General features: G+C 41.6%; 1 pseudogene; it reads right to left on the bottom strand.

Moving 5' to 3' along the window:
* Positions 1–40,343: 40,343 nt before the first annotated feature.
* On the bottom strand, positions 40,344–40,982 carry LOC145405585 (cold shock-like protein CspA pseudogene; annotated as a pseudogene).
* Between the last annotated feature and the right edge of the window lie 31,107 nt (positions 40,983–72,089).

The following is a 72,089-nucleotide window of genomic DNA, read 5'->3' as shown; positions in this document are numbered from 1 at the left end:
TCACACCTGTCAAGTTGTGGGGAAGTGTAATCAGACCGAAAAGGTTGCACCTCTAGTTCCCATTCCTCCTTTTGAGGCGCCTTTCACCCGTGTGTTGGTGGATATTGTGGGCCCTCTTCCTAAGTCTTCTTCAGGATTTTCTTATGTGTTGACCCTGATTGATATGGCTACTCGTTATCCTGAAGCCATTCCACTTACAAATATATCAGCAACGAACGTGGTTAAGGAAATGCTAGGGTTCTTCACCAAGTTTGGTCTGCCCAAGGAGGTACAATCAGACCGGGGAAGTAATTTCATGTCAAATGTTTTCAAGCAGTCTCTGAAAGAGTTGGGCATCACCCAGATCACGTCTTCAGCTTACCATCCCCAGACCCAAGGAGCGTTGGAGAGATATCATCAAACACTCAAATCGATGCTCAGGAAATACTGTTTGGAACATCAGAAAGACTGGGATAAAGGTCTTCCATTCGTTGTATTTGCCGCAAGAGAATCTCCAAATGAATCACTGGGCTTCTCACCCTTTGAACTGCTGTTTGGCCATGAAGTAAGAGGACCCCTTAAGCTACTCAAGGAATGCTGGCTGTCGGAGGAAGATGACGTCAACCTGCTGGAGTATGTGATGAAGTTCAAAGAACGGCTGTCCACTGCTTTACAGCTGGCGAGAGAGAATTTAGGAGCTGCTCAGGAGGAGATGAAGACTTGGTATGATAAGAAGTCCAGGTTACGCCACTTTCAGCCAGGAGATCAGGTTTTGATTCTGCTACCGGTGCATGGGCAACCTCTTCGAGCCAAGTTTAGTGGTCCTTATTTCGTGGAGAAGAAACTCAGTGATGTCAACTATGTCATCGCCACACCAGATCGTAGAAAGAACAATCAACTTTGTCACATCAACATGCTAAAGTTATATGACAGGCGGGACGAAAATAACCCAGTCTGCACTGTAGCTGTTCCACCCGAGTCTGCAAGTGAAGTTCTCCCATGCAGTATGAGCCTGAGTAATAGTTTGGGGAAGAATCCTGATATCATGAATGATCTCCATACAAAGCTTTCTCATCTAGCTCCCGAGGAAAGGCAGGAGTTTTCGGCATTACTGCAGGAGTACCCGCAACTGTTCCGTGCCACTCCAGGAAGAACCACTGTGCTGATGCATGATGTCGATGTTGGAGACGCAAAGCCAATTAAACTGCCTCCTTACCGTGTGAACCCAGTGAAAGTTCCTCTCATCCAGAAGGAGCTTGGCTACCTGTTGGACCACAAGATGATTGAGCCCTGTCAGAGCGAGTGGAGTTCTCCTGTCACTCTATTCCCTAAGCCAGGTGGGTCACAGCAGCTTTGCATCGACTGCAGACGTGTTAATCAGTTAACCAAAAGAGAAACTTACCCTCTTCATCGCGTGGAAGATTGCATAGACAAGATCGGAAAGGCTAGGTACATAAGTAAGTTTGATTTGTTAAAGGGATACTGGCAAGTATCTATGACTGAATGTGCTAGGGAGATCTCATGTTTTGTAACACTAGGAAAGACTTTTGCATGTTCTGTAATGCCATATGGTATGAAGAATGCACCAGCCGCTTTTCAGAAGCTCATGAATGTTGTAACAGAGGGTTTGGCAGGGTGTGTTGTTTATATTGATGATGTATTAATCTTCAGTGACAACTGGAAAGATCACCTATGCCATGTCAGTAAATTTCTTGAGCGTTTGGTTCAGGCTAATCTTGTAGCTAATTTATCAATGTGTGAGTTTGGTCAAGCTAAAGTTCAGTACCTTGGGTACGTAATTGGTGATGGACATGTTGCACCACCAGGAGCTAAGGTTCAGGTTATAAGTGATCTTCCCAGACTAAAAGTAGTAAAGAGCTACAAAGATTTTTGGGAATGGTAGGGTATTACTGGAGATTTCTTCTTAACTTTTCAATTCTTGTATCACCACTTACAGACCTACTGAAAAAGAGAGTTAAATTTGTCTGGACCGATAACTGTGAATCCTCTTTCAGTAAACTTAAAGCTATCCTATTAAGTCAGCCAGTGCTCGCTACTCCAAATTTTGCTAAGTCTTTTAAGATGGCTGTTGACGCAAATGATACAGGAGCTGGGGCTGTTTTGCTGCAAGAGGATGATCGGGGTATTGAACACCCTGTATCTTATTACAGTAAGATGTTCACTCCACCTCAAAAGAACTACTCAACTATTGAGAAAAAGCTTTTGGCCTTGATTTTGGGTATACAGCATTTTTCATTTTATTTGTGTTCTGGTTTTGACCCCATAGTCATTTATACCGATCATAACCCACTGAAATTCCTTAGTAAGTTTAAAGATAAAAATCAGAGATTGACAAGATGGAGTCTACTTCTTCAGGAGTATTCATTAGACATACAACATGTCAAGGGGAAAGAAAATGTTATTGCAGATTGCTTATCTAGACTTTAGACAGATTGTTTTAGAGTAACAAGAAATTTCCTTTGTAAATTTCTTTTTCTTTGTGGGGAGGTGTTACATAGCCTATGATTTCATCATCCTTTGTATAATTCTAACGTACAGTATGCTGCATGTTTGATCTCGATTCGCCTCGTGCCTTCCATAGTGACCAGGCTTGCGTGTTCTACCTCACTCCCCCCTTCTCCCCCTTATAGTAGAGTAAGTCGTTCTTTCTGTTGTTCAGAGCAGGACTGTCAACTCTTCCTCCCCTGTGCCTTCATTTGCGCGTCCTTCTTGCAAGTTGAATCAAGCTCTGCCGGCCCCTATATAATGAGCTCAATCTCTGCATTAATTGCCACTTAGATCTACTCCTCATTTCGTCCACATCTCTGTCCTTCCCCGTATAGTGTATTATTATTTTTGTGAGTGCTCAGGAAGTCTCCAGCCATCTAGCTGCTGTATAATTTGAGTATAAGTGTTGTTACCATTTTTCTTGTACTGTATAGCCTGAGGCATTAATTTGCAGGCCATTAAGGTTTTTGTGATTCATGTAAAGTTTTTAATGTCAGCCAATATTAATAATATTTTGTATCTGTAATAATATATCTTGCTTTAACTGAGCATTATCCGGTTTTCTCATTTTATCAGGGCTGACTTAGATAAATTTGTTCTTGCTAAATTCGTGTTAATAGAGGCTATTGCAGTTAACCATATATTTAACCTGTTTTGCCATTACATTATCCTTATGAGTCCTGAATGTTTAGTTGTTAGTTTGAGCATTAAACTTTAACTTGTAATTTTACCTAACTTTTTTGTTTTGAACCTGGAACTTTGCGGGACAGTAGTGATTTTAGTATTCTCACTTGAAGTGTCCATTATCTCTCCCTGTTCCGTAACAGTGTCATTTCTCTACAGAAAATATACAAAAAGTACAATTTTCAGGATATAATTACTTTACACTGACATATTTTAAGTAGTTTCAATTGAAAACTGTTCAAATTACTGTTATTAAAAGAGGTTATATTGAAATATAATGAGTTTCCGTGCCATGTATTCATCAGTTAAATATACTGTTCATCACTTAACTTTACTGTAAGAGATTCTTATGGAGGTGTTGCTTTAAGTAAAGAAGTTGCGTTTTTGCACTACTGGATGGCGGCCATCTTGGATTTCTGGGTCATAGTCATGTCGTAACGTCAAACTAATGTCAGATTCGGAATCCTCATGGTCGACATACCCGAAAAAGTGTCTCTGTACATGAATTTACGTGCTCTGGTTAAAAGTTTTATTTTTTAAGATGGCATCAGTGGCCATCTTGGATATAGGCCTCTGGCGAAAAATGCCGGGATTTTATTGAGGGACTTGGTAGCAAAATCTTTTATAAAAGGTTATTAGAAGTCAAATCAAGCGTCAAACCTTAGTGGCTAGAGAAAGGTCACGGAAGTGTCTGTTGACCTAACTAAGAAGCTCATTCGTCGTAAACTCTTGGTTGTATGGGGAGTCTACGTCTTCTGTGGCAAAGCCAAATATTTTTAGCCCTGCTGTCCGTTAATGGTCTTGGAATCGTTGGTCGTAATTGGCTGAGCTACTTACTTGAGAAAAACTCCTGGCTAGGATGTGTCCTACATCCACGGGATCGTCATATTTGTAATTACCCAACTGTAGAGTGTCACAGGGATATAATGGCGTTTATTATTTAGAATTTCAATTCTGGACCATCGTTATTCAAAGGGATGCATCGACTCACTACATTAGAATGCTAGGAATCACATTTAGCCCTTCTGATTTTCTCCTTGCCTCAGTCTATGCCTGTCTGTAAGCCAAAATGCTTCCTCACTAGGTTGGCTGTCAAAAATCCTCCATCTTGTATTCTGCTTCATTAATGTTTGTTGGCAATCCGGCATCCACCAATGAGCTCCCTGTTTTTCATAAATTGTAGAAGTCTTGGGAATAGTACCACCAGCCACGTGTACGATGGAATTAGTCTAATTTTGTAATTTTACATCTATGGCTTCCCCATATATCTCTAAATCAGTGATCCTTGTGGAGGATCCCCAATCTGCCCTTTTAAAATTGAATTTTGGAAGTGGAGGGTTCGAAAAAAACGTCGCATCTGTAAGAAAGACAGTTAAATGATCATTTGCCAAGGAGTCGTCATAAGGGTCCCACAAGAAGTCTTGATGTATACCTGGGGAGACCAGAGATAGGTCAGTGGCCAAAAAATTACCAACCGTCATTCAGAAGACAGAGGTTGGACTAGTATTAGGTCGGCTACTTGCTTCCCATGACAATCGAACCTCAAGTTATCCCGCTAATAAGGATGGGCGTTAAAGCCACCCAAAAACTAACTTGTATCCAACATGGTGGTCAAAAAGTGAAGTTTAAGCATCATTATCAATATCGCCCTGTTGGGGACCATAGAGAGAGCAAATATACAGATACATATCTTTAAATGCATGCGACACCTTCAAAAAAAAAAAAAAAAAAAAAACCACTTGTTTCTTGGTGTGATTTGTGTATGTATAAGAGAACTCCGTAACCATCATATCTTCTGTATGAGTGGTAGTGTTTGAACTATTGGGTGACAAATCTTTGTATTATTGCCTTAAATATGTACCATTGCCATAATTTTCACATTTAGAGCAGCAATGTGGGTTTAGAACATAGGGACTAACATTAACAATTTCATACCCAAATTTAATAGACTCTGGAAGAAAGTTTGCCTAAAGTCAACACAGGAGTGGCGCGTCTTGTTCTCACACCTTCAGAAAACCGAGTGATAAATTGAGCATGAACAATATCTTCCTAAGCAAGTTCACCAAGGATGTCCTTCTCCATTTCCATGAGGTACCTGTTGATGACAACATCCTTCAGGGCTTCATGGAATGCGGGATCATCGGCTGCAGGGAATAACAATGAAACTAACGCAGTCCGTGAGCCGGTAACAGTCATAATTAAGAGATGACCATCAGCAAGTTTGTAATACATTCAGCCTCACCAGCAGTCATCAATCGCTTTCCTGGTAATGAAAGGACTGAAGCTGGCCACGGAAATTGAACCTACAGCATGTGGACTGACATAAGTTGCATTATTTATACTAATGTCTAGCATGACAAGAGCCTGGGGGCGGTCAGTCTGGCTGTGGTTAGTCCTTGAGTCAGTTTGTGTCACAATGAAGGTGACATCAGAGCGCCCCCCCCCCCAAGACAGAGAGGGGCTGGAGAGGAGGTCAACATAACCACTCTCGGGGAAGTGGGAAGAAAGAGAAATGTGAGTAGGGAAAGGCGACCTAAGACAGAATAGCTTAGGATGAAATTGCTTTCCCATCCTACTCAAGGGAGACCTGTCTGTATGCTCATGCCTCTGGAGTGATCAGCGATGGGGGGAATTTTCCGTGTACAGGAGGGAAAGCTAATCTCAGGACAAAGGTACAGATATGTACTGTACCAAACTAACAGAGAAGGGAAGGAAATGAGAACTAACTATCCTAATCGACACCAGAAGGGTGACACACACACACACACACACACACACACACACACACACACACACACACACACACACACACACACACAAACACACACACACACACACACACACTAAATGATTGTTCATTATTAAAAGGAAAAAAATAATAAGTTTAAACAAGACTTGTTCAAACAGGAAAAAGAACCAAGACGAAAGAATACGCTGGGTCATCTCTGAGGTTTGTTTAGACTACAACAACACGGAGATTGTAAGTACATGCTCTGCACTTTTAGTATTGCAAAATGGATACATACTTTAGTAAAGCAAATTTGGAAAAGAAAAGGGATACAGGTAAAAAGCAAAATGATGATTTCTACCAAGAACTGGTTGAAGTGGAGACTCACAATAGACTGGTTGAACGTGTAAACAAACTAGAAATGGCTTTCAAAAATGAAATTGATGAAATAAAGAAGCAGATGCACTTGCAAAAGGAAGAAATAGAAAAACTAGGAAGGGAGGCCAATAAGAAAGACACAACCATCAGTGAACTAACAGTGGAACTGAGTACAATTAGGAAGAAAATGAGTGAAATGGCAAGTACAGTGGTCAATCACGAGAGTGTTATGGAAGAGTTCAAAAATGACACAGAGACAATTAGGCAAGTAAGCAGTCTTATTGACCAGAGCAGTGATATTGAGGAGAAGATAACACAAGTGAATGAAGCTGTGCAAAGCTACAAATATGATGTGGAAACCACGTATGCTGAAATGGTGAAAGTAAAGAAAGACTTAGAAACAAGGGTGGAGGAAAAAAGCATTAAAAAGGAGGTGAAAAGAATAATACAAAACAATCCAAAGTTAGTCAGAGATTCAGTAGATATAAACAAATCTATAGTAATCACTGGTATAGAAGAGGAAGAAGTAAAAAACAAGATCACAAGAGACAAAAAGGAGATGGCAAATGTAATGAGCTTACTGAAAGAAGTATCAGATATAGAGGAACACAAAAGGTTAGGGAAATATGAGAAAAGCAAGACAAGACCTCTAAAGGTGACTTTCCAGAGTGTAAACACTGGAAGAGATACTAAAAAATGCAAAGAATCTTATGGAAAAAGAGGAGTTCAAAAATGTATGGATAAAAAGATGCCTAACACAAGAGGAACTGGAATTACTGAAAGAGAAAAGGGAGGAAGCAAAAACAAAAAATGAGGGAAGATCAGAAAAGGAGAAGAAGAAATTTTATTACAAAGTAATAGGATTGCAGGTACGAAAGTGGTACACAAACAGGATGGAATAAAAAGGAGGAAGGTAGTAGAACCATGTCATGACAAGCATATAAACAAGATGATAAAGTTGATGTACTAAAATGTGGATGGGATGGTATCTAAATTACTAGAGATGAACGATTATGTCAGAGAAAATGAACCACAAATAATATGCCTAACTGAAACAAAATTAACAACAAGGGTATCCAATGACATACTAAACTTAGAGGAATACAATATATGGAGAAGAGACAGAAATTAAAAAAACAGGAGGAGGAATTATAATATTAACTAAGAAAAATCTAAAAGTCAAGGAAATAAAACTAGATATACCATCACAAGTAGAACTGATTGCAGTAGAGATCAACACCTCTAAAGGTAAAGTAATTGTAGCCAATTTGTACATGCCACCCAGATCAAACACATGGGAAAGAGATGAATATGAGGGCCCGGCAGAGAGTTCAATTCACAGTTTAAGATCATTACTACTTAAAATGGAAGAAAAATCAGAAAGAACTATACTAACTGGGGATTTCAATACAAATATAAATTGGAATACTCTAGATATAATTAGCCAAGAAAGCTGTTGGGACCAAAAGCTCCTGGATCTCGTACAAGAGTTCTTCCTAACGCAACATGTGAGGGAAACCACCAGAAAAAGAGGACTTAATGTACCTTCAGTGCTAGATCTAATATTTACTAGGCAAGAATATGATATTGACAATTTAATATATCATCCACCACTCGGCAAAAGCGATCATGCAATACTAAACTATAACTTCAGGATAGCATATGACATAGTAAACATCAATGACAGTTACAAAAAGAGCCTAAACTATAAAAAGGGAAATTATCAAGACCTAAAGAAGTATTTCATAGAAGTTGATTGGGAAAATGAGCTTAGAGAACAAGATTTAAATGCTGTATATAAAAAATTCTGTGAATTTTATGAAATAGGAGTCCAGATGTACATCCCACAGCACAAAGAAGCAGATAAGAAAATACAGAAATGGTTCAATACAGAATGTAAAAAATCAAAAGAAAGAAGAGATTTGTTGTGGAATAGATACAGAAGACATAATAATGAAAGGGCGTATAATAATTACAAACAGGCAAGAAACGATTATACAAGAATAAGGAGGGAAGCCCAAAAACAGTTTGAGGAGGATATAATAAATAAAAGTAGTGATCAACCAAAGCTGTTTTACAGCTATATCAGAAGCAAAACCAAAGTAAATGATATAATACAATCAATTACGGACGTGGGAATCACTTATACACAAGAGAAAGATATTTGTGAAGCACTAAATAAGATTTTCCAATTAGTTTCTACAGAAGAAAAAATTTTTGAGAGGGACTATGTGGAACATGCATGTCCACACATACTACCAGATATACAAATAGCGGAAAAAGTAATACAGGAGGAGTTAAGTAGATTAGACAGAGGAAAAGCAAGTGGTCCTGATGAAATTTCATGTTGGGTACTACGAGAATGTGCAAAAGAGTTAAGTAAACCATTATTTTTAATTTTCAAGGAATTCTTGAGTCAAGGTAAACTACCTGATATTTGGAAAAAAACAAATATTGTCCCCTTATTCAAGAAAGGAAATAGACAAAATCCACTCAACTACCGACCAGTATCACTGACCAGCGTTGTAAGCAAGGTATTAGAAAAGCTTATAAGAAAAGCTTGGGTAAATCATCTAGAAGAACACAGTATGATAACAGAAAGACAGTTTGGTTTCAGAAAAAGAAAATCATGTGTTACTAATCTGTTGAGCTACTATGACAGAGTAACAAACACAATACAGGAAAGGGAAGGATGGGTGGACAGTATCTATTTAGATTTCAAGAAAGCTTTTGACACAGTACGACACCAAAGACTTTTATGGAAACTGTACCATCAAGGAGGAATTCGAGGCAAACTGTTTTGTTGGATGCAAGACTTTCTCATAAAAAGAGAAATGAGAACAGTACTAAGAGGAAACTACTCATCATGGAAAGAAGTGACTAGTGGAGTACCACAGGGTTCAGTGCTGGCACCAATCATGTTTTTAGTGTATATAAATGATATAAACAGTAACACTGGAAATGAGAGCCATCTGAATATGTTTGCAGATGATGCAAAAATACAAAGGAGAATTACTAACACAGACTCTTGTAAAGAGCTACAAGAAGAATTAAATAAACTTCATGAATGGAGTAGTACATGGCAAATGAAATTCAATGTGGACAAGTGTCATGTAATCAAGTTTGGTAAAAGTGGAAAAAGACCTGATTGGGATTATAAGTTAGGAAATAAAACCCTATACACATCAGAAAGAGAGAAAGACCTAGGTGTGATTATCAATAACAGACTATCTCCGGCTGACCACATCAGCGAGAAGGTACGGAACACGTATACACTGCTTGCAAATATGAGAATAGCATTCACATACATAAATGAAGACATGCTAAGAAGGATAATAACATCATTCATTAGACCAACCCTGGAATATGCATCAGTAGTCTGGAGTCCTCATCTCAAAAAGCACATAGACAAGATTGAAAAAGTTCAAAGGGCCGCTGCAAGATGAATACCAAGCTTAAGAGACCTAAGCTAGGAAGAAAGACTAAATAAACTGAATCTACCAACACTACAGGAGAGAAGGAAAAGAGGTGACATGATAATGCTATATAAGTGCATATCAGGGAAGGAGAAAATAGACATAAATGATTACTTAACATATGGAGAAGCATCAGCAAGAGGACACTGCAAAAAACTGCATAAGAAGAGAGGTGATAAAGACGTAAGGAAATTCAGTTTCCCAAACAGAGCAATTGATCAATGGAATGCACTGCCGAATGAAATAGTGTGTGCCAAAACAATTCACAAATTTAAGGATATGTACGATAAATATGGTTTAAGACACGGGACAGTACGAGCTTGACTCATTCCTGTAAAGATACAATTAGGTAAGAACAATTAGGTAAGAACACACACACACACACGAGGCACCGAGCAGAGCAGACGCACGTCATCATCACTCCGTACCTGGCCAAACCTGGCCAAGTGGTGATACCTAAATTATTATCTTTATATGAGTCAAGCTCTGTACCAGGTTAAACTAAATGGTGTCCTAATATAAAAAGAGGAAGTTTTAAGTAAGACTGTTGTTCAAATAGTAAAATAAACAAAATAGCAGAGTAATGTACACAGTCAGCTGATCAGTTGTTTTGTCTGCTACTCTGTGCCAGGGAATGTAAGTAGAATCTGTGTCTTAGTACTGCATCATGTCCACCTACTTAAGTAAAGCAAATCTGGAAAAGGAAAGGGATAAAGGTAGAAAGCAGGATGATGACTTCTACCAGGAACCGGTTGCAATGGAGACATGGAATAAGCTGGTAGAACTGGTAAACAGATTAGAGATGGCATTTCAGAATAAAATTAAGAAACAGTTGCACTTGCAGAAGGAAGAAATAGAAAAATTAGGAAAGGAAGTCAACAAGAAAGACACAACAGTACACGAGCTGACAGTAGAAGTGGGTTCATGTAGAAGGAAAATTAGTGAAATGGCAAGTATAGTAGTCAACCATGAGAGTATCATGGAAGAGTTCAAAAATGATACAGAGACAATTAGGCAAGTAAGCATTCTGATAGATCTGAGCAGTGATACTGAGGAGAAGATAACACAGGTGCAAAGCTACAAAAATGATGTGGAAACCACATATGCTGAAATGTTGTAAAGAAAGACTTAGAAACAAGGGTTGAAGAAAAAAGCATTAAAAAGGAAGTGAAAAGAATAATCCAAAACAATCCTAAATTGGTCAGAGATTCAGCAGATATCAACAAATCTATAGTAATCACTGGTATAGAAGAGAAAGAAATAAAAAACAAGATCTCAAGAGACAAAAAGGAGATGGCAAATGTACTGTAATGAGCCTATTGAAGGAAGTATCAGAGGAAATCTGTAATAAAGACATAGAGGAACACAAAAGGTTAGGGAAATATGAGACAAATAAGTCAATGCCCTTAAAGGTAACCTTCCAGAGTGTAAACACTGTGGAGGAGATTCTAAAAAATGCAAAGAAACTCATGGAAAAAGAGGAATTCAAAAATGTATGAATAAAAGGATGCCTAACTCAAGAGGAACTGGAATTACTGAAGAAGAGGGAGGACGCAAAAACAAAGAACGAGGGAAGATCGGAGGAGGAGAAGAATATATTTTTTTTTTACAAAGAAATCGGATTGAAGGTTCGAAAGTGGTACATAAACAGGAGGGAATAAAAAGGAGGAAGGCAGTGGAACCAAGTCATGACATGATGATTAAGATCACGATATATAGACGAAGAGAGAGGTAGATGCAAGGCGGACATTATTGGAACCGCGGTCTTGCCGTGATGTCACGTTGTACAGTAAACATCCTCGGTTGTGTTAGTGTGTCATGTGTGATCGACCTGTGTTTTCGCTTTAAACTTGTTATTCATTTGAACTGATTATCAACTGCCTTTCTTGTGCAGTGCATGAATAACCTGGAGACTGAAATAGGCTATAGGAAAACGTAGAGTTTGTGCTGTGTACGGTTGTATGCCTGCCAAGAACAGTGACTTAAAGTACAACAAAGTCCCCAGAAATGATAATTTAGTTAAGGTGTGGTTGCATAAGTGGCGTTGTAATGCAAGGAATTTGGCCACCGTCAATATGAAGCTGAGAGTTAGTCACCAGTGCAACCCAAGAAATTTTTGATACGACTGCTAATGCCACACCAGTGTAATGACGGAAAGTTTTAAAGATTATGAAAAATGGGTAGCGTGATCTTATTAGACGGTTTATGGGAAATGTGGTAGTGTGAAACTTATGGAGAGTGCGTGAGCCGTTAGATATTAAGCACACTTTGCAGGCCACTCAATCTCGTCTGTACCATACCCTGGAGGATAAAAAAACTCGAACTTGGATTAACTTAACCTACGTTTTACTAAGCACTAACAACTGAGACAGATTACTCTTCAAACTGGGAATGAACTCAAACGAAATAATAATGAGGATCAACACTAGAAATATGAAACTTTAAAAGCTGAATTAATATTGAAAGAATATTGATACACATACATATTAATCCCGTTGTCACAGTTGGACTCGTGGGAAGACTCAAAGAATACTGATGCACATGAATGTATTAATCCCGTGGTCACAATTGGACTCGCGGGAAGATTCAAAGAATACTAAGACACTCTTAAGATTAAACTCGCACAACTCCAGAATCATAAAGTCACAATAATTAAATGAACAATGATCGCATAAACTGTAATAAAAATGGACTGTAAACAAAATGTACCAGCCGATATGTTCGTTACTTAGGCTACGTAAACTAGGAAAAGGGGGGGGGGATTGTGTGAGGCGCTGGCAGCTGTTTGAAATGAACGATCTGCATGTTGACCAGAAGCGGAGGTCTCGTTAATCAGTACAAGAGGGATCAGGGGAAAATATGACCAAGTTAGTTCACGAACGTACATGATGACTATTACACGAGGGGGGGGGGGAGGATGAGAGTTCGACACCAACCTGAAATGTTGAAGAGAAGCGGCGGTCTGGCGGTTATCTTTATTTTTTTTTTTTTAATTAATTTTTGCCTACCGACCATTGGGGCCGAAGCCTCTAGTCATTAAGGCATATATATATCTATATCTATATCTATCTATCTATCTATCTATCTATATATACATGCACGTACCTAGGCAGATATATACAGCAGTTATCGCCGCCTCGTGCCTTTTTATACTAAACGAAGACAGTGTCCGGGATACGGCAAAAACTTTAACTAATTACTTTGTAATATTTTCGATTCTCTAGGATCTTTAAAGAATGCGAGAGATATGTTTGCACTTTACATACGTAGCAAAATGACTTACGGTGTGGAAATTTTTGTGATAAGCGTACAGGAACTACTATCATAACGAAGCCAAATCAATTAGGAATTCAAACAGTTTTATTACCCGCGTCGAGTTATATGTCTACGTTAACTGTAAACATGTTTCAATATCATGAATTTCGCGCTTCACAAACGACTATCTTCAATATTCTTACTTCAGACATTTTCAATTTACCACTTCATAGATCAAAAAGGGAATATTATTATCTTCAACATATAAATCTCTAGATTAGAATACGAAGAAAGACATTCGAGATTTTTAATTTCTACTAAACTTAGTACTATCAATATCAGAATCATGTTCATATTATGAATATTAACTAAGACTAGACATAAATATAAGATTTAACGGTTTAATGGACTGTACAGACTATATTTATAATAATGCCTAAGACACTTACAATACTAACTTATACTAACTTATCATCATCATCAGCCGTTTGAGTATCCACTGCAGGACCGGCCTATCCCGACCGAAGTCGGGACGATACAGCCAATGTATCTCTACCAAGTGGCTTAGGCTGTCTGGTAGAGATTGTATGTAAGGTGAGAAGTGCTTGTAAGTGTAATTTTAATGTTGGAGTGGCTTTGGATGTGAGTGTAGTCTGTGAACCAAGTGAAATCGGCCCGCGCAAGCCGACTGGGTGCAAGCATACTTTACAGTAAGCGACACTGGTTCAACCACGGCACCTCTTGTGTCCGGCAATGCGGTACGTGGCCGGGTGAACACTCCCAAAGTTTATTACCCTGGCGGGGCGCGAACCCTGGCCCACCCGTGTACGAAATGCTCCATACTAACTTATACTAATACTTAAAATTATGGCACTACATCGTAGGCTGGACAAAGTTAATGTTAAAACAGCAGTCATTTGCCAGAAACATTTTAGTTCAGCACAAACATTAAGAAATTTGAAATATGAGCTGTTGGGGTATAACATTCCACGGAATTTAAGAAATTTAAAAGACGCAGTGCTGGATCAACATCTGCCACTACCAAGACACCAGGATGGAGTTGGCCTTCATGCAGCTTACAAAGGTAAGGGAACTTATGTATACTTCATATTTCTTGGAGCTTGCTGTAACCAGGCTTAAATGTAATTTTAACATACGCTCAGTCTGATGTTAGAGGCGTAAGCTAAGCCTAAATAAGTTCCCTATAAGTAACAGCATAAGTTAGCCTAGGCCTAAAAATAAATATGAAAATTTTCACCACCCCAGTTTAGAACCAGAGTTGAATAGGCCTAGGCCTAATAGCCCACTGAGACAAATTTTATAAAAGTTTCAAAATCTGACAGCTAAGTTGACATATTATAATTTTTGGGACTTGGACTCTGGGAGTAAGACTAGGCCTAGGCCTACTGTATACAGTATGGTGGTAGGTTAGGTTAGGTTAGGTTAGTCTAGCCGATTTCAAGTCATTCCGGCCTTAAGTTTTTCCTGCCCTAGTAACTTTGGCTTCCCATCCTAGTCATTTTGGCCTCTCACAGTAGTACTTCCTGCTAGCATGGTTACCTGTGTCAAGTACGGAATAAAAATCTCAAAATCGGACTAAACACATTTTTTGTTCATTATCCTAACCTTATTATCCTAACCTAATTTAATGTGTAGTAAAAAGAGTTTAAAAGTAAATGTACGTAAAAGCAAACTGTTGGTGTTTGAAAAGAAAGAGTATCGGGTATGGTACTTCATTTTAAGACATTATAGATCAGACAAAAAAATTGAAATGCAACATTAACTTAAGTGGAGAAAGGCTAGAGGATCTGGATCAAATGAAATACTTAAAGGTGGTTTGGGTAATTGCACAGGATGGAAAATGCTAGAGTAGCCTACCTAGAAGTGTCAGAGTGAGGTAGAAGTTAGGTAGGGAGATCATTATTAATTTCAGATTTTAAAGTGACATTATAGAAAAGGAAGTAATTGTGTGTACCCAAAAGTTGTGAGATGTAGCCTAGTAAAAATGGCATGAACAGAAAACTAATGGGAAAAAATGGAAGCGACTGAATTATGAACCTTTGCTCTGAGTTTCTCTTGACCTGCTAACTTGGGTAGGCTTCTCTCCAGCCCAGTCCAGCAGAGACCCTGGTTGATAGCATAACAATAACATTACCATTATTAAGGTTGAAATAAAGCCACTACCACGATTGTTCTAGTTAGCCTATCACATTGATATAAAGCCACTACCACGATTGTTATAGCTATCCTATCAGGCTGACAAAAAGCCACTACCGCGATTGTTCTAGCTAGCATATCAGGTTGACTTAAAGCCACTACCACGATTGTTCTAACTAGCTTATCAGGTTGACATAAAGCCACTACCACGATTGTTCTAGCTAGCCTATCTGTCAGCTGACACTGTCTTTAGTATTTCCTTAGGAATCCAATATGTGCCGGTAAGAAATATCGAAATAACGTAATTACTTTAATAAGTCACTATATTTCTTTAACTGCTACCTACCTACTAATTTATAATGAGAAGGACGTTTCATTTTTATTTATTTATTTTTTCATTGGGTCTGCAGACAACAGAGCACCTACTTGGTAACTTATAACGTGACGTCACAACCCGTCAATGTTTTAAGCGTTTCAGAAGACTTTCCTCTTGGGTGATGATTTTAAGGCTCCTGTACGTCTACCTCTCTTCGTCCATATATCGTGATTAAGATGATGTACTCAAATGTAGATATAATGGTATTTAAATTATTAAAGATGAATGACTATATCAGAGAAAATGAACCACATATAATATGCCTAACTGAAACAAAATTAACACCAAGGATATCAAACGACATCCTAAACTTAGAGGAATACAATACATGGAGAAGAGATAGGAACTTTAAAAAAAAGTAGGAGGAATTATAACATAAAGAAAAGTATAAAAGTCAGAGAAATAGAACTAGATATACCATTACAAGTAGAACTGATTTCAGCAGAGATCAATACATCTGAAGGGAAAGTAATTGTAGCAAATACATGCAACCCAGATCAAACACGTGGGAAAAAGGCTAATATGAGGATCTGGCAGAGAGTACAATTCAGAGTTTAAGAGCATTACTACATAGAATGGAAGAGAAATCGGAAAGAATTACACTAACTGGAGATTTTAATACAAATATAAATTGGAATACTGTTGATATAACAAGCCAAGAAAGCTGTCGGGACCAAAAGCTCCTGTATCTCGTGCAGGAGTTTTTCCTAATGGAACATGTAAGGGAAAGCACCAGAAAAAGACGAATCGATGTATCCTCAGTGCTAGATCTGTTATTTACTAGGCAAGAAAACGATACTGACAGTTTAATGTATCACCCTTCATTCGGCAAAAGTGACCATGTAGTACTGAACTGCAGCTTCAGGACTGCATCTGACAGTTAATAGCAACGAAAGTTACGAAAAGAGCCTAAATTTTAAAAAGGGAAATTATCATGACCTAAAGAAGTACTTTTTAGAAGTTGATTGGGAAAAGGTGCTTAGAGGACAAAATTTACATGCTATATATAAAAAAAAAAAATTGTGAACTTTATGAAATAAGACTCCAGAAGTACATCCCACAGCACAAAGAAACAGAAAAGAAAATAAAGAAATGGTGTAATAGAGAATGTAAAAAATCAAAAGAAAAAAGAGATTTGTTGTGGAATAGATACAGAAGACACAATAGTGAATGAGCATATAACAACTATAAACAGGCAAGAAACGATTTTACAAGAATAAGGAGGGAAGCCCCAAAACAGTTTGATTAGGACATCATAAATAAAAGTAGTGATCAACCGAAGCTATGCAACAGCTACATCAGAAGCAAAACCAAAGTAAAAGATAAAATATAAACCATTACTGATAAGGGGATCACCTATACACAAGAGAAGGATATTTGTGAAGCACTAAATAAGAATTTCCAATCAGTTTTTACAGAAAAAAATAATTTTGAGCGGGATGATATGGAACTTGCATGCCCACATATATTACCAGATATACAGATATCAGAAAAAGAAATACAGGAGGAGTTAAGTAAATTAGACAAAGGAAAAGCAATTGGTCCTGATGAAATTTCATGTTGGGTGCTACATGAAAGTGCAAAGGAGTTAAGTAAACCATTATCTATAATTTTGAAGATATCCTTGAGACAAGGTAAACTACCTGATATTTGGAAGAAAGCAAACATTGTTCCCTTATTCAGGAAAGGGAATAGACAAAATCCACTCAACTACCGACCAGTACCACTAACCAGTGTTGTAAGCAAGGTATTAGAAAAGCTGATACGAAATGTTTGGGTAAACCATCTAGAAAAACACAAAATGATAACAGAAAGACAGTTTGGTTTCAGAAAAGGAAAATCCTGTGTTACTAATCTGTTGAGCTACTACGATAGAGAACAGAAACACTACAGAAAACAGAAGGATGGGTGGACAGTATATATTTAGATTTCAAAAAAGCATTTGACAGAGTACCACACCAAAGACTTTTATGCAAACTGTACCATCAGGGAGGAATCCGAGGCAAATTGTATTGTTGGATGCAAGATTTTCTAAAAAAAAGAGAGAAATGAGAACAGTACTAAGGGGAAATTACTCATCATGGAGGGAAGTGACTAGCGGAGTTCCACAGGGCTCAGTGCTGGCACCAATCATGTTTTTAGTGTATATAAATGATATAGATAGCAGCATTGGAAATGAAAGCTATCTAAATATGTTTGCTGCTGATGCAAAAATACAGAGGAAAATTACTAATGCAGACTCTTGTTAAGAGCTACAAGAAGAATTAAACTTCATGAATGGAGCAATACATGGCAAATGGATTTCAGTGTGGACAAATGTCATGCAATCAAGTTTGATAAAAGTGGAAAAAGACCTGATTGGGATTATAAGTTAGGAAATAAAACCCTGCACACATCAGAAAGAGAAATGGACCTAGGTGTGTTTATTAATAACAGTCTATCTCCGGCTGACCACATCAGTGAGAAGGTACGGAACATGATACACTGCTTGCAAATATTAGAATAGCATTTACATACATAAAAAAATGAAGACATGCTAAGAAAGATAATAACATCATTCATCAGACCAACCCTGGAGTATGCGTTAGTAGTCTGGAGTCCTCATCTCAAAAGACAAATAGATACGATTGAAAAAGTTCAAAGGGCCGCTACAGGATGGGTACAAGGCTTAACGGATCTAAGCTACGAAGAACGACTAGAAAAACTGAATCTGCCTACACTACAGGAGACAAGGAAAAGAGGAGACATGATTATGCTATATAAATGCATATCAGGGAAAGAGAAAATAGACATAAATGAGTACATAACCTATGGGGATGCATCAGCAAGAGGACACTGCAAAAAACTGCATAAAAAGAGAGGCGATAAAGACATAAAAGGAAATTTAGTTTCCCAAATAGAGCAATTGATCAGTGGAATGCACTAAGAATGAAACAGTGTGTGCCAAAGCAATTCATTAATTTAAGGATATGTACGATAAATATGGTTTAAGACACGGGACAGTACGAGCTTGACTCATTCCTGTAAAGATACAATTAGGTAAGCACACACACACACACACACACACACACACACACACACACACACACACACACACACACACACACACACACACACACACACACACACACACAAAACTACTGTTGGTGGGGCAGACCTAAAAATCTAGACGAGAGAGCCAACGAGCATACGTCCGCAGTCTTCGTGACCAGCTATAAAAGTCTGCTAGTAATCATAAAGCATTAACGTTATACAACAAATATTGCTACTTTGAAGCGTAGTTTGTTAATCAGATTTCTTTTCCGGTTATTATAACGAATCTTCAAGACGTGTAGTTGTTTAGTATCTTCATCATAACCCTTACGTTATCAGTTTATGATTTCTTTCACCGCCCCTAATCAATCTCAGTCTTTTCACCCTCCCCCCCCCCTCGCCACCCAGTCCCCTCTTCTCATACTCGCTACAAGCTGCAACATCTGTTGGCACATCAAAACAACTTTCTGTCTGCTTCGATGACAACTCTTGTGGATTCATAGGTTGGTTCATTGAGGGAATGAACTTTTGTGTTCGATATTACGAGCATAGCGTTAATGGATGTTAGCCAGTCTGGTTGGCTGACTGGCTTTGAAATTTCCCGACTGTAAAGAAATGGGGCTAAGTAGATCTAAAGCTATACAGGTGAACCTAGTATCTCTTGGATGGCCCTAAATGGAATGAATAGACTTGACTAGATTTGACTGAATGTGATGATCCAGAATCTATCTAGAGTAAATGCAGCAGAATGACCATCAAATGAAGTTAAAGACAGGGTTTGACTAGATATGCAGAGGTATTAGTGAACCTATTTATTGACCTGAATGAATCTAACTGGACCTGAGGTTCCCAGAGTATGAGTTGGTTAAGCCAGAAAGGAAGTGAAAGGCTTCGATGGAATCTAGATTCTCTGAATTGACTTAACTGTTCCTCAGTAAATCCAAATAAATATATCTAAGTTCGTTTATCTATCAAGGGGTGAACTGATTTTAAAGTGCTTATATAGACAAGAGCCAAAACTTTTTTATTTTCAGGAATAGCAAGAATCTTAGGGATAAAAAAAAAAATGAATAGAAATGAGTGTCAGTCACAAATGATCTGACTGTCATGAAAAGGCCAAAGAAATAACTGAGGAAAACAGCCACAGAGCTGGAGGAAAAGGAAACGGGAGGCATGTGGTAAGAGGACCCCCATGGAAAAAGAGAGATGTCAAAGTAAGGATAAAACAAGGGCAATCTACAAAGTTGATAGTGTTTTTAGATGTCGATACCCTTAGCAGAGACAAGTTGATTGAACTGAAATCAAGGCGAAGCATGTAGATACCAAAGGACTGCATGAGAATATGATACAGAGTGTTACACTTTGAGAACAACTTATTCGGTGAAAGTGGTAGAGGGATATTGTTATACGTCGTAGCCGATATGTTTGAGTTCAAGACAGTCCAACTAAAATGTAAGTTTGGTGAATACATGTGCACTGAAATTATTGGTACGGATGGCAAAATATTGTCCACTTCGGTTTACCGAAATCTTAGTAGCGATAACAACAATGAATTACTGCTGAAATTGCTGGAAGATACTTGTAGATTTAAAAATTACAGGCGACTTCAGTTTAACCAATATAAACTGGGAGAACAATGTGGTAATGGATGACTCAAATTACAAATGGGCCTTTGTAGAACAACTGAGACTGTTTTTTCACGCCTTTTGTAAACCATATATTGTTTAATATTTGTATGGATGGTGTTGTAAGGGAGGTGAATGCAAGAGTGTTAGGTGGAGGTCTGAGTCTGGTGAATGTTGATGGCGGAGAGTGGAATCTGAAGCAGCTGCTGTTTGCGGATGATACTGCACTGGTGGCTGATTCAGAGGAGAGACTGAGGCAGCTGGTAGAGGAGTTTGGAAGGGCGTGTGAACGGAGGAAATTGAATGTAAATGAGAATAAGAGTTAAGTGATGAAATGTACGAGGTTGGTACATGGTAGGAGGATGAATATAGTGTTATATCTTCGTCCCACACTGCCACAGGCTCCAACAGCAGTAGTTAGGAACTGGAAGGACGTTGCCCAGTGAGTTGTTCCTCCCATGGTCAGCCTTTAGGTGTACAGTACACAAGATCAGCTGAGGCAAAAATAAACACTGGCTTCTTAAAGTTCACTGTCTATTTTCCAAATAATTCCACTTAATGCTTTCCAACTTCACTGTTCTCACAAGCACTGGAACTATACACACTTTACTAACTACTATTACCCTTAATGCTTAACAACACTTCACAGTTATTACACTTAATGCTTGACACTTCACTGTTTTCTCAAGTACCAATGACATACACTCTTCAATAACCCGTCACTGTTTTGCCACTGTTTTCACTAGTACCAAAAAAAATATACAGTCTTCACTGACACTGCTCTACACTCAAACTGAACCAAAACCGACTGCACTTCACTCAAACTGACCTGACACCCGACTAAACACGTTCTAGTCTCTACCTCATCCTTATATAAGCTTGGATTATTTGAGAAATCACTACATTCTACAAGAACAACAGTTGCCAACTCGGAGATATCAAAACATCCCAGAGCTGTCTTACATTACATATCACTCTAAATCATTAACCGTCTATCTATCTATCTATATACCTAGGCTGCTTCCCCCAAGGAAAGGGAGGTAGCCGAGACAGGATGACACACTCCCCATTTACTCATCCATTCAAACACATTCATTCGCATCTTAGCCCCAAGGGGAGAACGGACAGATCCTCACCTCACCACACCGCACAAGAGTCAACTGTGCAATGCAATCAGTGACATCCGCAGTAGGGCCCGACAGCAGAGCTGGTTTACCCCTGCCACATCATAACAGACCCATCCCCTTACCCGCACCTGACCTGACTAGTCTATCTATCTATCTATCTATAGCCCGACGCCCTAATCCCGCAAAGGGTGGCCGCAGACAAAACGCCTCCAAGTCGCTCTGTCACCCACCATTTGACTACTCTCCCCCCAACTCACCCCCCCTCCCTCATATACCTCTCAACTCCATCCCTCCACCTCATCCTCGGTCTACCTCTCCCTCTCCCTCCCTCCACCTCACTTACATACACCCTCTTAGTCAGTCTTTCATTCTCCATTCTCTTCACATGTCCAAACCACCTCAGTGTATTTCTCCTAATCTTCTCAACCACATCAACATCCACCCCACAGCGTTCCTTCACTTCTTCATTCGTCAACCTGTCCCTCCACGTCACTCCACATGCTCCTCTCAAGTAACTCATTTCCACTGCTCTCACTCTTGACTTGTTCCCCTCTTGCAAGGTCCATGCCTCGCTTCCATACGTCAGGGTAGGGATCACAATACTATCATGCAGTGACTTCTTAACTTCCATACTCACCTCCCTATTTCTCATCACTGCTTTCAGTGTACCAACAACCTTCCTTCCCTCCTGTACCCTTTCACGTACTTCATCCCCCAAAGTTCCATCCTTACTCATCACACTACCCAAGTACTTGAATGCACTCACATTCTCCATATCCTCACCATCCAACCTCACTGCACACTCTGTGACTTCATTCCTCTCAAACACCATAACTTTACTTTTGTTTACATTAACTTTCAGATTCCTCCTCCTACACACTGTCCCAAATTCATTCACCAAACCTTGCATCTCCCATTCATCTTCACTCAACAGTACTGTATCATCAGCAAACAGCAACACCGGAAGCTTCCAAATCTCACCCTCATTCATTAGAGCCATCCCCACATCCACTGCCCTACCCTGCACCTCCTTTACAACCCCATCCATGTATATATTAAACAGCCATGGAGACATCACACAACCCTGTTTCAGTCCCACATTGAGATCAAAGAACTCACTCAGCTCACCATCCACTCGCACCGTAGCCCTAGCTCCCTCGTACATACTCTTCACAGCACTCAACAATTTCCCCTCCACTCCATATATTCTTAATACCTTCCACATACCATGCCTATCTATTCTGTCATAAGCTTTCTCCAAGTCCATGAAGGCAGCATACACTTTCCTTCCCTTCTCTAGATACTTCTCCACTAAACATCTTAGAACAAATATCTGATCTACACACCCTTTTCCCTTCCTAAATCCCCCTTGTTCATCTCCAACTAGCTCCTCTGTCATATGCCTAACCCTATCAATGAGTATTCTACCATATATTTTACCAGTCACACTAAGTAGGCAAATACCCCTATGGTTACCACATACTTCTCTCTCTCCTTTTCCTTTGTATAAAGGAACAATTATACCTGATTTCCAGTCCTCTGGAACCCTTCCCTCTTCCCAAGCCAATCTACACAACTTCCATATCCACTCCACAACATGTTCTAGTCTCTACCTCATCCTTATATAAGCTTGGATTATTTGAGAAATCACTACATTCTACAAGAACAACAGTTGCCAACTCGGAGATATCAAAACATCCCAGAGCTGTCTTACATTACATAACACTCTAAATCATTAACCGTCTATCTATCTATCTATATACCTAGGCTGCTTCCCCCAAGGAAAGGGAGGTAGCCGAGACAGGACGACACACTCCCCATTTACTCATCCATTCAAACACATTCATTCGCATCTTAGCCCCAAGGGGAGAACGGACAGATCCTCACCTCACCACACCGCACAAGAGTCAACTGTGCAATGCAATCAGTGACATCCGCAGCAGGGCCCGACAGCAGAGCTGGTTTACCCCTGCCACATCATAACAGACCCATCCCCTTACCCGCACCTGACCTGACTAGTCTATCTATCTATCTATCTATAGCCCGACGCCCTAATCCCGCAAAGGGTGGCCGCAGACAAAACGCCTCCAAGTCGCTCTGTCACCCACCATTTGACTACCCTCCCCCCAACTCACCCCCCCTCCCTCATATACCTCTCAACTCCATCCCTCCACCTCATCCTCGGTCTACCTCTCCCTCTCCCTCCCTCCACCTCACTTACATACACCTTCTTAGTCAGTCTTTCATTCTCCATTCTCTTCACATGTCCAAACCACCTCAGTGTATTTCTCCTAATCTTCTCAACCACATCAACATCCACCCCACAGCGTTCCTTCATTTCTTCATTCGTCAACCTGTCCCTCCACGTCACTCCACATGCTCCTCTCAAGTAACTCATTTCCACTGCTCTCACTCTTGACTTGTTCCCCTCTTGCAAGGTCCATGCCTCGCTTCCATACGTCAGGGTAGGGATCACAATACTATCATGCAGTGACTTCTTAACTTCCATACTCACCTCCCTATTTCTCATCACTGTTTTCAGTGTGCCAACGACCTTCCTTCCCTCCTGTACCCTTTCACGTACTTCATCCTCCAAAGTTCCATCCTTACTCATCACACTACCCAAGTACTTGAATGCACTCACATTCTCCATATCCTCACCATCCAACCTCACTGCACACTCTGTGACTTCATTCCTCTCAAACACCATAACTTTACTTTTGTTTACATTAACTTTCAGATTCCTCCTCCTACACACTGTCCCAAATTCATTCACCAAACCTTGCATCTCCCATTCATCTTCACTCAACAGTACTGTATCATCAGCAAACAGCAACACCGGAAGCTTCCAAATCTCACCCTCATTCATTAGAGCCATCCCCACATCCACTGCCCTACCCTGCACCTCCTTTACAACCCCATCCATGTATATATTAAACAGCCATGGAGACATCACACAACCCTGTTTCAGTCCCACATTGAGATCAAAGAACTCACTCAGCTCACCATCCACTCGCACCGTAGCCCTAGCTCCCTCGTACATACTCTTCACAGCACTCAACAATATCCCCTCCACTCCATATATTCTTAATACCTTCCACATACCTTGCCTATCTATTCTGTCATAAGCTTTCTCCAAGTCCATGAAGGCAGCATACACTTTCCTTCCCTTCTCTAGATACTTCTCCACTAAACATCTTAGAACAAATATCTGATCTACACACCCTTTTCCCTTCCTAAATCCCCCTTGTTCATCTCCAACTAGCTCCTCTGTCATATGCCTAACCCTATCAATGAGTATTCTACCATATATTTTACCAGTCACACTAAGTAGGCAAATACCCCTATGGTTACCACATACTTCTCTCTCTCCTTTTCCTTTGTATAAAGGAACAATTATACCTGATTTCCAGTCCTCTGGAACCCTTCCCTCTTCCCAAGCCAATCTACACAACTTCCATATCCACTCCACAACAATCTCACCCCCATACCTAAGCATTTCACCACACACTCCATCAATTCCTGGGGCCTTTCCCAACTTAATATTCTTCATCGGTTCCACTACTCTCCTCATCCACTTTCTTTTTACTCTCCTTCACCAGTCATCTCTCCTTCACCAATGATCAGATCTTTATAGTTAGGCATTTGATGCAGGAAGTTAATGAAATGAGAGTACCGTTAAGTCTTTGTTTTGTTGATTTTGAAAAGGCTTTTGATAGTGTTTCGAGAGAGTCTATGGGGAAGATCATGAGACATTATGGAATACCAGAGGAGTTTGTGAGGGTCATTATGAACATGCATGAGGACACATTTTGTAAAGTGATGGTTGATGGTTGTCTGAGTGATTCGTTTGAAGTCAAGTCCGGAGTAATTCAAGGTGGTGTTCTATCGCCTTTACTATTTATATTGGTCATTGATTACATTATGAAACGTGTTGGAACAGAAACCGGTGCAGGTATACTTTGGGGAGAGAACAGGAAACTTTTGGATTTAGATTATGCAGATGATATAGTTTTGATTTGTGATGGGCCAGAAGAGATGCAGAGAGTGTTGGACTGTTTGGTGAGTGAAGGTCGCAAGGTGGGTTTGGTTATTAATTGTGGAAAAACTGAAATAATCAATATGAATATGGAAAATGCGCAGGAATGTGTAATTGGAGGTATGGTTGTAAAGCAAGTTGATAGGTTTAAATATTTAGGTACTTATTTAGCCAAGGATGGTTCTTTGAACTTTGAATTCGAGGAAAGGTTAAAGAAGGCTAATCAGGCAATGGGAATGCTTAAAAATATTTGGAATAATAACAATTTTTCTGTTCATACAAAAATCAAACTTTATAAGGTAATGGTTAGGAGTATCTTAATTTATGGACACGAGTCTTGGTACAGCACAGTGACTATGGAAAATAAATTCTTGGTGTTTGAAAATAAAGCACTTAGAAGAATATTAGGAGTTAAGTGGTGGGAAAGGATACCAAATAGTAGAATTAGAGAAATAACGGGAGTGCAGCCGATCGATGAATATGTTAGATTCTCACGATGGAAGTGGCTAGGACATGTGTATAGGAGACAGGGAATAGTACGAGGTACACCAGGGTGGGTGGCACCTGGTAGGAGAGGTAGAGGAAGGCCAAAAGAGACGTGGGTGAGGACAATGAGACGGGAAGCTGGAGATGAGTGTTGGGGAGATCTTGAGGAGTTAGCACAAGATAGGATGTGGTGGTGTGAGTTCATCGAGGCCCTATGCATCCCCGAGGGTGCCACAGGAAATGATTGATTGATCACCAGTCTCTTAACCTCCCTTCTGGGGGGGGGCGCGGTAGCACAGTGGTAGCGCGCCGGACTCGTAATCGGGGGATTGCGAGTTCGAGCCTCGCCCGGGCTGCCGTGCCGGGAGTGGTAGCTCGCTCCTGTAACCCTAGCGGGGCTATATAGTCCAATACAGGGCTTAGCTCGGGGGAACTCCATTTCTCCCATTTAACCTCCCTTCTCCTGCTCACATATACCTCTCTCTTCTCTCTCTCATCTTCTCCCCTACCTCTACTTGCTAACCATTCACTATATGCCTTCTTCTCTTGTTCCACAGCTCGTTTCACCTCATCATTCCACCATGCTGTCCCTTACACACCCTTGCATCTCCTCACTCCACAAACCACCTCACACGATGCGCCTATCTCTTCCGTGAATATCTTACATACGTCTTCCACCCCTCCCATCTGCTCTAGCTCATACCTTCCCAGTCTTTCTTCCACTATGCTCTTACTCTGTCATTTTCTCACTATCTTGCAATTTCTCCACTCTTCTCACAGAAGTTGCTTCCTCCTGTCTTCCCCTTCGTCTCCTCAACCACTTTCTTTGCAGCTCTACCTTGGCCATCACTAAGTGATGGTCCGAGACTCCATTCCCCCACCCTCTCCACACTCTTGCATCCAACACTTGACTAGTCGATCAGACTAAATGTGGGAGAATATCCCCTCAGGGCTGCGTCATCACTTATTCATTCACAATTTCTCTCTATTTATTTTTGTCACGCACAGCCACTCTTCCTTGCTCAACAGACATCCCTCTCGCATCCAGTGCTCTCTTCACGATGTCCATCCATCCTATTCGTGGTCCTCCTCTCAGCCTTACACCTCTCACATCAGATCTAGTTATCTTTTTCACCAATCGCTCATTATCCATTCTCTTCATATGCCCAAACCATCGCAACACCCTCTGCTCAACTCTACCAGCCATCTCCCGAACAACTCCAGTTCTCCTTCGCGCTTCATCATTTCGCTCTCAATCCATACGCGTCACTCCACACATACTCCTCAGACATCTCATCTCCATTACATTCAAACTTTTCCTCTCTGCTACACCCATAGTCCATGTTTCAGCCCCATATAACTCAGTCGGTACCACAACACCCTCTTTACATCCATTCTAAGCGAACGACATCTAAACACTTTTTTCAATCCTCCCAGCACCTTTCCTACTTCATTTATTCTAAACTTCACTTCTGCATCTATTCTTCCATCCACAGCAACATGTGACCCTAGATATTTAAAACACTCTACCTCCTCAAGCAACTCGCCATTCAAAGCTATATTCATCCCCCTACCATCTACCAACCTCGTACACTTCATCACTTTACTCTTATTCTCATTTACTTTCAATTTCCTCCTTTCACACACCCTTCCAAACTCCTCTACCAACTGTCTCAATCTCTCCTCTGGATCAGCCACCAGTGCAGTATCATCTGCAAACAGCAGCTGCTTCAGATTCCACTCTCCACCATCAACATTCACCAGACTCAGACCTCTACCTAAAACTCTTGCATTCACCTCCCTTACAACACCATCCATGTAAATATTAAACAACCAAGGCGACATCACACATCCCTGTCGCAGCCCCGATCTCACAGGAAACCAGTCACTTACAGCATTTCCCACTCTTACACACGCTCTACTATTTACATAAAAACTTTTCACCCCTTTTAGTAACCTACCATCAAGTCCATACAATCTTAAAACAGTCCACAAAGCCTCCCTATCAATTCTATCATACGCTTTCTCTAAATCCATGAATGCCCAAAACACATCCTTGCCTTTCGCTAAATACTTTTCACACACTTGTCTCACAGCAAACACCTGATCCCTCAGGACAAGTTCCTGACCATCCCACTTTGCTGAACTTTTTCAGTGTCTCATTTACACAGAGAGTAGGCCAGCACGCTCTCCAGTACAAATTTCTCTATCTTCACCAAACTACATGCACAGTACACACTACACTTCCTATTCAAAATTCACCAAAAATGGGGTCGATTCATCAAGCCTCGGAGTCCCCGGGGGGGGGACCATAAATGCCCCCGCCATCTGCCCCTCTCCCGGTGACGACTCGAGGTGCCTGGAACCACTGTCTGACTCTCTTCTTTTTCATTTCTGCAACATTCGCGGCCTTTCATCTAACTTTCGCTCTGTTGAGCACCACCTCTCCTCCTCTAAACCTCACCTTCTTTTTCTAACGGAGACTCAGCTGTCTGAGGCAACTGACAGCAAACCCTTTTCTGTATCCTCCTACTTTCTCTATACTCATTTCAAAGCCAAAGGTGGCTGTTGTGTATACATACGCAACGACTTATCTTGCTCTCGTGTTCCTGAACTTGATTCTTCTGAATTCTCCACACTCTGGCTTCGGCTTTCCTGTCATTCTCTGACTAAATATACCTGTGCTGTTTACTTATCCCCTAATTCTACTGACTATCAAAAATTCTTCGACTATCTTACTTCTACGATGGAACACATTCTGTCCATTTCTCCTTTCTCTGAAATCTCCATTCTTGGAGATTTCAATGTTCACCACCATCTTTGGCTCTCCTCTCCTTTCACGGATCCACCTGGTGAACAAGCCTACATCTTTTCTATCCTTAATGACCTGGAGCAGCTTATACAGCACCCTACCCGTATCCCTGACCCCCTTGGAGAGAGCTCCAACATACTTGACCTCTTCCTCACAACTAATCCTTCTGCTTACTCTGTTAATCTTTTCTCTCCGTTGGGCTCCTCCGATCACAACCTTATTACCTTAACCTGTCCTATCACTCCGGTACGGCCTGTGGACCCTCCAGGGAAACATTGTCTGTGGCATTTTGGAGCCGCAGACTGGGAGGCCCTCAGGCAGTACTTCTTTGATTTTCCCTGGAATGATTATTGCTTCCATGGCCGTGAGCCATCTGAGTGTGCCTTGCGCATTACGGAGGTTATTCTCTCGGGCATGGAAGCATACATTCCTTTCTCATATCCTTTGACTAACGCAAGAAAGCCTTGGTTTAATCACGCTTGTTCTAATGCTGTCCACAACAAGGAGAAGGCCTACAAAAGGTACCGGAGCCAACCCACCCCTGAATCACATCATCTTTACGTTTCTGCCCGGAATCGTGCTAAGTCTGTTCTTCGCTCTACTAAAAATAATTTCATCCATACTAAATGCTCTCAACTCTCCAACTCGAATTCTTCCCACTCCTTCTGGCACCTTGCCAAAAATCTTTCTAACAACTTTACCTCATCATCCTTCCCTCCTCTTTTCTACTCTGATGGTTCTGTAGCTATTTCTTCTACTGATAAAGCAGATCTCTTCACACAGACTTTCTCCCCCAATTCCACCTTAGACGATTCCGGTGCTGTTCCTCCATCACTTCCCCCCTCTGACTTCCTCATGGCTGACATTAAAATGTCTTCAGTTGATGTATTTTCTGCCATCACTGGCCTCAGTACTAACAAGGCATATGGGCCTGATGGAGTCCCTCCTGTTGTTCTCAAGAACTGTGCTTCTGTGCTTACACCCTGCCTAGGCAAACTCTTTCGCCTTTGTCTGTCAACTTGTACCTTTCCTTCTTGCTGGAAGTTTGCTCTCATTCAGCCAGTCCCAAAGAAGGGTGACTACTCCCAACCCTCCAACTATCGTCCCATTGCTTTAACGTCCTGTATTTCAAAAGTTTTCGAGTCAATTCTTAATAGAAAAATTTTAAGGCATCTTTCCTATCACAACCTTCTTTCCGATATTCAGTATGGGTTCCGTCAGGGACGCTCCACTGGCGATCTTCTCACCTACCTTTCAGGCTCTTGGTCATCCTCCTTTCGGGACTTTGGCGAAAGCTTTGCCATTGCACTTGACATCTCAAAGGCTTTCGATCGAGTCTGGCATAAATCTTTAATTTCCAAACTGCCCTCTTACGGTTTCTATCCTTCTATCTGTGCCTTCATCGCTAGCTTCCTTTCTGGTCGTTCTATAGCCGCTGTTGTAGACGGCCATCGTTCTTCTCCTAGATCTATCAACAGTGGTGTTCCTCAGGGCTCTGTCCTATCACCAACTCTCTTCCTTTTATTCATCAATGATCTTCTAAGCTGTACATCTAACCCTATCCACTCATACGCTGATGACTCCACCCTTCACCTTTCCATTCGGTTCCCGCAACGCCCATCTCAACAGTTACTTCAAGAAACAAGGGATGAGGCTATGGCACACCTAATGTCTGACTTGGCTCATATCTCTGACTGGGGTAAAAATAGTATGGTTGTTTTTAATGCATCTAAGACTCAGTTCTTACACCTATCAACCCGACAAAATCTTCCACAGGTATACCCACTAATGTTTAATAATATTCAGCTTGAACATGCTTGGGGTTTCATTTACTCGGAACTTATCTTGGAAAGATCATATTATATCTCTTGTAAAATCTGCTTCCAAGAGATTGGGTGTGCTAAGCCGACTCCGCTCTTTCTTTACCCCTGCACAAATGTTGACTCTATACAGGGGTTTTATCCGCCCCTGTGTGGAGTACAACTCTCATGTGTGGGGAGGCTCCCCACATACAGCTCTTCTCAATAGGGTGGAGTCAAAGGCTTTTCGTCTCATTAACTCTCCTCCTCTTACTGACTCCCTTCAACCTCTGTCTCTTCGCCGCACTGTTGCATCTTTATCTCTTTTCTATCGCTACTTTAATGGTCACTGCTCCTCTGAACTGTCTGCTTGAGTTCCTCCACCTCTATGACGGGCGCGTAGCACCCATCTGGCAGCAAACTCTCATCCCTTTTCTGTCCAACTCTCTAATGCAAGAGTTAACCGTTACTCCCAGTCTTTCATTTATGCAACAGGTCAGCTCTGGAACTGTCTTCCTCTGTCTGTATTTCCTGCTGCCTATGATCTCCAGTCTTTCAAACGCAGTGTGTCCAGGCATCTCAAAATGATCGGATCTTGAACTTGGCTCTCTATTGTATTTTGTTTTTCTCTTGGAGGGAACTGTTACTGCGGGCTCATGGCCTTTGGTTCCTTCTTCCTCACATTGAAAAAAAAAAAATCCCCTCCCTCTCCTAAAGCCACACTGCTCTTCACCAAGCACTCCCTCTGTACCCTCTCTAACTCTCATAATTAACACTCCACCATAAACCTTACCTACAACAGTCAACAGAGTTATACCCCTAAAGTTAGTACATTCATACTTATCACCCTTGCCTTTATACAACGGGACCACACAAGCACTTGCCCAGTCAATTGGCACCATACCTTTCACAAAGCACACATTCAACAATCTTACTAACCAGTCAATAATGGTCACTCCACCACCTTTCAGGCATTCCACAGCACACCCATCCATACCTGCAGCTCTCCCTGTTTTCATCTCCTTTACTGCCTTCTCCACTTCCTCCTTCGTGATCAAAGAATCATTCAACTCTCCCAATACATTTATTCCTTGCACCCTTCCATCTGCCACAATCTCAGCCACCCTTTCCTCCTCTACATTTAACAATCTTTCAAATACTCTGCCCATCTCTTCCTTACTGCATCCATCTCAATTAACATCCTTCCATCCTCTGCTTTTACTCATTCTTCCTTTCCAGACTCTCCCTTTCGCACCCTTTTCACCTCCTTCAAAAACATTTTCTTATTATGTTGAAAATTCTCTGTCAGCCACCTACCCCACCTCTCATCTGCTGCCACTTTAGCATCACGCACAGCCCTTCTCGCCCTATTCCTCTTTTCCTTATACCTTTCATATGACATCTCATCCTTCCTCTGCAGCCACACTTCATATGCACGTCTCTTCTTAGCCACAGCCATACTTACTTCCTCCACCACCATTCACTTCCTTTTTTTACACCACCACCCACACGTCTCACACCACACACCTCTTCTGCATGCCCCACCACAGCACTCTTAAACAACTGCCATTCCTCCTCCACACTGCCATTTTCCTGATCTTTCAGTGCGTTCCACTCATCTTTCAATTTCTCCTGATACTCTATCTTTTTCTCTCTTTTATCCAACTCACTCACTTTCAAAACCTCCCTGCCACACCTAACCCTCCTAGCTCTCACCCATCTCTTAACTACTCTTAACTTTCCCTCCACCAGGTAGTGGTCAGACATACCTCCACCCTCCCCTCTCAGAACTCTCACATCCAACAATCTTTCTATTACATTCCTAGACACAACCACATAGTCCATCAAAGCTCTATCAACAACCCTTCCACCCTCCTGTCTCACCCATGTATACTTATAAATATCTTTCTTCCCAAACAGCGTATTTCCAATCACCATCTCTCGCTCAACACACATCGCTATCATTCGTTCCCCATTTTCATTTCTTCCGGGCACACCATGCATTCCAACTACACCTTCAACTGCTACATTTCCCACTCTAGCATTCAGATCTCCCATCAATACCACATTCACATTCACTTGAAAACTCTGCAGACACTCATCAACATCATTCCAGAAAGACTCCCTCTCTTCTTCATCCCTTTCACTACCAGGCCCATATGCACTCACAAACACCCACAACTCATGTTCAAATTTCGCTTTCACCCACATCAGTCTCGATGACACCTCCTTCCATTCAATCACACACTGCTGTACTTCCGGACTCACTAACAAGGCCACACCTTCTCTTGCCCTACCTCTATCAACACCTGACAATCTTCCATTCACACTTCCAAACATAGACTCACCCTTCCCTTTCATTTTCGTTTCACTCAAAGCTAACACATCCAACTTTCTTCTCACAAACATTCTTCCAATCTCCTCCTTTTTAGCCTCAATTGTACTACATCCACGCACATTCATAGACCCAATCTTCAGGGTACGGAGATTACTCCATCCCCCATCCCTTTCTCTGGCCTGTCTCTTTTTAGGAACTAAAAAACAGAGGAGGGGGTCCCTAGTCCCCTCACCCCGCCCCTTTTAGTCGCCTTTTACGACACGCAGGGAATATGGTGGCAGTATTCTTCCTAACACAACCTGGCCGCAGAGTAGTAGTACCACCCCATAGTGCGGCCAGATTGTGTCCCCCCCACCACAGGGGAGTACACAATCTGGCCGCACTATTAACCGTAGGAACTTAAATTACGTAATTCAACAAGCAATCACTGAATTAAAACATTATAAAGAAAAAGAGCAGAAAAATTAATCCATAACTTACGAAATAACTACGCTCACCAACTGCATACAAACTAGCAAATCTGACTCGTACCGAAACACTATAAACATCGGGAAACGTCGAGAGACATCACGGCACCTAACTGGCAAATCGCGCTTCTTAACACTATCCCCTCCCTAGTTCTTCGTCGTCCTGACAAAACTACACAGTATATCCTACACAAGCATAAACCTTAATCCTAATGGAACATCTAATTATACACAAAATAATCCTTCAACTTATTAGGTCGTCTTCTACACTGCTTCTGATGATATCCTTGCTCCTCCACACAGTCCACTTCTCCACGAAGGTCTTGGTCTTCTTGATTCGCTTATTCTCTCGGGGAACTGTCACCATCCTCTTGCACTTCAGCTCCTTGGTCCTCCTCACCATCCTTGGCTACGAGAGAGCACGATTCCTAGGAGACATCCCAGCTGAACTGTCCTGGCCCATGGTACTGCCACAGACGATTCACGTGTACCACCTTTGGGCGACACTTCCTGCCTCCCTGAAACCGATATGTTATGTCTGATAGGTGGTCCAAGATAGTGTAAGGCCTGTTCCATGGGCTCTGCAGCTTTGGTGACTGTCTCTTCTTATGCTGAGGATTGTATAACCAAACTTAGTCACCATCCCTGAAGCTCACTTCACTCTTGGCATCATACTTGCACTTCATCACTTCTGAAAACATGAGGGCTCCTTGCACCTGATGATGTACCTCAGCAAGCCTTTCCTGAAGGTGCTTTGCATAGCCAGTGGTGTCTGTAGGCAGCTCTTCACCAGGTGGTCTTCCCATCAACAATTCAATGGGTAAACGTAACTCGTGGACCAACATCAGTTTTGCAAGGGTGTAGCCAGTAGACTTATGGGATGCGGACCGATATGCCATTAGCAATGCAGGTAACTTCTGGTCCCATTTTGCTTGTCCATCAACTCAGTACTTGGCCAGTTCTTGTCCCAGGGCCTATTTGAATTTCTCCACCATCCCTGCTGACTGTGGCCTTAGGGGAGGTCGTGCTGGTCTTCTTGATCTCCAATAACTTGCAGCATTCACAGAACACACCAGACTCGAAGTTTCAACCCTGTTCTGAATGTAGCTCTTGTGGCATCCCAAAAAGACAGAAAAACTGGTCAACAAACATGAGCAACAGTCACAGCCTCTTGATCAGGGATAGCATAGGCTTCTGGCCACTTTGTGAAGTAGTCCATGGCGACACATATGTACCGGTTTCCTCTCTCAGTGAGTGGCAAAGGTCCAGCAATGTCCACCATGACTCCTTCAATCAGTGCACCCACTTGGTACAGCTGGAGAGGGGTACAACCCTGTTTCTTGGGTCCCTTCTTGGCACAGCACACATCACAGGCCTGACACCACTCTTCAGCATCTTGATGCATAACAATCCAGTAGAACCTCTGTCCCAGCTGGCTTAGAGTTTTCTTCACTCCCAGGTGCCCACTAGTGATCTGGTTATGGGACTCATCCAAGATCTTGAACTTCATCTTCTTCGGAATTACCAGTTGCCAATACTATCTGAGGCCATCAGGTGTCTCTCACTGATGGTCCAGTAGTCCGTTGTTCAAACGAAGAGGGTCCCACTGACTCCAGTAACTCTTGGTCACAGGGCTTAACCTGGAAACTTCTTCCCATGATGGTCGCATTGTACTCCACTGCAGCCACTCTAGCACGGGTCGTAAATCTGCATCCTCCATCTGCATCCTCTTCAGGCCTTCATCTGACTCTGGCCCATCATTGCACAACGACTACACTTCTTACCATGATCTCTTTTTTTACTACATTGCCGGCACTCCAGATCACAAGGCTGACGACTCAGGCTGTCAGCATTGTCATGTACCCGCCCAGGACGGTGTTGCACCTCATAATTGTGCTGGTCTAGCTTCCCGAGCCAGTGTGCCAGTTGTCCTTCCGGATTCTTTAGCATTTTCAGCCACTTAAGTGCCACATGGTCCGTCCTGATGAAGTTTGACCCATACAGGTAGGGATGGAAGAAATCAAGGCTCTTCATCACTGCCAAGAGCTCCTTCTGGGTCACACAGTAGCTCTGCTCCGGTGGGCTGAGCTTCTTGCTGTAATATGGAACCACATACTCCTTGTCATCCTTCTTCTGTGACAGGACTCCACCAATACCATGGTCACTAGCGTCACAGTCCAAGATAAATGGCTGATTCTCGTCTGGGTACGGCAATACTGGAGAGCTTGCCAATGCATGCCTGAGTTCGTCGAAGGCTTTCTGAGTCTCTGCTGTCCATGCAAACTTCTGCCTTTTCCCCAACAGCTTGTGAAGAAGTGCAGCTATCGTTGCAAATTCTTTGATAAAACGCCAGTAGTAGGTGCACAAGCCCACCGTAACTGTCTCACACAAGTTGGAACTGGCCACTTTTCCACAGCTGCCACCTTCTCTGGGTCAGTACAGATGCCGTTCTCGCCTACTCTGTGTCCCAGGTACTTTTCTTCCTTCTGAAACAAGTAGCATTTCTTGGGGTTCAGCTTGTGGTGCACCGCACGGATCCTGTCAACACCTCTGACAGCCTCTCCGGATTCTGGTCGAAAGTCAGTCCAAACACAATTACATCGTCCAGATAGATGAGAACCATCTGCCAGTGCAGGCCTTTAAGTATGTGATCCATGAGGCATTCAAAAGTAGCTGGGGCATTGCATAGGCCAAATGGCATCACTTTAAACTGCTGTCTTCTCTTTGTCCTTCTATGTAACCTGGACCTGGTGGTATCCTGCCTTCATGTCTAGGGTGGGGAACCAGTTAGCACCTGACAGAGCCAGCGTGTCATCAATTCTTGGCAAGGGGTATGCATCCTTGACTGTCACTTCATTCAGGGTTCGATAATCTATACAGCACCTTACTGAGCCATCCTTTTTCCTTACCAGAACCACTGCTGATGCCCAAGGACTACTGGACTTTTCTATTACTCCTTGACTTTGAAGATTCTCCATCACCTTCTTCATTTCTTGCCACTGGGCTGGCTCCATTCTCCACACTGGTTGTTTAATCGGGCAGTGATCCCCGGTGTTTATACTATGCTCCACCGGATCAGTGCACCCCAGGTCTAGGTCTCTCATGAAAAAGACATCAGCATATTCCGTCAGCAGCTGCTACAACTTCAGCACTTGTGAACCATCCAGGCATTGGCAACTCCTTGAGAAAAGGTCTTGTAGGTGGTCTGGCATGTACTCATCTTCCTTGACTATGGTCCTTTTACAAGCCTTCCTCCAATGTCACTCAGGTTCCACCACCTGGCACAGTCCCACAATTTCTCACTCGTTCATCATCTGTGGCTCACGGGAGAAATTGGCCACCACAACCGGCACCTCACCTGCGCCTGTTTCCACCAGTGTTCTCCCCACCATCACTCTGGCCTTCGTCTTGCACCGTACATCAGGCTCCACTACCCATATACAGCTGTCAGTAGAGCCACTCACACTGGAGCAGCAGTTCTGATTTTGGGGGTATCTCCATAGTGCAGAGCACCCTCACCTCGCCACCAGAACTGGTATGTTTCACTGCTGTGACGGGAACCGACCTTCCCCGAACCTTCAGCCTCATGGAGCAGAAGTCCAGCTCACATCCCTTGGACATAAGGTAGTCCAGACTCAGAAGGCAAGGATTCTCCATGTCGGCCACGTAGACTGGTAGAGTAGCCTCTTGCCCTGCCACTTCCATTCGGACATCCAGGGGTCCCCTCAGTTCCCCACGGTGCCCAGCTATGCCACACAGTTGTTTTGATGACTGAGGCAGATACCGATGATGTAGTACATCAGGCCTCACGAATGTCTGCTATGAGGCCGAATCAGTCACCATGGAACACTTCTTTCCATCCATCTTTCCGTCTGTTCACACACTGTCGATTGCTGTCCTCTTGCATTTTCTCAATGGTGGGGTTACTTGGGAAAAACTGGTTGGTGGTTGCCCCTTCACACCAGCCTCCAATAGTTTCCAGCTTCTTTCTGGTCTTCTGCAACCTTCTTCTTATCATCCTTTTTCTTCTTCAGACACTCAGAACTGAAGTTTCCCACCTCACTACCTGTCCAACATGCTTTTGTTACAGCTGAAGATTTCCTTGCATTGGTCTGTTCTTGCTCCTTCTTCCATTTGTGACAATCCTCATTCTTGTGCCCCAACTTCCCGCAGAACCAGCAGCCTCATCCGGTCTTCTGTTCTCTCTTCCACTTGTAGCAGTCCTCTTTTCTGTGTTCTGGCTTTTCACAGTACCAGTAACTTCCCTCAAATTTTTCCTTTTCACATACCTGCCCCTTTCTTGCCTTGAATCCTGCACTACGACCTGTCTGAAAGGTGGATGTACTGGACCTGACGTAGGACTCAAATTCTAGAGCCTTGGCTAGTGCTTCTTGCATGCTTCTTGGTTGTGCCTGCTTCACTTGCACTTTCAACTCTGCACTATCAAGAGCATCGATGAACTGGTCCCTCAGAAGAATAGCTAACAGGTTAGGTGCTGCTCCAGGGTACGCCTTATATGCCATACTCTCCAGGTCATGAGGAAGCTGCTGTAGGGATTCTCCTCGAGCCTGTACACGGATCTGAAATCTTGCTCCGTAAACCTCAATGTTACATGGTTCCATATCTGCGCTCCAGCACTTCTACTAGGGACTGATAACTGTTCCTCTCCATCACTGACAGCTGGCCCAGAATTTCCACTGTGGCACCCTTAAAGCTAGTAGCAAGCTGCACTGCCCTCTGCCTATCATCCCAACCATTCTGATCCGCAAGTAGCACAAACTGTGCACGGTAAACTTTCCAAGATACTCTACCATCAATTTCCTGAGGTTTCTTTTTAACTGGACCCCCCATTATAGCTATGCACTTCACTGGTTTGAGGCCTAAAAACTGGGGCATCATAATTAAGGCCAGGACTTAAATCTCCTACGTTCTGATTATTCAACCATGTAATGCTACCTTTAGATGCTTGGGATCCGTCAAGATTCACCATTCGCTGTCGAATCCTATCATATACTCCCTGTACACTAACCTGGGGCTCAGCAACGCAATATTTCTCTACAGCCTCCATTTTCTCACTTATTATCTTCACATGGTCGACAACATGCTTCAACTGGTTATCTACATGCTGTCTGCACTCCGTCACTATTTCCTCACTAATTGTCTTCAACTGGTCGTCCACATGCTGTCTGCATTCTGTCACTCTTCCCTCGCTAATCTTCAGCTGCTTGTCTACATGCTTCACTTGGTAATCTAGATGCTGCCTGAACTCCATCACGTTATTGCTTACCTCACACTTCTGCTGCTGTAGCTCAGCATATACTTCCTCTTTCAACTGCTGCTGTTCTTCCTTTATTTCCCTCATGAAAGCATCCAGCTGCCCCTGCATCCTCATTTATAATTCCCTCTGTTGCTCCTGTAATGCCTCCTGAAGCTTTTCATATCATTCTTTCTGTTCTTCATTCTGTTCCTGCAGTTGTACACTTTGTGTGTCTAAATGTTCTTTAAGCTCTTTCTTTTGTGCCTATAATTGTCCTTTGAGTTCGTTTCTGAGCTCTTTCTGTTCTTCACTTAGTGTCTGTAATTGTTCTTGGAGTTGTTTCTTCCCTTCATTCTGTGCCTGTATTAGCTTCACGATTGTCGCCAGGGAAATTTCCTCCTCCTGCCCAGCTTGAGACCTTGTCTTCACACCTTCTGCTTCCATGTCAGGTTACATTGCAGCACTGAAATTATCCCACACTCCTGACACCAGTGTTACGTCCTCGTCCCACACTGCCACAGGCTCCAACAGCAGTAGTTCAGTACAGGAAGGACATTGCCCAGTGAGTTGTTCCTTTCATGGTCGGCCTTTAGGTGTACAGTACAAGATCAGCTGAGGCAAAAATCAACACTGGCTCCTTGAAGTTCACTGTCTTTATTTTCCAAATAATTCCACTTAATGCCTTCCAACTTCACTGTTCTCACAAGCACTGGAGCTATACACACTTTACTAACTGCTATTACATTTAATGCTTAACAACACTTCACAGTTATTAAACTTAATGCTTGACACTTCACTGTTTTCTCAAGTACCAATGATATACAAACTTCAGTAACCCGTCACTGTTTGCCAATGTTTTCACAAGTACCCAAAAAATATACAATCTTCACTGATACTGCACTACACTCAGACTGAACCAGAACCGACTGCACTTCACTCAAACTGACCTGACACCCGACTAAACTCATTCTAGTCTCTACTTCATCCTTACATAAGCTTGCATTATTCGAGAAATGTCTACATTCTACAAGAACAACAGTTGCCAACTCGGAGATACCAAAACATGCCAGAGCTGTCTTACATTACATAACACTCTAAATCATTAACCATTGGAACTTAAATTACATAATTCAAGAAGCAATCACTTAATTCCATAGGAACTTAAATTACATAATTCAACAAGCAATCACTTAAATAAAACTTTATAAAGAAAAGAGCAGAAAAATTAATGCCTACCTTACTTTGTTTTGTTTGTTTTATCGTGGCTTAATGGCCATCGCCTCCAACGTGGGGCATTAGGCCAGCCAGGGTAAATGAACAAAATGTAGCCACTCCCTCACTGTGCACCACCGACGATCTAAGGAGCCAGACGAGGTGGGAGCATGTGATAAAATGCTCTGAGGCCGGCTAGACGCACCTCCTCCCCCCTGACAATCAGCTCAGGTCTTATGTCCTCACCCTGGTCGGCAGCTCGGAGCAGATCATAAAGGGTGGTATATGTCGTTGATTCGAGCTGGTACGACCGGGTGTGAGCGCTGAGAGCCAGGAGGTGTCTATGGGAGGCCACGTCTAGCTGATCCTTTTGGTCGATGATGGGACGGCGAGATGGGGCGCCCTCCTCTGTCTGAGGAGGGGAGGACTCACCAACTTCCTCCTCAGTCAAGGAGCCGGTTGACGTTTCCTCGACCATGGAGGCGGTGTCAGTTGAGTCCCGCTCCCCCTCAGACATTGCTGGTGGATGGTGGATTTCCGCTGTGGTCACGGTAGTTGTAGCATTGGTCGGTTCCGGGGCCGGGTCAGTATCCTTAGAGGCAGTCCGTCAGGTGAGGGGGGCCACCAGCCTAAGCCTCTTCCTCGGCATTTGACGAGGAGCAGCAGATCGTGGCTGCGATCGTTGAGCCTGACTCTCCTGTCGGGGAGGGACAGAGTGTATATCACGGGCAAAGCACTCGGGGATGATAAGCCTAGGCAGCCCATTCTCCTCAAAGATCTTCAGGAGGAGAATGCGCAAAGCCCTCTTATCATCCCCACAAAAAGCCTTCGCTGTCGCGATACACATCTCCACGACGAGGTTCAACTGTCAAGAACTCCCAGGATCCCTGGCTTGATGTTCCCAGGCCATGAGGTGCCGCCGTGCATGGGCAGAACCCTGCACGGCTACACCACCCGGCCCAGTAACATCTCGAGCCTCAGGACCCTTGGGGGTTCTAAACAGATTGAACTCCACCGATTCTCCATCACCTAGGGAGCATTGGAGGTGCCGTGGGTTTGGTTTAACTATCGCCTGGCGGTGCACAAATACATCAACACCAGAATCCTGGCGCTTGATGAATCCGTACACCACCAGTACGTTAAACCAAACCACAGTCCCCGGGATCTTCTTAGCTACAGGTGACTGTGGCTGGCTGGATGCCCCCCTCAACGGGTCGCAGGCAATGTTGGCAAGTCTGTCTTCCATGGCTGCTCTCCGATCTCTCTCACTTACGAAATAACTACGTTCACTAACTGCATGCTAACTGGCAACTCTGACTCGTACAGAAACACTGTAAACATCGGAAAACGTCGAGAGACATCACGGCACCTAACTGGCAAATCTTGCTTCTAAACAATAGTTTTGAATGGTGAGTTGCATGCAAAGGTAGAGTTTTTTTAAGTATTTAGGGTCACGGGTTGCTGTGGATGGAAGAATAGATGCAGAAGTGAAGTTTAGAATGAATAAAGTAGGAAAGGTGCTGGGAGGAATGAAAAAAAGTGTTTACATGTCGTTTGCTTAGAATGGATGTAAAGAGAAGGCTGTATGAGGGTGTTGTGGTACCAACTGAGCTATATGGGGCTGAATCATGAAATATGGGTGTAGGAGAGAGAAAAAGTTTGAATGTAATGGAGATGAGGTGTCTGAGGAGTATGCGTGGAGTGACGCATATGGATCGAGTGAGAAATGATGAAGTGCGAAGGAGAACTGGAGTTGTGTGGGAGATGGCTGATTGAGTTGAGCAGAGGGTGTTGCAATGGTTTGGGCATATGGAGAGAGTGGATAATGAGCAACTGGTGAAAAAGATAACTATGTCTGATGTAAGAGGTGTAAGGCTGAGAGGAAGACCATGAATAGGATGGATGGACAGTGTGAAGAGAGTGTTGGATGCGAGAGGGATGTCTGTTGTGCAAGGAAGAGTGGCTGTGCGTGATAGAAATGAATGGAGAGAAATTGTGAATGAATAAATGATGACACAGTCCTGAGGGAATATTCTCCCGCATTTCGTGTCATTAGTTGATCAGGTCAGGTGCAGGTATGGAGATGGGTCCATTATGATGTGGCAGGGGTAAACCAGCTCTGCTGTCCGGCCCTGCTGCGGATGTCACTGATTGCACTGCGCAGTTGACCCTCCTGCGGTGTGGTGCAGTGAAGATCTGTCCCTTCTCCCATTTGGGGCTAAGATGCGAATGAATGTGTTTGAGTGGATGAGTTAACTGGGAGTGTGTCATCCTGTCTCGGCTACCTCCCTTGCTTTGGGGGAAGCAGCCTAAGTATATAGAAAGGTAGATAGATGTAAACCACGTGACAAGATTCTGTGGTAATGTACAAGGAAATATACTGGATTTGATTTTGACTGGTGCTGATGCGTTTATTGATAACACTAAGCTAGAGAGTCCACTGAACAAGAGTGACTATGCCGTCATTTGTTTTGAATGCAAGCTGGAGGTTCCTTTGGAAATTAGAAGGCAAAAGATTTTCCCATTGAAAAGGGGGAACTATGAAAAACTTGGAGAAAAACTTGATATAGATTGAGGGAACTTTCTTGAAACTTAACAGTGGATGATAAAATTGAATACTTTTAAGGAGAGGGTGCTCAGTGTTGTGTAAAACTGTATCCCGAAGAAGGTTGCTGGAAGCTGGTCTGGACGTGTAGAAACAAATATTGCTCTACTTATGAACATGAGATTATGACATAATTATGTTTAAGAAGAAACACAGGCTTTGGGAGAGATTACAAAAACTGAAGGTGAATACCCAGTGGCATGCATTAGGATGCTGAAAACTGAATACAGGAGGGTAAGCATCCAGCTCAGGAAGGCAACAAGAAGTGCTAAAGACCAAAAAGAAACTTATGATTGTCAAGAACTACCCCAAACCTTTTTGTAAATAGGCCATGTGCAGTCAAAAACCAAGACCAGAGGTAGGGTAAATAAATTATTCAGTGGGGACAGGCATTATAGGTATTCTGATAATAATGAGAAAGCCGAGTTATTGTTAGATCATTTTCAAGATTTATGTGCATGAACCTAAGAGTGAACTAGTTGACCTAACATCAAGAGATGTTCCAGAACTTATTGATCTGCAGGTATATAAGAGTAAGATGTAGAAGTTCTTGAGGAAGATTAAAATGAATAAATCTCCTGGATCTGATGGTATCAACCCCGGGGCCATGCAGGAAGCTTCATTATAGTTATAAGTTCCTTTGTGTTAACTGTTTAACCACTTATTAAGCAAGGGAGAATTTCCAAATGAGTGGATGGAGGCGTTGTTGCGGCATTTGAAATGCCCCATGTTACCCAGATAGCTAGAGACCACTGAGTTTGACATGTGTCGTTTGTAAAATGACGGAATCATTGATCAATGAGGTTTTAAGTCATGTGGAGAGCGAAAAGCTTTTTGTTACTAAACAGTTTGGTTCTTACCTGGGTGCTCTACAGTTCTCAGTTGATGAAGGTACGTACATAATAGCTGGACACTCCTTTGGATGAAGGCAAGACGGTCAACGTTTTTTACTGTGATTTTAGTGAGGCATTCTACTGGGAGTCGCATAAACTCTTGTTATATAAGATGGGTAGCTACAGCGTCGAAAGTAAATTTGTGAAGTGAGTTGAACAGTTTTTAAGTAACAGGTAGTAGAAGGTAGTAGTTGAAGGAAATCCTTCTCACTAGAAGAGAGTTACAGGAGGAGTCTTTCAGGGGGGTCAGTGCTCAAAGCATTACTGTTTGTGCCGTTATCTATACGATCTTCCTTAGAGCACAGCAAATGCGAGTGACATCTGTTCGTATGTTGATGACAATAAATTATTCAAGAGTATCCAAAATCATGAAGAGTGTATTGATCTGCAGCAGGATCTGGACAGAATGGTAGAGTAGTCAAACATGTAGCTATTGAGATTTTCATCCTGATAAATGTAAAATTATGCAAATTGCGCAAACCAGAGTTGTGCGGTAATTATATAATACTGATAGGATGCTGCTTAAGTCTAACTCTGAGAAGACAATGGAGTAACTGTTGATGAAAACTTCAAATTCACTTAGCATTTTGATGAAAAGATCAATGAAGCTAATAAAATAATGGGTGTAATTTTAAGGACATTTGATAATTTATATCTGGAAATTTTCAAGCCTTTATGTACTATTTTAGTCCCGCCCCATCTCGAGTACGCCAGTCAAGCTTGGAATCCCCACATGGTGCAAGATATTGAGGCAGTTGCAAATGTCAAAAGATGAGCTACTAGACTGATGTTTGGGAAAAGGAATGTATTTTATAAAGACAGATACAGAACGCTCAAGATACCCACTTTGGCCTTCAGGAAGGGCCAGTGATGACATGATCGAGACCTGTAAAATAGTGAGAGGCATGTATGATCAGGAGTACTGTAATGATCTCCTTCAGTTGAGGGATAACTCTACTACCATACTAGATACCCAGGCTGGAAGTCAGGAAGTACCCCTTTACACACAGGATTGTTAACAGCTGAAATCACTTGGAGGATTACGTCCCAGGAGCTGAAACTGTTGAGCAGTTTAAGAGAAGACTAGACAAGTACTGGAAAACTCAGGAACTAAAATACAACCACAGTGCACATATATTGCCATCAACTCATATTCACGGGCAAATGAGGTCATGGATAATGAGTTGGAGACACAGGCTGTTTAGTCTCTTCCAGTACGTCATCTGTGAGTAAGCCTGATTCAGTCTACGTCAACCTGAGTGGACATTACAGGAACCGAACTGCCTTGGTATACCATACCTGATCAACTAGAAGAAAGACTGGTGTGCATCCAGTAGAACATGTCACACTAAGAAGTGGTGCTGTCTCCATATATATATATATATATATATATATATATATATATATATATATATATATATATATATATATATATATATATATATATATATATATATGAATGCAGTGGAAATGAGACATTATTGTGATATTTTGGTTGCGCAGGTTTGACTGGATAAGAAATGTGTAGAATAAGGTAGTTATTGGTAGGTAGATCCTGACAGAATGGCTTTGCCTAGTTAATTAAAAAAAAAAAAAAAACTGATGGAAAGGTGAGGCAAGAAGAGGCCTAGAAAGCCATTAAGCTCATAGGTTGATAAACTAAATAACTATGTGCGACAATATAAGGTATGGGATGGAAGAATGTGTAAAATGGGTACTGGAATATATGGATGGAGTATAAATGGAGACACAATATATTTTTTTCACTTTGCATTCGACGAAATATTCAGTACCTGTAACACGGAGTAGGGAATCTATAAGATTTGATAGATGGGTAAATTGAAGTTCATTGCATTTCCCTGGGGATTCTCCTGGTACTTCAGTTATTTTCATGTAGTCTTATTCACACTAAAGGAGTTAATTTAGGGAAAAACGGATTATCACTTTTCCTGCGATGGTGATTTTATTTTTGCTACCGACGAACAGTTCTGTTTAGATTCTGAAAGTCATCTGGTAGGGATGAAATTAATGAAACTTTTGTCGAAATCATCACGTTCGAAAAGTCTCCCAAGTAGAGTCGAATGGTTTGGAGACAGAATGATATGCAATAAATGATGTCATTAAATGGCTCTTATTAAAAATGCAGCTATTAAATAAACACTACAGTTACTTAAAAAAATACAGTTACTTACAAAAACTACAGTTTTGAAAAACAAAGATGCGCCTTAAAAGTACAGTGATCTATAGCAAATAAGGTCCTACGAAAATTAAATGAACTTAAAATATATACCGTCAAAATATTTTATCATGTCTTCCCTTACAATGATGCCGGGGATAATTAGCATAATTTATCGCAATGTACAGCACCAAATATATATCTCTGTACAAATTATTTAATAGTTTCGCAATATTAAAATTGTGGAACAGCTGCATAAATGTTGTGTATGTAAAACTTCAGATATATATATATATATATATATATATATATATATATATATATATATATATATGTATGTAGTATATATATATATAGATAGGTAGATGGATAGATAGATATAGATACAGATATATATATATATATATATATATATATATATATATATATATATATATATATATATATATATATATATATATATATATATACGCAGAAGAAATAAAAATTAAAGCTTAGGGTGAATTTGACATATAAGCTTCACCTACTTCATAAACAACAGTAAGTGAAATTATGGGAGATCTTAGATCAAAATAAAATACCTAAAAAAACTCGACCAACAACCCTCATAAATAATAGCAAGCCAGTCAAAAGATATACGTGCAAATAAATGGTGGTATGTAGGGGCACCCAGCATCCACTCACTTGATGTAGTGCTGACTACTTCTTCCTTCACGTCTATAATTCTTTCTTTGTGTGCGTGTGTGTGTGTGTGTGTGTGTGTGTGTGTGTGTGTGTGTGTGTGTGTGTGTGTGTGTGTGTACCGTCCTTTGTTCCTATTTTCTCTATTCCTTCGTGTCACTTTAAATTGGTCTTTCTTCCACTTTAGGTGGCTCAGCACCAAAGTGACAAGCCAAATGCTTTCCTGTAACCAAGGAAACTGTTTACAAATCTGGGTGGTAAACATATAAGGAAATAACAGAGCGACGTTAAGCCTACTATGGTTCCCCTGTTAACTGGGTCGAGAAACTCAAATGCAGCGTCCAACCTGAAACCAAACTTTCACACTCGTCCCGACACATCGTTAAAACGATACGGTTCGGTTCACTGTACAGGATGGACCTGCAGGGGCAATTGGTCGCCTGCGGTCGATGGGTCTGCACGATCATATAAACTGGAGTTACACAAAACTGCAACAACAAGTACATTGTGCCAATAAAGTTTACTTACAAAGCGTCCACTTTGTGCCTCAGGGGAGATTGTTTGGGGAAGAACATATGGAACCATCCATGGTCTCCTTCAGCAGAAACTAGGTATAGTGGGCAGGTTCTTGTCTGTGGCACAGGCATGTAAAGATACATTTAGTCATAGCTTATATAAGGTTATGCTTGGTTAGGTTAGGTTGGGTTGGATTGGGTAAAATTAGGGCAAGTTAGGTAGGGCTTGGATCTATTAAAATGCGTTAGTTTAGGCATGGTTACGGAAGGTTAAGACAAGTTAGGTTAGTCAGCTATGCTATATATATATATATATATATATATATATATATATATATATATATATATATATATATATATATATATATATATATATTAATGCAAAGAAGAAGGAACCAAAGGCCAGGAGCCCGTAAACCTTTCCTTCCAAGAAAAAGCAAAAATAATATGAGAGAGAGCCAAATTCAAGATCCGTTCATTTCGAAATGCCTGGATACACTGCGTTTGAAAGACTGGTGTTCATAATAAGCAGGAAATACAGACAGAGTGAGACAGTCCCAGAGTTGACCTGTTGCATAAATGAAGGACTAGAAGTAACGGTCAACTCTTGCATTAAAGAGCTGGACAGAAAAGGGATGAGAGTTTGTTGTTAGACGGGTGCTACGCGCCCGTCGTAGAGGTGGAGGGATGCAAGCAGACAGTTCATAGGAGCAGTGACCATTGAAGCAGAGATAGAAAAGAGATAAAGATGTAACAGTGTGGCGAAGAGACAGAGGTTGAAGGGAGACAGTAAGAGAAGGAGAGTTAATGAGACGAAAAGCCTTTGACTCCACCCTGTTGAGGAGAGCTGTATGTGGGGAGCCTCCCTGCACATGGGAGTTGTGCTCTACATAGGGACGAATAAAACCTGTGTATAAAGTCAACAGGTGTGCAGGGGTAAAGAAGGTATGGAATCGGCTTAGCACACCTAATCTCTTGGAAGCAGATTTTGCAAGAAACGTAATAAGAACTTTCCAAGTCCGAGAGAATGAATCCCCAAGTATGTTTAGGGATGATGCAGGATTGAACTGGATATTATTAAACATTAGAGGGTACTCCTGTGGAAGATTTTGTCGGGTTGATAGGTGTAAAAACTGAGTTTTTGATGCATTACAAGCAACAAGATTACTTTTACCCCAGTTAGAGATACCAACCAAGTCAGACTTTAGGTGTGCCATAGCCTCATCCCTTGTTTGTTGAAGTAACTGTTGAGATGGACGTTGCGGGAACCGAATGGAAAGGTGAAGGATGGAATCATCAACGTATGAGTGGATAGAGTTAGATGTACAGCTCAGAAGGCCAATGATGAATAAAAAGAGGAGAGTTGGTAATAGGACAGAGACTGTTGATAAATCTAGGAGGAAAACTGTGGCCGAAACGACCAGAAAGGAAGGTATAGATGAAGGCACACACAGTTACTAGAATGGAAACCGTAAGAGGGCAGTTTGGAAATTAAAGATTTATGCCAGACTCAATCGAAAGCCTTTGAGATGTCAAGTGCAATGGCAAAGCTTTCGCCAAAGTGCCGAAAGGAGGATGACCAGGAGTCTGAAAGGTAGGTGAGAAGACCGCCAGAGGAGCGTCCCTGACGGAACCGATATTGACGATCAGAAAGTGTAAGGACAGGTTTTGTTAGAGTATGCAAAGGCTTGTATTGTAAAGCTATATTTCTCGTGGTTAGATTAGATATGATTTTTTAGAGCACCTTTGCTTAGATTACTGTTAAACCTGATTTAATATCGCAAGGTTAGTTTTGATTACCTGTTTGGCAAGTTGTACTGGAAATAAAACAGAAGAATGTAATGGTACAATCAGTTACGGAAAAGTAAATTTCACTATGGTTAGGGTTGGTATGGTCGGACTGTTGTTTAAAAGGTTATCTTACAAGAATCTAGGTCTTGTGATTAAAATACCATGTTTTAAGGATTCTGAATGACTTAGGTTCGATTGTTCATCAATCATTCAATACCATGCAGAGTAGTAAGAATACTGCCATAAGGTCACATAGGAGACGGATAAATACGTGAGTGATGTTGAGAAAATACGGACCCTTATCATTTTTCTCTGTCGCTGTATCATATTACAGCTCATTCAGCATATCTCTTTAAAATGAAGTCGGGAAATAATGGAAAGACATCATATATATCATATTAATTCTTCTTCTGCACTTGCCCTTGTCCCATGAATACACTCTAAACCAGAGCAATGACATATCACTTCCACGAACTACAAGAAAAGAAGACTGGGCAAAATTCACAGAAGAAAGTGAACATCACTCAATAAACAACACACTCATCACCAACACTGACGGGTACATTTTAAAGCTGAACACAGTCATACGAAACACAGACTAACACCATTTTCGCCCAGGGAAGGGAGAACGCTACAACCCAAACTTGACACTGGAAATTACTCACCTCATAAAACAAAGCGACTCACTCAAATACAACTCCCATATCCAACACACACACACACACACCGCTCGCTGGTGCAGTGGTAACGTTCTCACTTGCCAACTGGTGGACGGGAGTTCGCGCCTCGCTCAGGTTGCGAAAAGTTTCACTGACGAAGTGGGTGGTCACTGTCCCCCTTGAGCAAGGGGACGGGTGTGTGCGTGTGTGAAGGTCACAGCCTTGCCCTTAGATCGGACTATATGAGCTCTCAGCTCCCTTCCGAGAGGGTAAAAAGCTGACGATCACGACCATCAAGTGATCCTGATCCTGACCTACCCGGTGAATTACACACACGAAACCATCACAAGGCTTCAGCAATTAAACAAAGAAATTGACAACAATATTACCACCACGAAAACAGAAAACAACCAACTACTCAAAAGACCTTTCTTGGCTCTGTAAAATGCTTAGCACAAACAAGCACCCCCAAGAGCCACTTCACAATCACTACCATTGCTTAAGTCATCCCCTCTTACTTGGAACAAACTTTCCTGTTAACCATTATGCAAAAATAAGTCACCTTACACTAACACGCACTGAGTTAAAAAACCAGATTCTCTTCATCGGCAGTCTTTTCCAGTCGACCACAACACAACCCCCTTCATTGCCAAACGGATGCATATCATTATCATGAAAAAGAACATACAAGAAATGGCCTCATGGCCTCAACAACCTACAAATGAAACACCTGGAATCCCACGCCATTCAGACCCTCACAGAACATTATCGACTACTCATATGCAAATTGTACCACTCTCCAAAGTTGTAAACATGGAACAATCATCACTATACTTCAAAACCAGACAATGACAAAACACATCATTCATCGTACAGACCCGTACACAACTCTACACTCCACCCAAGATGACCGAACACCTAACTCGTTACAGTTACATCTCATTTCCTACTTTCTCTCTTACAACATGGCTTTAACTACTACATTCTACAAACATGTTATTAACTATCTCACACAACACATTTGACAACATCAATTCCACGCAGTCAGCACAACTTACACTTTTAACAACAACAAACATTAGTACAGCCTTTGATGACATCCTTCGGCTCTATTTACTAAAATCTACTACACAAACCTATAAAAACACCACCAAATGCTGGCATGTCACAAGCAGGTGAAACTGTCTCATTTTTGTCACATATTTTAAATGCAGGAGAGAAGGAACCAAAAGGTAGAATTCCGCAAGATTGTTCCTTCTAGCGAAAAAAAAAAAAAAAAAAAAAAAGAGATCCGTTCATTTCGAGATGCCTGGACACACTGCGTTTAAAAGACTGGAGGTCACAGGCAGTGGCAAATAGAAACAGAGGAAGATATTTCCTTAGTTGAATTGCTGCATGCTTAAAGGAATAAGTGAGACAATTGGGCGCTGGCGTTTTGGCACGGCCTTTTGGGCGCCAGCTGATTTGGCACCAGGCTATTGGGCGCCAGACTTTTGAAAGCTGGGCCAAAAATGTTAAATGATTCATCATCATTCAAAAGTAAAGCTTTAAAATGTTTTAAAACTTAATTGAAAAATATAAACATTAAATCTGATAATCATACACAAAAAATGTATTGTAACTTTATTTACTTCATTTGGTAATTTTGAGCAAGGCTCCTCAGGTACTCGATAGCATCCATGTTTTCAAATCTAAGAATAGTTTCATGTATTCTTACTTTTTTTTTGTTTCTGTGGTGGTTCATGCCCAGCTAGTACCACTTCATAACATGCGTCTCTACCTTTTGGTGCTTTACGCAGACCATCTATTAAACTTCCATATGGTGGGATGTTGCATGCCAAGTTCGTATTTTAATTGACGCTGGGCTGCCTTCGCATGATTGTTTGCGCAGTCTTCTCCGTTTAATGTTCTCTGATGAAGGTTCCAAATCTCGGGGAGAAATAGGGGACTTCGTCTTCCATTTCCTCATCTGTTTTGATGACCAAGATATGTATCTTTAAACCAGTTGAATAAGCCTTGAACCCCTACCCGTATGCCTGACCGCCTTGGAGAGAGCTCCAACATACTTCACATCTTCCTTACAACTAATCCTTCTGCTTACACTGTTAATCATTTCTCTCCATTGGGCTCCTCCGATCACAACCTTATTCATTAACCTGTCCTTTTGCTCTGGTACAGCCTGTGGACCCTCCAAAGAAACGTCGTCTGTGGCACTTTGGAGCTGCGGATTGGGAGGCCCTCAGGCAGTACTTCTTTGATTTTCCCGGGAATGATTATTGCTTCCATGGCCGGGAGCCATCTAAGTGTGCCTTGCGCATTACGGAGGTTATTCTCTCGGGCATGGAAGCATACATTCCTTTCTCATATCCTCTACTAATGCAAGAAAGCCTTGGTTTAATCACGCTTGTTCTAATGCTGTCTGGAACAAGGAGAGGACCTATAAAAGGTACTGGAGTCAACCCACCCCTGAATCACATCTTTTTTACGTTTCTGTCCGGAGTCGTGCTAAGTCTGTTCTTCGCTCTGCTAAAAATAATTTCATCTGTACTAAATGCTATCAACTCTCCAACTCGAATTCTTCCCTCTTCTTCTGGCACCTTGCCAAAAGCCTTTCTAACAACTTTACCTCATCATCCTTCCCTCCACTTTTCCACTCTGATGGTTCTGTAGCTATTTCTTCTACTGATAAAGCAGATCTCTTCGCTCAGACTTTCTCCTCCAATTCCCCCTTAGACGATTCCGGTGCTGTTCCTCCATCACTTCCCCCCTCTGACTTCCTCATGCCTGACATTAAAATTACTTCAGCTGATGTATTTTCTGCCATCACTGACCTCTATACTAACAAGACATATGAGCATGATGGAGTCCCTCCTGTTGTCCTCAAGAACTGTGCTTACACCCCGCCTAGGCAAACTCTTTCCCCTTTGTCTATCAACTTGTGCCTTTCCTTCATGTTGGAAGTTTGCTCTCATTCAGCCAGTCCCAAAGAAGAGTGACCATTCCTAACGCTGTAACTACCGCCCAATTGCTTTAACATCCTGTATCTCAAAATTTTTCGAGTCAGTTCTTAATAGAAAAATTTTAAAGCATCTTTCCTATCACAACCTTCTTTCTGATCATCAGTGTGGATTCCATCAGCGATGCTCCACTGGCGATCTTCTCACCTACCTTTCAGACTCCTGGTCATCCTCCTTTCGGGACTCTGGCTAAAGCTTTGCCATTACATTTGATATCTCAAAGGCTTTCGTTCGAGTCTGGCATAAATCTTTAATTTCCAAACTGCCCTCTTACGGTTTCTATCCTTCTATATGTTCCTTCATCTATAGCTTCCTTGCTGTTCGTTCTATAGCTGCTGTTGTAGACGGCCATCGTTCTTCTCCTAGATCTATCAACAGTGGTATTCCTCAGGGCTCTGTCCTATCACCAACTCTCTTCCTTTTATTCATCAATGATCTTCAAAGCTGTACATCTAACCCTATCCACTCGTATGCTGATGACTTCACCTTTCACCTTTCCATTCGGTTCCCGCAATGTCCATCTCAGCAGTTACTTCAACAAAAAAGGGATGAGACTATGGCACACCTAATGTCTGACTTGACTCGTATCTCTGACTGGGGTAAAAATAATATTGTTGTTTTTAATGCATCAAAGACTCAGTTCTTACACCTATCAACCCGACAAAATCTTCCACAGGTGTACCCACTAATGTTTAATAATATTCAGCTTAATCCTGCATCATCTTTGAACATGCTTGGGGTTTCATTCACTCGGGACCTGTCTTGGAAATATTATATTACATCTCTTGTAAAATCTGCTTCTAAGAGATTGGGTGTGCTAAACCGACTCCGTTCCTTCTTTACCCCTGCACAATTGTTGACTCTATAGACAGGTTTTATCCACCCCTGTGTGGTGTACAACTCTCATGTGTGGGAAGGCTCCCCACATACAGCTCTTCTCAATTGGGTGTATTCAAATTAACTCTTCTCCTCTTACTGGGTCCCTTCAACCTCTGTCTCTTTGCCGCACTGATGCATCTTCATTTCTTTTCTATCGCTACTTCAATGGTCACTGCTCCTCTGAACTGTCTGCTTGCATTCCTCCACTTCTAGCAGCAAACTCTCATTCCTTTTCTGTCCAACTCTCTAATGCAAGAGTGTCACGGGGGTTTTAAAATAAATGCAAATATTAATGATAATGTTCAATAATATTGAAGAGCAGGGACAATGATTGTCTTGCTAAATCAAGCAGTAATTACTTTACGCTGGCTTGCTTCGCATGATTCTCTAAGAACGAGAATTTATAAACTTTCTCAACAGTACACAGCAGAGACTAATTACTCAAATCGCTGTTTATTAGTACTGTTAGCCTCTGGAGAAAGTTACTTCACCCCTGACAATAAATAACTAATACTATTAATAATATCAGGTTCTTGCTGATGCTTAACTCCTAGGAGGCACAACGGATTTTAAGCTTAATACAAGACTGGCCTAAGTACCAGTTATGAATGGCAAAACGTTTATGCAAGCTAGGAGCTATAAGGGAAATAAGCTTAATTATGGAGAAATGAAACACGAGTTTACATTATATTAAGCTCAAGAATAAGAACTGTTAAATTTATTGATTACAAAATAAATTTAACGTTACATTTCAAAATCAAATTAATGAGATTGGACTCACTCACTCACTCAAGAGCTAAATTCTTACGCCTAAAAAAAAACAACATGCGGCACAGCCAGCCAGCATGTAAGGAAACAGCACACTTAACTAAACTCTTAAGTCTAGGAAAACGAAAAGAAAATACTGGTCAATGAATGTGGTGTATCACCAACGAAGAATGGGAGCCTGGAGAACTGTAGTCTAGTGGAGTCTGGGTGCTAGCTGACCTCTCACTCTCCACTGCAGGAGCACAGAACCTCTCTCCATCACGGCAAACACTTGACTGCATTCAAATACGATGTATGGGTAGGACGCACAGCGGAAAAAGGCGTGGCTAACGGTTGAGGCAAGCAGGGGTGAACGATAAAGAAACAATAATATCGCTCAGTAGAACACTTAGTGACGTGCATTAGATCGGTCACTTTTGAAACAGGGACGAATGTTTTGAAAAGTATACCACCGAAATGGAGAGAGAAACGGTTAACTGAGCGATACACAGTGAGTTTTCCACTAACAGTTCGTGGTTTCTCACAAAAGGGAAATGTCGCGAATTTGATTCGTGACATTACGCCCCATGAAAATCAAATCTTTCTTTCTTCAGAAAAAAGATTTCAATATACATACATATAAATCCTAACTCAGTCACACAAGATTCACACTGTGGTGTGTGTGCTATCCTGCTACGGGAGAAAATCACTATCGCCAATGAGCGTAAAAAACTCGTATTTACGTTAATAGAGGCAAGCTTGAGGGAAAAAACTCTGTGACGATGGTGAAAATCCTGTACTCAGGTCAAACTGAGTGAAAATTCGCTACATTTACACTGACAACTAATTGTTGTGTAGCGTGGTGTATGTGATAGACAGTGTAGGTGTGACAGTTGTAGTGTAACTGTACCTACGTGTTAAATGATATGGTAAATAATAATATGGCGATGATGAAGGCAGAGGAGAAGAGGCGGCAGCGTGCGGCAGACGATCAGCTGGCCCGCACAGCAAAACTGCTACACCCATTGCTGTACCTGCAAAATCAATTAAGGTGGAGCATCAAAAGTGTCAATGAGACAAAAATTCTTATTACATTACAATTACTCTCTCTGCCTAGCAGTCAGTACATGCTGTGTAAGGTACGCTCTAGCTGAAAAATACGATTGACAGCCTGAGCTTCGTACATTCGAGGTAGCCATTAATAGATACATTATTCACTAGGAAACGTAGTCGTAAGGGTTCTTAGCGGGGAAGCTCTAGCCGGGCATGCACGTCGCTCAACATGCAGTGCAGCCGGCCAGCATGTGAGGGTACAGCACCTTAACAACATCCCATCACCCAGTTTAGGGGGAGCTCTAACCTGGCGTCCACCTCGCTCAACATGCAGCGCAGCCGGCCAGCATGTGAGGGAACAGCACCTTAACAACATCCCATCATCCAATTTAGGGGGAGCTCTAACCTGGCATCCACCTCGCTCAACATGCGGCACAGCCGGCCAGCGTGTGAGGGAACAGCACCTTAACAACATCCCATCATCCAATTTAGGGGTAGCTTTAACCTGGCGTCCACCTCACTCAACATGCGGCGCAGCCGGCCAGCATGTGAGGGAACAGCACCTTAATTTACGGTACATATGTATGTACAGGCCCTGGACATACTGTGTCCTGTGGGGCCAATGGCTGAGACGTCAGGTCTGCACCCACTTCACTACTACCCTGTCTCTCAACTGACTCAGAGATTACAGGTGTGGTTACAAACGGCACAGGAAGGACATGTCCCTGATTAGTGGTACTTTGACACACACGGCAGGAGCGCACAAAACTATCTATGTCTCGTCCCATCCCTGGCCAGAAAAAGTCAGCTCGGATATGGCCCTGGGTCTTCCTTTTGCCCATGTGACCTGAGGCTGAACAATGACCCCATTGTAACACTGTTAGGCGGTACTTGGCGGGAACGACAAACTGCAGTCGAACCTCGCCCTCGGGTGTTCGTGACTTACGGTAGAGCCGTCCTTGTTTGCGAAGGAACTTGGCTCGACCTCCCCGTGAATACTTAATCACTCAACCCTTTTGTTTGTTCCGCACGGCAGCAAGTGTCGGGTCAGAATGTTGTTCTTGAACAACAAGTTGGCTACACATCAGATCTTGCGGCGATTCAATGGTCACTGGGGTGACACAGTCTGGAGCCTCAGCCATGGCTCGTGTTACTGTAGCCGAAGTCTGAGTAGCGTCATGTTCGGTGCAACTATCCTTGACACCGGAAATATTGCCTATTATAAGGTCAAATAAAGGTTCTGGCATGACAACTGCGAGTGTCGTACCAGTATAAAATGGAGATGCCACCTGGATACATGCCTCAGGGAACAATCTCACTGATCCATCAATAAGGTTTGCATGGATCTGTCGACCTGTGTACTGCTCAGGCCGAACTAAACTCTGCTTGACAGAGCAACCTGAGGATCCATTATCTCTCAGGACCTTCACAGGAATGGCTCCCACAAACCCTGGCTGAACAAGGAAGGTACTGTCACCTGTGGGAGGGCTGTGGAGGAAGCAGTTAGCCACTCATGAGGCTGCTGAATTGATGTGGCAAACATAGTGCCCTGAGAATTAGAAACTTGAGGGGTCGTACTCACTGCCTGTGGAGATGGAACCTTGGCCATCTGTAGAGGGGGGTTCACTGTCACTGTAGGACTAGTGAACTGTGGGGGAGTACCCATACTGGTAGGGACGTGACCACCGTGCTGCTGCTGAGGAATGAAGGCTGCATTCGCTTCCTGCCTCTTTTGAGCTGGTGGTGAAAAAGTTTGTCCTGACGGTCGGTTGCCTGGCTGATACTGCTGCTGGTTAGGGTACTTGTTGTACCTCTTCCACTCAGGTTTCTGAGTGTTTTACCCCTGGTCCTTCCACTGCGGTTTTGGACCTTGGCCATTATTCTGAAAATGGCCTTGTTGATGGGGTTCAGTCTGAGACGGTTTCCCAGATTTATCAGGTTTTCTGCTGTTCCAGGTGTTTTGCTTATGAGTTTGATACCCGTATGCAGTAAAATACGCGTCAACCTTTTCTACCATTTGGCTGGCATCTTTCACCTGGCAGATCTTAAGCTGTGCTATGAGCTCAGCAGGCCACGACCTCTCTAGCTGTGTACGCAGCATAAGGTCAATTATCCCCTCACGCGTGGAAGGAGTTTCATCTTTCTCCATCCACTCACCTAAGTAAGCAGTGAGACAGTCGAGGAACTGAACAGCTGTCTCCTTGTCTTGGAGACGAGCTCGCATGAACTGAACTTTGGCGTCGTCTACTGTGAGACCATACACCTTAGTGAGTGCAGCTTTCATCATCTCATACGTGAGATTGTCTCCACGAATTCTGTGGAGAATATCGAGGGCAGGGCCCTCAAATAAACTAAGAAATTGGAGCTGCTTAGCTTGTTTTGATACATGTCTGCCATGTCCTCAAAACAAGCTATGTATGGCTCGATTCTCTCGCCTTCCTTGTATGAAGGAAGCTTGATGCATGGGGTCGCCAGGACATGTGCAGGGAGAATGCTCGTGGAGCTTGGACCAACTGCACCAGATGTGTCTGAAGCCAAGGAATCTCGCTTGAGCTTCAGCATTTCATATTCGTGTTTTTCTCGTGATTCTCGCTCGGCACGTTCGTGCTCTCGTTCTCTGTCTCGTTGTTCACGCTCGTATTCGCGCTGTTCTCGCTCTTGTACTAGCTCGAGTTCGCGTTGTTTTTGCTCGTGTTCGCACTGTTGTCGCTCTTTTTCTAACTCGAGCTTGCATTGTTTCTGCTCGTGTTCGCGCTGTTCTCGCTCGTATTCGCACTGTTCTCGCTCACGTTCATGTTGTTCGCGCTCGTATTCGCTCTGTTCTCGCTCACGTTCATGTTGTTCGCGCTCGTATTCGCGCTCTTTCTCACACTGCTCCTGATTATGCCGTGAGAGTATATACTCTTTAATTTCGGTTGGGTCCGTAAGACCCATTTCTTTGGCTTCCTTTAAAAATATAGTGGTAGCCATGATGCTAATTTACTAACCAAGCCGAAACTGAGTATTGACTGCTGCTTCGCAAACGAATGCTAATAACACAAGTAAAGAATACAGACACAAGCTAGTGGTGACCAGTCTTATCTAGTTAACTGGCAAAAATAAAGCAAAATTGCAATTGACTGAGAAGACTCAATAATTAACGCAATGGGTACGGCGGCTACCCAGGAGCGAATAAAATCGTCTGATGTTACCAAAAATAAAGTCCTAAATAGAGTTAAGTACTCTATGGATTAATAGAGCAAAAATTCACTTGCTAAATTAACGGTAAACACCAATAAGCTTGTCTATAAACTTTAATGATAAATACCTAAATATGAACGAGTGAGCATTATCTCGTGAATAGCTTTAGAGCTAGGAGTTAGTATGCTGGATTGAGGTCGCCAATTGTCACGGGGTTTTTAAAATAAATGCAAATATTAATGATAATGTTCAATAATATTGAAAAGCAGGGACAATGATTGTCTTGCTAAATCAAGCAGTGATTACTTTACGCTGGCTTGCTTCGCACGATTCTCTAAGAACGAGAATTTATAAACTTTCTCAACAGTACACAGCAGAGACTAATTACTCAAATCGCTGTTTATTAGTACTGTTAGCCTCTGGAGAAAGTTACTTCACCCCTGACAATAAATAACTAATACTATTAATAATATCAGGTTCTTGCTGATGCTTAACTCCTACGAGGCACAACGGATTTTAAGCTTAATACAAGACTGGCCTAAGTACCAGTTATGAATGGCAAAACGTTTATGCAAGCTAGGAGCTATAAGGGAAATAAGCTTAATTATGGAGAAATGAAACACGAGTTCACATTACATTAAGCTCAAGAAAAAGAACTGTTAAATTTATTGATAAAAAAAAAAATTAACGTTACATTTCAAAATCAAATTAATGAGATCGCACTCACTCACTCACTCAAGAGCTAAATTCTTACACCTAAAAAAAAAAAAAACAACATGCGGCGCAGCCGGCCAGCATGTAAGGCAACAGCACACTTAACTAAACTCTTAAGACTAGGAAAACGAAAAGAAAATACTGGTCAATGAATGTGGTGTATCACCAACGAAGAATGGGAGCCTGGAGAACTGTAGTCTAGTGGAGTCTGGGTGCTAGCTGACCTCTCACTCTCCACTGCTGGAGCATAGAACCTCACTCCATCACGACAGACACTTGACTGCCAACTCGTGGGAAAGAAAGGGAGCACTATGGCCGCATTTTTTTAACGGTCGAGGCAGGCAGGGGCGAACAATAAAGAAACAATAATATCGCTCAGTAGAGCACTTAGTGACGTGCATTAGATTGGTCACTTTTGAAACAGTGACGAATGTTTTGAAAAGTATACCACCGAAATGGAGAGAGAAACGGTTAACTGAGCGATACACAATGAGTTTTCCACTAATAGTTCGTGGTTTCTCACAAAAGGGAAATATCGCGAATTTGATTCGTGACAAAGAGTTAACCGTTACTCTCAGTCCTTCATTTATGCAACAAGTCAACTGTGGAACTGTCTCCCTCTGTCTGTGTTTCCTACTAGCTATGATCTCCAGTCTTTCAAACGCAGTGTGTCCAGGCATCTCGAAATGAACGGATATTGAATTTGACTTTTTCTTGTATTTTATTTTTCTTTTAAGATGGAACGGTTAATGCAGGCCCATGGCCTTTGGTTCCTTCTGTCTAGCATTAAAAAAAAGAAAATCGGTCGCTAGAACATCCAGATATTCATCGATCTTGTTCAAAGATACAAAGGCAAGGACAAAAATCATTTTAGTTTTTAAAGCGACATCTGGATCAGTGTTATAAAATTAGTGAAATCCAGTCTAGCTAGATGTTTTGTATACTTTGAGCTAAAAAAAAAAAAAATTATTTGAACATCAGGGAATATGTCCTTCATGACGCTGTGCGCAGCTTGTTCAAAATCGCAAACGATTGAAGTGGATTTCAAATTGGGTTCTATTTCTTTCAATAACAAGAACTTTCTTACATATGTGGTGCTTTGCGTGTTGGGCAAAGAGAATAAAATATAGGGTGAACTCCTTCGTGTGTGTGTGTGTTTTTTTTTTTTTTTTTTGCCAAATTACATAAATCTGAAAAAAGAGGCTGGGAGCAATACTAAATGTGCCACTGACAAGACACATACTAGATGCCACAAAGTGTTAGAGCCAGCTCTGTCTTGCGAAGAACAGTATCGAGCAGAAGCTGGTCCACTGTCATACAATAAAATTTTTTTCTTCCTCTCCTTGTAGAGGGACTTATTTTCTGTTGCATTCTGGCAGAAAGAATTGTCCTAAAACAATTGGATTGGTGGGGGCGTTCATCACTGAATTAAGCTTTTTACGTATTATTTTCATCAAAGTAGACATATTAAGAATGGAGGGTAGACTGGGGTTATGTCTGTCAAACATTCATTAACAACTACAGTCAGTGATTCAAGAGTCTCCTCTACTCTCAATTTTTTTTTTTTTTTTTTTTTAGTTTTCACAAATGCAACCTCCAGTTGTGCAGCAGAAGCTTCATGCGAATGGCTCTTCAGCTCCCTCACCACCCTCCAGCCTTGTTTTGCACCATTTTTTTTTTTTTTTTTTTTTTTGCTCACAACTCAGCATTGCAAAAATAAGGTTTAAACTTAAAAATCAGAAGAAGGAAAAATCTGGTGTTGGTAGATACGATATTGTTAAGCTTAGAAGGGAAGGAGAAGAAAAGGAGGAATTCAGATTAGAATGCAGAAATAGGTTTTTGGTGTTGGAAACGTTGGAACAGGGGGAGAGAAGTGTAGATGAGATGTGGGAGGATGTGAACAAAGTTTTGCATGAGACTGCTGAATGTACGATTGGAAGGAGACATAGCTTCAGGAGAAAGAAATGGATATCAGAGGAAACGTGGGATATGATAAAAAAGAGAGGTGAGGCTAAATTGAGGAGTGAGATGCAATGCGTTGATGAACAAGAGATTGAATCAGCAAGAGCTGCGTACTGGAGTTTGAATTCAGAAGTAAGAAGGTTAGCTAGGAGAGATAAAAGAAGATGTGTGGATGAAAAGGTTGCAGAGACTGAAATCTTAATAAACAAAAATGATGGACAGAGTCAAAGAATAGCATATGAATCGATTAGAGAACTGAGTGGTAATGCAGGTAAACGCAAGGAAATACCAGTTAGAGACAGGGAAGGAAATTTATTGACCAAAGATGGAGATATTAAAAATAGATGGAAAGAGCATTTTGAGACAGTTCTTAATAGACCAATACCACCAGAAGAGGATATACCGTCTGCTCAGGAAGATTTAAATATAGAAACAGGAGAGTTGAGGCTTGCAGAAGTTGAGAAAGCAGTAAAACAGTTAAAGAATAATAAGGCACCAGGGGAGGATGGTTTATTTCCGGAAATGTTTAAAGTGGAGGGGGATAGATTAATAATGATCTTGACCAAGCTATTCAATAAGATATGGGTGACGGGGGTTACTACCATCAGTTTGGAAGAATGGTGTAATTGTTAAAATTCCGAAGAATGAGACCTGAGTGAATGTGGTAATTGGAGGGGAATCTCTTTGTCACCGATAGCTTTGAAAGTTTTCAGTAGAGTGTTGTTAAATAGGTTGGAGCCAGTGGTTGAGGGTATTCTGAGGGATGAACAGGCTGGTTTTAGAAAGGGACGTGGTTGCAATGATCAGATCTTTATAGTTAGGCATTTGATGCAGCAAGTTAATGAAATGAGAGTACCGTTAAGTCTTTGTTTTGTTGATTTTGAAAAGGCTTTTGATAGTGTTTCGAGAGAGACTATGGGGAAGATCATGAGACATTATGGAATACCAGAGGAGTTTGTGAGGGTCATTATGAACATGCATGAGGACACATTTTGTAAAGTGATGGTTGATGGTTGTCTGAGTGATTCGTTTGAAGTCAAGTCCGGAGTAATTCAAGGTGGTGTTCTATCGCCTTTACTATTTATATTGGTCATTGATTACATTATGAAACGCGTTGGAACAGAAACCGGTGCAGGTATACTTTGGGGAGAGAACAGGAAACTTTTGGATTTAGATTATGCAGATGATATAGTTTTGATTTGTGATGGGCCAGAAGAGATGCAGAGAGTGTTGGACTGTTTGGTGAGTGAAAGTCGCAAGGTGGGTTTGGTTATTAATTGTGGAAAAACTGAAATAATCAATATGAATATGGAAAATGCGCAGGAATGTGTAATTGGAGGTATGGTTGTAAAGCAAGTTGATAGGTTTAAATATTTAGGTACTTATTTAGCCAAGGATGGTTCTTTGAACTTTGAATTCGAGGAAAGGTTAAAGAAGGCTAATCAGGCAATGGGAATGCTTTAAAAATATTTGGAATAATAACAATTTCTCTGTGCATACAAAAATCAAACTTTATAAGGTAATGGTTAGGAGTATCTTAATTTATGGACACGAGTCTTGGTACAGCACAGTGACTATGGAAAATAAATTCTTGGTGTTTGAAAATAAAGCACTTAGAAGAATATTAGGAGTTAAGTGGTGGGAAAGGATACCAAATAGTAGAATTAGAGAAATAACGGGAGTGCAGCCGATCGATGAATATGTTAGATTCTCACGATGGAAGTGGCTAGGACATGTGTATAGGAGACAGGGAATAGTACGAGGTACACCAGGGTGGGTGGCACTTGGTAGGAGAGGTAGAGGAAGGCCAAAAGAGACATGGGTGAGGACAATGAGACGGGAAGCTGGAGATGAGTGTTGGGGAGATCTTGAGGAGTTAGCACAAGATAGGATGTGGTGGTGTGAGTTCATCGAGGCCCTATGCATCCCCGAGGGTGCCACAGGAAATGATTGATTGATTGATTGATTTTGCTCACAAAGCCATAATTTCAAATCGCTCTCAGCTTTGCATGTCTTGTCAAAGATGTAGAGGAATCCATTATGCGCAAATTTTCTTTACCACATTTCGTTAACACTTCCTCAGCCATCATATGGATAAAACGATGGTATTTAGCTTATATATATATATATATATATATATATATATATATATATATATATATATATATATGGATGGCAAAATCAACTGAGAAATAAGGGGTAACTCAGTAACTCAGACGGTGTTTGTTGGCAGGAACTGTAGCGTCATCTGTAGCCAGGGCAAACAGCTAAACGAGGAGAGCTAGTTTTCCTTTTTCCAAATACTGTATGTGTAGAAAATCTCTCCATCTTAATTTATAACAGATACACTGTAATTTTGTTCCACTAAAACTGTCCTCACCGACATATCTAATAAAAAGCTATTCTTGGCGCCAAATCGTTCGTTGCCAAATGGGTTGGCACCAAAATAGGTTTGGCGTTCAAACGGCCGTGCCAAAACGCCAGCGTCCAAATGGCTGCTCCATAATGTGCAAAACTGAGGAATGGTGGGTTTGGTTAATTATAATTAACCGAATCCAGCCAAAATGGTTCTCATACGGGAGTGTGTCCTTCACTAAATTTGACAGGACTGATTTCAAATCTGATATTCATTTTGCGCTATCTGACCAGGTTTCTTGAATATCAGACTGAAAACATATTCATTGTGACATAATTCGTCTCAACCTTGTAACATATATTGAGGTACACACAGATAATAATGTGAGGATTTATGGTACAATAATATGGAATTCCAAAGCACATTAGCAAGCGATAAAGTTCTAAAACTACTTCTTCACTTTGCTTTTCCACTTGCTAAGTTGACTCTCTTCACTTTGTAACATCCTGCAGTAGTAGCCCATTATGTTGGGACTGAATGGGCCTTGATACCTGCTCTCCATTAGAGCAATGTTTTGGTGAAACTTTTCACCGTTCTTGTCACTGATGTCTCCGAGGTTATCTGGGAAGAAATCGAGGTGGGAGTGAAAGAAATGAATCTTCAAGGACATCTGTGAGCCCAGAGCTCGATTATTCTGTAACATGCCTGCCACAATTTCTTAGTAATTGTTTGCACGATGGTTTCCAAGGTAGTTCTGAGAGTCATTCACGAATGATTCCCACGCTTCCCTCTCCAGCGGGTTTTATACCTTGATGAAGTCACCATCATTAACCAGCATGCAAATCTGAGGACCATTCAAAGCCGCTGCTTTCAGCTTGGCTTCGGATACCACGCCACGAGCTTCATAGACAAGTATTAAAACCAGTACCCGTTTGATCCATGGCTTTTTCGAATTTTTTCGCCAAGCCCAACCTGAGATGCAGTGGAGGCAAGAATATGTTTTCTGGATCCATAAGGGGTTTGTGAAGACAGTTGAACCTCCCGGGTGCATCTTTTGGTTTTGCTGGCCATTCTTTTCTTACATAGTGCTCAGCATTAGCTCTACTGTTCCACAAGCAGAGAAAGCACATGTGCTTTGTGTAATCGCTCTGAAGGCCCAGATGTAGACTGATCGTTTTGAGATCCCTGAATATTTTCCAGTGATGCTTCTCAAACTCGATAGCGGAAAGCACAATCTTCATAGTTTCATAGCTCTCGATCATCTTCTCTGCGTGTGCTGTTGGCACGGATGGAAGCCAATTCCCGTTCTGTAGGAGGACTGCTTTAAGAGTGTCTTTTCCTGAATCTATAAACAGACTCCAATCATCCGGCTTGTATTAATCAGACTTGCAGAGTTGCTGCATGAGAGACATCACATCATTGCAATAGCAAATGTTGTTTGCCACTTTGAAAAACGCAGACAGTTCTCTGTGCTGATGACACGCCATAATGATGCGCACTCCATCTTCCAGCAGGTTACACTGCTTCAGTTGTGATCCCAGAAGCTCTGCCTTTTCTTTAGACAAATCAAGGTCCCTTATGAGATCATGAAGGGCTCCCTGGTTCAATGGTTTGGACCCACTGTTTCCTGAGTCGTCCTGGTAGTCATCATCCATGGAGGTATGGAACTGGATTCGCTGCTTAGCTCGTGTTCAGCAAGTGGGTTTGGAACCGGTAATTCTGCAATGTGTGGCACTGGTCGGATTGCAGAAGCGATATTGGGGTACTGTATTGCAGCTCGTGTCTTGACAGCTATTCCTCTGATTTTCGTGACAGAAGTAGCAGTCGTTGTTGTGGTCTTTGGGCTCTCGCCACACCAATGGTACAGCGAATAGCAAACCCGAACTTCGTTTTCCATGCATCCATTCACTTGGGTGATTGACACATGACGTACATGCTATGTAAGGCGCCCATTTCTTGTCTTGGTCGCCCAGCGGACATTTGAAGTAGTTTTTGTATTTCACTCGAACAGCCTTCATGATGAGTTTCTTGAAGGTTTTCGGGGTTAATGCTCCGCAAATGTAATAAAAACGGTCAGGATCATTTACACATTTGCAGCGTTCCATCTTTCACCAGCGTCAATGTGATCAAGAATTTCTGCAAGAATAGAAGCGGAAACAATATATGTAACCTGCAACAAAAGACAAATTTAATCAATAGAACTAAACAAACAAATGTATGAGTCACATCCTGTGAGCAAGATACACTGATATACTGGTTTTCAAGAACCGGACCTAATATGTCCTTATTGATGGCATGTTCGACTTCAGCACCTTCGATTACCCTAGAATCAGACCATTTCAATTCAGAACCATGAAGAATTCTTGTTGTTGTTGTTGACCAGTGTTAAGGAGAGTTGATCAGAATACTTGCTGCAAGATGAGTGCAATGCAACTATAGTAACAGAAGGGGGATGAAAGCAGAAAGTTCAGACGACCTGCGGCCACTGAAGTAACGCGAGAAAATAGATAAACATGAAAGAGTGCGAGTAAGAGACAGGTTGAAGGGAGTCTTTTATGAGGACGAGAGTTACTTAGACCCGTAAGCAAAGTGCCCTCGTCTCCAACTGTGGGCCTGAAAAGGATGAAAGAAGCGTCCTGGAGCTTGGGCAAGCGAAAGCTTTTCATCATACCTAAAGCATATCCTATGAGAGAACTTTTATCTAGTTGTGGTACAGTGGAAAGCTGCCTGACCCTTATCAGAGAGGCATAGATTCGAGTCCCGGCACAATATTTGTGACATGTTCGTACTCTCTTTGGACTAAAGAAAAAAATATGTGAGATCAGTGGTGGCCTATACTTCGCCCACAAGTCCCAGTCCTCCCTAGCATTCGCTACATCACCTTGCAGATAATTCAGAACAACGCTCTATGCAGCATCGCTAGCTACACGAGAACCACTACCACAGTTCGTTTAGTTTGAAATTCAATTCTCCTTGTTAGAGAATACCTTGATATGAGAGACTTTCACTTCTATGCAGCAGCCTGCATCCACACACAACACCCGTCATTATATGACAAAGGTCATAAAACGCAACTAGAAACATAAAATACTCAACACACAAACATTACCAGATCCTCTTTGACACCCATCCCTCGACCACACATGACAGCACTAGCAATAAAGAACACTTACTCATTTAATGTGCTGGGCAATATGGTGCTTCGATCAGTGTGCTATACTACAAGCACTCCCTCCTGATTCACACTTCAGAGATATCCTCAAATACAGCTGATCGAGTTCACCTGGCTTGACTTAAATTTGAATATCACCCAGCCCTCCTGAGTTATTTGCTTTGATTCAGGTTGGGTGGAATCATAGATAAAGCATGCACTGTTTGTGGAATAGGTCCCAACAGTATAATACACATGAGCAAGCACTGGATAGCACATATCACACTGACACGCAGACACAGCATTAATGGTGTAAGGAATCCAGGTGACGACCCCATAAGGTCAGTTACATCTAATGCTTTCTATCGCATCCACGCCCACACCACAATGCTCCATTACTTTCTCATTTGTAAGTCTGTCACGCCATGCAACTCCACATGCTCCTTTCAAGTAACTCATTCCTACTGCTCTCACTTTTGTGTGGTCCAAGTTTAGCTTCCATACGCTATAGTAGGTATCACAATACTATCATCCAGCGACTTTTTTACTTCCATGCTTACTTCCCTATTCTTATAATTGCTGTCGAAGAACCAGCAACCTTTCTTTCTGTTGCTCCATTTCAAGCACTTCCTCCTCCAACCTTCCATGCTTACTCATCACACTACCCATGCATTAAATGCACTCACATTTTCCATTTCCTCACCATCTAACCTCACTGTGCATTCAGTTACTTCATTTCTCTTGAAGACCATAACTTTACTCTTTCCTATATCTCCTTTAAATTCCGTTCCTTAAACACTCCCTTAGACTCATTCACCAAGCATTGCAGTTCCCCTTCGTCTTCACCTAACAATACAGTATCATCTGCAAACAACAGAACAGGAAGTTTCCAAATGCTATCCTCTCTCATTGGGACTGCTTCAACATCCAGTGTCCTCCCTTGTATCTATTTTATATCCTCGACTATAACTGAATAACCATGGAGACATGACAAATCCCTTTTTCAATCTAACACTCAGTTAGAAAAATTCACTCAGTTCACCATCCACTAGCGCTGCAGCTTTAGCACCTTCGTACATTTTCTTCAAAGCATTATCTTTCCATTTACGCCATATATTTTTAATATTTTCCACATTCATTGTCTGTCCACTGTGTCATATGCTTTCTCCAAATCCATAATTGCCGCAAAAGCTTCTATCCCTTCTCTAGAAACTTTTCCACTGAAGACCTAGGGATGAATGTCTGATCTGCACAACCTCTTCCCTTCCTAAAACCTCCCTGTACTTTTCCAACTAATTCTTTTGTTATTTCCCTAACTCTGTCAATAAATATCCTGTCATATGCTCTTCCACTAAGAGGACAAATGCCGCTATGATTACCACACGCTTCTTTTCCCCCTTGTAATGTCTACCTATATATATACCTAGGCTGCTTCCCCCAAGTAAAGGGAGGTAGCCGAGATAGGACGACACACTCCCCACTTACGCATCCATTCAAACACATCCATTCGCATCTTAGCCCCAAAGGAAAGAAGGGACAGATCCTCACCACACCACACCGCACGAGGGTCAACCGCGCACTGCAATCAGTGACATCCGCAGCAGGGCCCGACAGCAGAGCTGGTTTACCCCTGCAATATCATAATAGACCCATCCCCTTACCCGCACCTGACCTGATTAGCTGAACAGACCAAATGCGGGAGAATATCCCCCCAGGCCTGCGTCATCATTTATTCATTCACAAAATATCTCCATTTATTTCTGTCACGCACAGCCACTCTTCCTTGTAACGTACAGGAGAATAATTAAACCTGACTTTCAATCCTCCGGTATTCTACATTCCTCTCAGGCCAATGTGCACATCTTGCATATCCATTTTACCATTATCTCTCCCCCACGCTTCATCATCTCACCACACACTCCTTCAATTCCTGGGGCATTCCTCATTTTCACTTTTTTCATTGTTTTCACTACTTCCAAACTTTTTTTTTTTATGTATCCACCTCTGGACATAGGCTTCACAGCCTGCTCCCAAGGCCCAGTAGTCTTCCTACATACCACACACCTCTACATGTCACCACTTCGCCGCTAAAACCCACCGTCTCATAGAAGACAGGTGCACTGGTACTAGCAGGTGTATTTTTACGTCATGTTGGTGGGTCTTCTGGTAGATCAGTAAAGTATGCTTTTATGAAATTCAGATCTTTAAACTGTTCCCTGCCCCACCTGGGATTCAATCCTGGGTCCAATAGAACTGCAGGTCGCCTCTCTGCCGAGTCAGCCACCGTTTCCCCCCAATTGGTTAAAGTGTTCCCTCCATCTGCTCACTTTTTCTACCTTCTCCACAGTCAATCTACCATTTTGATCTTTCATTTCCCTACTAACTTTTTTATCACTGTTCTAACTCGCTTTACCTCCCTCCAGAACATTTATTACACTCCATCCAGCTTACACTTAAATTCCTTCCTAATTCCTCATCCACTCTCTTTTTACTCTATCTCACTAATCTTTTCACCTCTCTCATCCTCTCTACATGTAACTCACTTTTCCGTCTCTCACCTACCTCCATGCCTCTGCATCCCATCCACTCCCTATATGGTTTCTTTTTTTGTGCCACAGCTTGTCTCACCTCTTCATTTCATCATGCTGTTCCTTGCACTCCCTTTCGCCTTCTCTTCACCCCACTCACCACCTCACATGCTGCACAGATTTCTTCTGCGAATATCTTGCACACACCTTCCACGTCCCCCATCCGTTCCAAATCATATTTGCCCCATCGCTCCTCCACTTCTCTGTCATATTCTTTATTCTATTCTCTTGCAACTTTTCTACCTTCCTTGTATAGGCTACTTCATCCTGTGATTCTCCCCTTCTATTCATCCATCGCATTTGCACCTTTACTTTCACCACCACCAAGTGGTGGTCAGAAAGTCCACTCCTCTAACCTCTGTATGCTCTTGCATCCATTACATAACTTCTCGTTCTCTCATCCACAGACACAGTCAATCATTGCCTCCGTTCATCCAGTTCACGATCCATAAATAAGATAAAATAAAATAAAGAAAATGGTACATCCTGAAGTCTGAACCTGACCCGTGACATTTACTTTTGATCATTCTGCACCAGAATGGAATCATTTCCTCAGATGACAGACAACGTATTTATCAGTTTTACCGAAAGCAGACCTGTCATTCGCGAAATAATTACCATCAATCTATTTTTATTCATCTATCTATCTATCTATCTGTCTATTTATCCGTCTATCTGTCTATATATCTACTGTATATCTGTATATGTATATTTATATTTATATCCATATCTATCTATGTATCCATCTACTATATATATATACTGTATAAATATATATATATATATATATATATATATATATATATATATATATATATATATATATATATATATATATATATATAGAGAGAGAGAGAGAGAGAGAGAGAGAGAGAGAGAGAGAGAGAGAGAGAGAGAGAGAGAGAGAGAGAGAGAGAGAGATTCCAACTAATGTTTTCTATATCAATGATTAAGGTATCACGTTTGTAATCTTCTGGAAGGCATCTTACACCGTACATGTAGATCTTCATGGATTTCAGTCTGTTTAAAGTCCTGGTCTATGATTTACCGAGACAGTTCTTACACACTTTCGGTGCCACACTGCCCGTAAGCACAGGAGGCAGTGCTATTGAACATTTTGTAGACATGATTCAGCAGGAACTCCCAGGAAATCATCACCAGTAGAATTCATGTTTAGTTGGGGGAATTGTGACATATAATCTCATCTCCCTGCCACATAGTTTCTGATGAGATATAATTTTTATGCCACCTTATTCAGTATATTCAGTGTAGCCCTACAGTATATATCAATGGGGAGACCATGGTCCACGTCGTCTGAGAGGGTACCTTATATGTCTGTAAGGCCTTCACCTATTCGATATCCGGGGATGCGCCAGGTAGCCTGAGTGAGATCCAGAGAATAGAATAAGAATAAATTCAGCTCCAAGACATCAACCACTTATTTGACTACAGACGAAGGGAAATTGAAACAGTTAGTGGTGTAGAATTCTAATTAACACAAATCTTGGGGACATCATCACTGAATTCAACTGTGTATCTGACAGTGTAACATGGATTGTAATTACACTAGACAAAGATACACACTGAAAGTAATACAAATATATATACCGACTTTTCAAAGCTCAGATGATAAAATAAAAACATTCGATGACGACATCTTCCAGATTATGGAAGAAGAAAAGACCACATTACAGTGCTCATGGCAGACTTCAATGCAGAAGTTGGCAACTTGAAAAATGGAGAAGCATTTATGGGAAAATTAGGAGTTGAAGAATGGAATTACAGAGGTGAAATGGTGGTAAATTTTGCTGAAATGTATAAGGCAAGAATAATGAGCACATTCTTTCACAAAAATACAGGAAAAAAAAACTGGAGAAACAAAGAGTGAAGTTGATTTGATAATAGCAGATATGAATAACATGATCATAAATGTTCGTTTTAAAAACATAGGCAACTCTACGTTGTTGCAACCCTCCATCTGACCAAACACATATCGCCCCCCCTTCCCTGCACACCTAACCAAGAACATAACGGCCCTCCCCCCGACCCCCTCTATGTAACACAGAGACATTAAAATGTTAAAGTTTCAGTAGTTTATCCATGGCAATGATGAAGTTATGAGCCGACATGATGAAATAATGACTCATGCGTTTCTTCATTTAGGCAACCATTTTTTATGATTACATAATAGGTACAGTCATGAAACTTCAAACATAACTAGATATTCATGTAATCATTTATCATGTACAAATTCTGCCTCATAGGTTTAATAGTTGCAAAGTTTTAATGAAAAATGCACTAAAATAATAATTTTTATGGATTTTTGCAGTTTCATAACAATCTCATGGCATTCTAAGTACCAAAAAGCACCAGGAGGCATATTGATAAATATTCCTGAAGAGTTTGAAGTCTGTAGCCTATCTGTATTGGTTTCTGAGTCCTAGCCCGGAAATGAAAAAAAAAAAGTTAATTTATTCATCATAAAAACAAAAAATGCTTAAGACACAGCATTCTGCCTGTCAAAAGGCACCAGCTCACTATAAGGCACATAACTATGTGAAATTTCATGACTCTATAGTGATTCCTTATTGAGTTTTGGCGTCAGATTATTTCTGTGGGAGTGCACTGAAATCTCTGAGGAAAATTACTGTATTTTTCAAACTGCTTAAAACACAGCAACCTACCTATACAAAGGGACCAATTCACTATAAGACACATAGCTATGAGAAATTGCATGACTCTGCAGTTAATACTTTTTGAGATTTGCTCCGGAAACGAAAATCCCTATGCCCAGTTGCCCAACTCTACGAACGGACCCCAGTGATAATACCCTCCTCCGACTTTGTCATGTGGAGGGTAAAAAGTAAATACAGGAAGTGACCATATAATGGTGGGTTGCACTGCCAGATTCAAATTCAGAAGCGTGAGAAAAATGCTAAATAAAACCAAAAAGATATGCCCAATTAAAGTAAGCAAAAACAAAGCAGCATTTCAGTTAGAAATAACGAACAGATTTCAGATTCAAAGTTATGCTGAGTGTGACATTGGTGAGTTCAGTGACAGACTAACAAAAGTGCTACGATAATCAGCGGAGGGAGTAGAGAAAGCTTCCACAACCAGGGCCAGCAAGTGTTCAAAAATAACCCTCGAGCTCATGATATGAAAAAATTAGATGAAAGTAAAAAAAAAAAAAAAAACATGAGATAGATGTATTGGAATTTAAAAAGCATATCAACAGGAGATAGAGAGCAGAAAAAAAAGAAACAAGGGTCAGCTCGGAGAAATCATAAGACAAGGAAAAAGAATGAAACAAGTCCAAAACAAAATGCTACTATGAAAGCAACAAATCACGTCACTTAAAGCAAAAAAAAAAAAAAAAAGGAAAA

The sequence above is a fragment of the Coenobita brevimanus genome, chromosome 67 (genome assembly GCF_032717465.1).
Source record: "Coenobita brevimanus isolate Jiangsu-jjx chromosome 67, ASM3271746v2, whole genome shotgun sequence".
NCBI classification, from domain to species: Eukaryota; Metazoa; Arthropoda; class Malacostraca; order Decapoda; family Coenobitidae; genus Coenobita; species Coenobita brevimanus.
Note: the sequence above shows the minus strand (reverse complement) of the source record. Positions and strands in the feature narration are given on the sequence as shown.